The 60948-nt window shown below is 38.2% G+C and overlaps 1 protein-coding gene across 2 annotated transcripts; it reads left to right on the top strand.

Moving 5' to 3' along the window:
• Positions 1–4418: 4418 nt before the first annotated feature.
• On the top strand, positions 4419–12851 carry LOC113512729 (uncharacterized). Of its 2 annotated transcripts, none has more exons than XM_052895181.1 (3): positions 4419–5047; positions 8969–9128; positions 10124–12851. In XM_052895181.1, exons 1-3 carry the CDS (start codon positions 4759–4761, stop codon positions 10605–10607), a joined length of 933 nt encoding a protein of 310 aa, XP_052751141.1. In that variant the 5' UTR covers positions 4419–4758; the 3' UTR covers positions 10608–12851. The 2 variants fall into 2 exon arrangements, with proteins under 2 accessions (XP_052751141.1, XP_052751140.1); XM_052895180.1 differs by having other exon boundaries at positions 8969–9143.
• Positions 12852–60948: the final 48097 nt, after the last annotated feature.

Genomic DNA, 60948 nt, shown 5'->3' with positions numbered 1-60948 from the left:
TGCTTCATAACAACAACCGTTCACAGCGAGCAGTAAAAAAGAATTGCTCTCAAATCCTTAGGCTTTGCCGTCTGTTTACTATCAAATATTTGCAGTTGGGGCGAATCTTACATTTGAAGGCATTCGTAGTGAGGTTTAGTATGATCCCCAGTGACGGCAGGCCATGTAGAGCGGTCGTTGGAAAGGATGCAAGTCGATGCTTTCTGCTGTCGCTTAGGCAAGGGCTTTTGTGATATGAGATAAGGGAAAGTTACGTAATGTCATGAGTCATAAACCGCGAGTCAGAGTGGAATGATCTCTCCTCCTCCGCCGCCGCCGCCACCACTACAGCAGGTTAGGAGTTTACTTTGCTTTTATCAGTTACCTGTTATCATACTTACAAGACGACACAGCTATTGTTCTAGAATGTTCGTGAGATCCTGGAACAATTGTTGTTTTACAAAATAATGTTTATTATACTTAATTAACACTATAGACCTTTGCTACCAGTTAGTAGATGTAGGGATCTTAACACTTCCCATAATTTATTAATTATATTATCCAGTTTCTCTTAGGACAATTCTGTGGAGTTTATGGTAAAAGTTGAACTTGAGCTGTTTAACAATGAAGACGAATGATGACCTTTGATGAAAGTGGTGTAATTATTTTTCAAATAAATAGTTAGATGATTATTTAAAAATATGATATTTTTAGGTTTTCATTGATGGGTGAAAATGGTATGGTAACCCCGCCTGCGCTAACGGGATACGCTGGCGGAGCATCAGTGAAAGGTGATAGATGAGAATGATAACAGGCCAGTTAGCCCATCATGATGAATTCATCAGGAATTAACCATGATAGTTTCCAGGGGAAATCGCGAGGAGGTCGACCTGGTTGGTTATATTGCTAGCAATGGGATTCTCAGTCTCCATTACTAACAATCCCTTCCCCCCGATATTTTTAGGTTGTACGTGTCGATGTAATTGTAATTTATCTTGAGCATAAGTCTGTTAGTATAATGGCAGCATTCTAAACAGTGTCACATACATATAAGGCATCGTCAAAGGCTACTCCTAATCAGAATGATAAATTTGTACAGTTGATTTAAATGAATAGATACTAATTTTTAAATAGATAAGAGTTCAGGGTCAAGTTTAGAACTCGATCAGAAGTAAGTTGATATTGTTTAAAGATAATAAAACGAATCACACTGTTATTTATTTTCAACTACTTAATATTATAACGAAGAAAGATATTATTGTTTGTTTACCTGTTTGTAATAGATAATAAATTTAATTATTTTTTATTTATTTATTTTCTCCACAAAATTTACAGAAAAATACAGTTACATGAAAAAAATACAACTATATATGTATGTATAATTAAAGTGGTCTGTAAAACTTGTGGGAGACTGGACCCTAAACTAGATCAGAGATCTGTATCTCAGGAGTCCAGGCCCCCAACTCGGACACCATGTACAGCTTGCATTAAGCTAAAATTAAAATTTGTGAAAACGAATATACAAAACAAAATAAAATGTGTGTGTGTGTGTGTGTGTGTGTGTGTGTGTGTGCGTGCGTGCGTGCGTGCGTGCGTGCGTGCGTGCTTGCGTGAGTGCGTGCGTGCGTGCGTGCGCGCGTGCGCGCGTGCGCGCGTGCGTGCGCGCGTGCGTGCGTGCGTGCGTGCGCGCGCGCGTGCGTGCGCGCGTGCGTGCGTGCGTGCGTGCTCGCATGTGTGTGTGCGCGCGTGCGTGCGTGCGTGCGTGCGTGCGTGCGTGCGTGATGCGTGCGTGCGTGCGTGTGTGTGTGTGTGTATGTGTGTGTGTGCATAAATAATCTTTCAGTTATGGAAAGCTATAGTATCCGTGAGTAATATAGAGTACATATTATTTTGGAAAATTCTAACTACCCGTGTCAAGTCGGGCCATGTCACTAGTTACAATATAATATATATTTTTTAATATGCATTTTATATGCCAATTTGAAATGGTAAACTAGCTGGCGGCTCACCTCATGGAAAATTGTAACCGTCGCTCACAGACGTGAACAGCACCATGAATCATAGAATATATGCTCATGGCATTCCTCACGCTTTCCACTTGCGGATTTAAATCAATTTCTCAGTGGTAAAGGCGACTTAAAAAAAGTGTATGGACAATGTCCTTGTGTATAGCTAAAAAGTCCGCTGTTGATTCTGGGGTGGGCATCAGACAATTCTGAGGTGGGCACGGCCCACTCTGCCCCCCTCTAAATACGCTTATAACGCTTTCCCAATAAAATTTCATGACCGTCTCATTTTGCAGAAAAACTATTGACTTTAATGAAATATGGCTTCTTATTACGAATCATGGTATTTTACGATAGTGTCTGAAGGTGCTGTTTCGTCACATTTTTTATTTGTGGGACACGATGGGCTGGGTTCTGTGTGCAGGTTGTTTATGGTCGAATGCAGCGATGGTGGACTCATTGAATAAACAAGGGAGTTTCAGCAAATCAATTTTAGATGTAAATTGTTTGGAAGACTATAATACAAACTCAAGATTATCTCCTGCTTAATATGAATTGTTTTAAACCTCTGTGTTTGGGAATGGCAAATAACCTGTGATCTACGTGACGGAGAGTGGTGATCATCGCCTATAGGTACAGACCTACTCGAACATCAGTATTGTGGTACAGTGCAGCGTAGGTATACCGGTTTCATAATTATTATTGTATCTAATAGCCAAATATCGGCGAGCATAATTGATTCCATTATCATTTACCGTATAGTCAATAGGATATAGGTATGAATTAATACAGAGTCGGCTTCGTTCAGGTTCCAACTCACTACTGTGGTGGTGAATTTAAAAACATGAGATTTTTTTTTTTACAACACTGGGGGCAAACGAGCATGCGGCTCACCTGATGGTAAGTGACTACCGCCGCCCATGATCACCCACAACACCAGCGGCATTGCAGGTGTGCTGCCGGCCTTTTAAAAAGGAATATACTCTTTTCTTGAAGGTTATGTTGTCGTATCGGTTCGGAAATACTGCTGCTGGAAGTTGATTCCAAAGAATGGTTGTGCGTGGAAGAAAGTGCCTTGAAAAACGCACGGTGGAGGAGCGCCACTATACATGATGTATTCGATAAATGCGATCAAAAATTACATGTTCCAGTTCACGGGGCAGTAAGACACGAAGCCACAAGCGCTATGAGGGTCTCGTTTATTGAAATTTAATTTTTACTTTTTTATATAATACAGGGAGCAAACGAGCATGCTGCTCACTTGATGGTAAATGACTACCGCCACCCATGATTACAACATCAGAGGCATTGCAGGTGTGCTGCCGGCCTTTTAAAAAGGAGAGGAAAAAGGATTTTTTTTTCTTTTCTTGAAAGACATCGTAAATTTCGTATGGGTTCGGAAACACTATTGCTGGAAATTGATTCCAAAGCGTGGTTGTGCGTGGAAGAAAGTGCCTTGAAAAACGCACGGTGGAGGAGCGCCACTATACATGATGTATTCGATAAAAGATGCATAGAGCTGCAACGTCTTTACGCAGTTTCACTGGGTCGAGTCGGATAGCAAGGCGTTGATCATCAATTATTTTAGATGCCCGACTTTGAATACGGTCCAACGGAAGGAACTGGTACTGTGGCGTTTCTGCCCATAAGTTAGAACAGTATTCCATATGTGGTCGAACTTAAGTTTTATACAATTGCAAGCAATAAACTGAGCAAATAGGGACAAATAGTGTATACCAACAGCGCAGACGGGGTTACTGTTCCATTATCACCTATTAAAAGACATACATTAAAGCTGAGTGGAGCCATTTCAGTGCATTTTTGCATGTAAAAATGATTATTTTATGTTTATTTTTAATTATGGTAAATTAAGTTTAATTATATGTACATTTTATTTGCTCATTTTTTTTTCTCGTTTGTTGTTTATATTGTATTTTTTACATTGCACTGAATAAAATATTTTTCTTTCTTTCTTTCTTTCTTAAAAATAGGTATTGTGAGGTTATTTACCTTTTTATTCTATTTTATTTTCTCAGAAAAAAATAAATAGATAAGTGTAATAGTTTGGATGAATTCTACATCCACTAATTGTAATAGTACAGACTCATGACTATAGGCCCATGTGGGGTAGACAGAGGCATCGTCGAGTCATTTGTATCGTTGCGTTGAGCGTAATATCGGAGCGTTCATTTCATAATTGAATGATATTAACAATAAATTATGTACGTGTGGATCGGTGTTTGTATTCACGTGAGCGCTATCAGCTGCGGACTAACGGTCATGATCACCGACACGCCGCCACTCGAAAATAAAACACAATGCGATGGAAAAAACGAGCGAACGCCGAGTCCGACGCGAATCGATAACCGACCGAGTGGAATTTATAAAAGTAGCCGGCCGGAGCCGCACGCCGCACGCCGCACGCCGCACCGCCCCTGCCGCGGCCCCGGCCCCGGCCCCGGCCCGAGCGTCTGCGCTCTTGCTTTTTCACGTGTTTCCGTGTCTGCGCTCCTCTGTCGAGCGCGCGGCGGCCGCGTGCGAGCGAGACGGCCGCGTTTGCTCGCGTGCTTCTCAGTGCGCGTGTCTGTTTGCCGTTATGCGCGTTGCCGTGTCTGCTCCGCGATGTCGGCCCGGTCTGACGTGCTCGTCATATTTTTTATTTTTAAGTAAATTTAAATATTTATTTACTAGTTTCTTGTGCAAGTGAAAGTGTGTCAGAGTCGAAACGGTTAGTGCGTGTCTCGTGGCGCGTCCGTTCGGTCATAGAATAATCATGTCACAGAGTTTGTCGGGTTCCGGGGAGGAGAGCAACGGCGGGGCGGCGGGCGGTGCGGCGGCCGGGTCGGGGGCGGGGGCGGCGGCGGCTGGTGGTGGCACGGGCCGGCCCGAGGGCTGCGACGTGGGGCGCATGGTGGACTCGAGCCAGGCGGACGACCGCAAGATGATCCGGCTGGTGCGCGAGCGGCGCCTCCTGTACGCCAGGAACAACATGCCCGTGGCCAGCTTCCACTCGCAGGTGAAGCGCCTGTGGCAGCAGGTCGCGGATGAGATGGGCTGGACCGGTACGTCACCGTCACCTCCCTCACAGTCACAGGTCACCTACGGACGCACCTGCTATTGTTTTGTTTATCACTTTGTAGGCGACTTAAATACGAGGTCGATGGCCGTCACGGCGCAGTATTGTAGTTGGTCCGATCTAGTGCGTTGCTGTGAGTAAACGAGTTTCTAGGTTTGATTCCCCGGTGGAGCAGGGTGTGAAAGGAATCATATACCTATTTCTGATGATTGTGCTTTCTATAGAAAGCCATTCTATGTATAGAATGTTAAATAGATCATCGGTTCATGAATGAACCTAGCGTACGGCTTCGTGAATACGCGGCTTCGAGTTCGATTCTCATAGTCTCTGAAGAAAATTTAGTTCTGTTTATGAGTATATATATGTTTTAAATGACATTAGGTATATTTACATACTATCCGAGTTGTAATGATGTTTGGCAGATTAGATAAGCTTCGTATCTAATTGTTGTAAAATGTTATTATTGTATATTCCCTGTCATCTTCAAGTAAGATACGTTATGTATGGTAGTATGATTTATTAAGAAGACATACGGCCCACCTGATGGTTTTAATTGTTTTCCTTATTAGCTAAATAACACAAATATAACGCCAGGTTAAAGATTAAAACGATCCAATAAGCCTTTTTTGATTGTCATTCTAGTTGAGCCGGTCAGGTAGTGATCCCACTGTTCTACTGGTATACTAAATGTGAAAGTTTCTACAGATATACGGCTGTTTAGACGTTTAAAACTCAGTGGAATGCGCACGGATGGACCGATTTTAATGAAATTCGGTGCACAAATAGATCATATCCTAGGTTAACACAGGGTCAGGGAAAACTACCTTGAGGTGAACTGTAATAATAGAATTAGTAACATTTTCTTCTAAACCCGAACTGGTATTCTCACAGCCGCCCACCTACTGTGCTGGCAGTAGGTACCACGACGCGTACCGCGTAGGTAAACCCAGTGTAAGTAATAGTATCACAGTGTAAGCTTCATATTTCACGTCACCATTATTTATCGTATTTTTAAGCGATTTCTTATAAAAGAGGAGATGCTGGATTCGCCATATACCGAATTACGCAATAAATTTTTATATTTTTTTTTTCACAAACCATATATTTTATTCCCCTGTTGGTCTCGTATTAAATCTGTCACCATTGATGTAAATATTCTGCGAAGATGTGTTCAGGTTTTTTTTTTCAGGGATGAAAAAGCAACGGTAATCCCGTCTATGCTATTAGTATACGAGTACGCCAGCAGGATACCAGTGAGAGATGAATAAAAAGAATGAAGTCGGGTCAGTTGGCCCATCGTGATTAATTCACCTGGAATTAACAGCGATGGTTTCCAGAGGGTACCGCATGGGGGTCGACCTGACAGGGTATATTGCTAGCAATGGGGTTATCAGTTCCAATTACTAACAATCCCTCTCCTTCCAGTGTTCGGGGTGTCATCATTTCAGCCATTATCCGTCCACTGTTGGACATAAGCCTCCCCCATAGACTGCCATCAAGAACGATCCTGAGCCATCTGCATCCACTGACTCCCTGCAATGCATTTCAGGTTGTCACTTCATCTAGTGGAGGCTCGTCCTACACTGCGTTTACTCGTACGCGGTCGCCACTCAATAACCTTTCTTCCCCATCGATTGTCAGTTCAATTCAATTCAATTCAATTCAATTTATTGCATTCTACAATATTATTATGAAAGATGTTAATAATGGATAAAGTACATTGTAGACCGTGTCGGGCGCAGCAATTAGAAGCGAGGAGGGCGACGATCCTTAAATTGTCATATAGATTTAAATAATTCCATTTCAATTTCATCAATTTAATTAAATTCTAATTAAATTCCAAATTAATTTAATTATTTTATTATTTTAACGATTTTTTTTATTTCCATATGTTTTATTTTATTTTAATGCAATTTAATGTAGTTGTTCATATTTTTATATCTTTTTAGTATCATTATCAATTTTAGTATTATTAATTAATAATTAATTATATATAAATTATATTTATATATTATGCGTTATTTTATTATTAAAAATTTTTCCTCGAGCTATGTGACCAGCCCATTGCCACTTCAGCTTGCTTATCCTTCGGGCTATGTCTTGTATTTTAGTTCTTTTGCGGCTATCCTCCTTTCGGATTCTATCACGCAAAGAGACTCCGAGCATAGCCCTCTCCGTGTTCATAGTTCGGGGTGTGGCAGGTAATAAATACACAGTTGTGTGTTCACACAAAACGTGCGTGTATCTGTTTGTGCAGAGACCAGACAAGAGATATCGGATAACGTGAAAGATAACTCCTCTTATCGTTATCTCGAGCACTGATAATGTGTGCAGGGAGGTACAGGGAGTGAGGGCAGGCGGAGGATTGTACGAGACAATAAACCGCGCGCTCACTTTATGGATATTTTCGATGGACCAAAAAGTATTTCGATTATTTCTATATTAATAACTTTATTATGCTGTGTAGATACTTATTATTTTTATTTCAACAAGCAATTCCCGTAGTTCTTTGTACAAAAGTCGTTTGCTTGGGTACCTCTGTCCCATTCGTGTTTCAACCGTGAAGCTGTTGCGTTTGCATGGCTGTGTTTCGGTTCGAAGAGTGGGATATGGCGTGAATTTACTGGGTACAGAGGATTAACACCTGAGTCCTCAGGAATGGCAACGCATAGGGGGTATCATGGGCGAAACTGTATACTCTGTTATGTCCATGGTACTGCTCATGTCTATAGGCGACAATTATCACTTTCCATCAGGTGGGCCGTCAGCTTGTTTGCCATTCTAAGTTGTATAAAAAAAATTCAGTTGTGTACACTTCGAGTCACATGTTTCACCAAAATACTGGTATGCCATTAATGAGATAAAATACCAAATCAGATAGATAGATAGATAGATATTTGCATTACTTACAGCACACAAATTACAACATATATAGATATACATAAAAAGCGAGATAACATAAACGATTAAAAAAATACATAAAGCTAAGTACATTTTTTGTCAAAATGGTCACAACTCAGTTTATTGCTTCGCCCTCAAAAGAGCAAAGCACTGATATTCTGTTGCGGCCAAAGGGAATAGGGTAACAATAAAACAATACTACCAGATTATCCATACAGTAAATAGACAGATACACCTACTGTAAACAGACAGATATGACAGTCTATCTAGCAGACAAATGGAACATGGAGGTCACTTGCTGGAATGTCCAACTTTTGCCTCTCGATTAAAATTTTTTTAAAATTAATTTTGAAATTAACATTCATAATAAAAATAAAAAAAATATAAAAACAATATTGCAATTGATAAATTGTTACCTTAGATTGTTACATACACTATACTTCAATATTACTAAAAAAAATGTTACTAACTATACTAATTACTATACTATTATATAACTAACTACACTATTATTTTTTAATAATAATAAATATTATTATTTATTATTATTAAAAAAAAAAACCGTCGCCTGTAAACATGTGCCCATACTCCATTTCAGTGCCATATCTGACATTTCAAATCGAAACACAGCCTAGCAAGCGCCGCTGCTTCACGGTAGAAACATGGGTGGAACAGAGGTACAGTTTCCCACTGGTGGGGGAAAAGGGATTGAAGCAACGAGATTCAACAACCTCATTGCTAGCAATACACCATATCAGGTCGACCTCCAAGCGGATCCCTATGGAAACCACAGTGGTTAATTCTTGTTCAATTGGTCACTATGGGTCAACTGACCTGCCTTCATCCTCACCTGTCACCCTTCACTGGTGCCCCGTCAGCGTATACTGATAGCGCAGGCGGGGTTACAACACCATTTTCGCCCATAAAAAATGTTTCCCACGAATAAAAGAGGGAGTATAATAAAATACTAACTGGTTGTGCGTTGTTGTATGTTGGCGTGGCGCAGTGGCGGACGTGCGGCGCAAGTGGTCCCACATCCGCAACTCGTACTCGCGCCACCTGCGCAACGAGATGCACGGCGCGCGCACCGCCCGCGGCCGCACCGTCTCGCGCTGGTACCTCGCCGACGAGCTCGACTTCCTGCGCGAGCACATGGCCACCGACACGTCAGTACCGCCGCTGTACGCTCATTGTTACCACACTTTATTCAAACTCCGTCCCTCAATACAGCTCTCCCTCATATTTTGCCATAAAATACGGTCTAAGGTTAATGTAGCCCCTGGACATGAACTGGAATCCTGGAATGAAATGAAAAAGAAAGGAATTCTCAATAATGGGGAGAATACGCGGAGTAGAACCGAGATTGACCCCGCATATTCATGTTTGGAAATAATCGTGGTTAATTCCTAGTGAATTAACCACGATGGGTTAACTGGCCTGACTTCATCTTGATCTATTGTTTTATCCATAGCGAATTGGTATTCTAGCTTTTTCTAAAGCCCATTGAGCAACCTTAGACCTTATAACTAACATGTTGCCTACTTGTGCAAATAACGTGGATGTACTGCAACAATTTCGAAGTACATATAAATATTATGATAGTTATCTTTATGTTGGAAGTACATTGACCGCTTGCCATCAGGCGGGATGTGTATTCTTTAATGAATTACTTAAAAAAAAAAGAAATAATGTACTTACCGCATAACGTTGTCAATTAGAGACTATACAAAGCCTAAATTGGTTGGGTAGCTACATTTCTATCCCCAAGTAGCTTGCTTGTGCTATGTTTCAGTTAGGATAGGATATGACAGTGAAATTACTTTTATGTCAGGAAAAGAAACAAAAGTCCGGTAATAATTTAGGTGTTGCAAACGCAATGGATCATGGCGGGGTGCTTCCATTAAACGTGGAGCAGATTTTAACTCATCTACGGTGGAATCCTCGCTATAATTCGAGGAGTTTCCAATTCGGCAACGATGCTCTTTATGTATGAATAATGTATGAAGTTAGTAATAACCATAACAACTGCATATTAAGTAGAGTAACTTGTACAAGTACCGGTGTAGTTGGGCCGCTTTCCACCTTGCAAGTACTGTGGGGTTTTACATTAATAAACACAACTGTTTAGCACTCGGCTAACGTAAGTACACGATGTTTGCAGGCGACCGTCGTACTCGAACACGTATGCGCCGACATTCCTCGAGATGGACCTGTCGGAGCAGCCGGCCGCGCAGTCCGCCGACCACGTGGACATCAAGCCCTTCATCCAGAACCCGTGGTTCTCGCTCAGCACGTCACACATGAACGCGTCGCTGGAGCCTAAGACGGAGCCGTACAACCACAACGAGGACAGCGCCAGCTCCGCCTTCGAGCCGGACGAGAACTCCTCGTACTTCCAGTTCTTCCGCGGCATCCACAACGACTATTTGGAGTTGACGCCGAAAAGCCGAAGGCTGTTCAAGAGACAATGTCTGAGCTTCCTTCACGGGCTGCTGGACCTGCAGGAGAATCAGAACACTAATAACTATGATCAGAGTGACGCGATGAATCTCTCAAATTCGGTGAACTTGAGCGACGAGGAGCCGGAGCGCAAGGTGTGCGTGGTGAACAACGCGGACAATTACAGTATACTGCCCAACAACTAGTGGTGCGCACCCGGCGTGGCCCGCTACTGTACACTACGCGCAATAGCTGAGGGTGGATATTTGTAAGAACATTTATAAAGGTTTGTTTGACATTCCAATTGTTGTGACGATTATTTTCGTTGTTTGTTCGCCATCGCGAACATTCTGTTCTAGTTTGCGTTCTTGATGTCTAAGTCCACCTTACGTTTTCTTAATTAGAATTAGGCAATCATATTTATAGTTAATTCTTATTTAGAGTAAACAAAACACAAATGACAATCTTTGCTATTTGTAACAGTCATGTAATCATTAAAATTATTTATCGATCACCTATGACCCTCTTTATACTGTATATATAATAGAATATAATGATAGAGGGCTTTGATACTTGGATCTCTCTGCCTGCTTCGTCAGGGACACAGGGTGAAGGCAGATAAGTAATTGATTTCACAACAGTTAACACGGTATCGATATCAAATAATGCAGGGCTGATATTGACATATTAGATACTTATATAATAATTGGACAGGATGGGAATATTTAACAGCAATAAGAATTTTTAAATTATTACTTAGTACAAAAGGTCGCAAAAGATTTTGAAGAGTATACTCGATTATTTACTCGATTTTCAAATTAAAATTCATTTAGTTCCATATAACAAGATCTATTTTGTTAATAGTAGACTTAAAATTTCGCTAGTGAAAAAGGTTATAATTTAGTAAACCACGAGAGGCATTCGGTCAGGACGGCGACAAACCAGGCCATGGTTATTTTGTTTTAGTCACCGTGCTGACGAAATGCCCCATCACAGGTACATCGACATCCTTAGCTATCATTTTAAGAATGGTGTTGTCACTTCCGCATACTATTTCCTATTGCCGCGACTTTCTTACCTATGATGGCATGGAAGTCATCAATTCATGCTAGTTACAGAAGGCGCTACAGAAGCGGGGAAGTCCCAACATCATCCTAGAAATATTATTGTACAGGACACGTTTCGTTACTCGAATTTTGTGTTCGTTTTTTTTGACAATACCGTCATTTCAGCGTACACTCCTTGTGTAAACTTTGTGTGACTCATGCGCTCATCTATGATAATTAATTATAGAATAATTTTCTTTACCACACTGTTAAAAATATCACTTGGTTTTACGGTAAGGAATTATAAGGAAGTAATATTTATAATAATAAAATGTAGGGTAACCAATTAGAGTGGTAATATTTATTTTTAAAATTTAAGCAATATAGATAGGAACAATAATAATGTACTCGGGATGGAGATTTAATTTTAGTACATAAATCAGTTTAAATATTTATCACCAGATCGATTGTATTCCTATATATAAAATCTACAATTTTCTATATAAAATTCTATAAAGCAAAGCTTATTTAGGATTGCTTTAGTAATTCAGTCAAGTGGTGAATAACTTCATGAAACACTGGACTAAATAGTTAGACTACTACACGACTATACTACTGTAGTTACGAGCATATTTACTTATGTTTTATTTTATCTATATAAAAATTTGCTAACACTTCGCATTGTTTACAACTTGTAGGTATTTATAAAATTCGCCATTTGACGTAATTACTGAAGTGTTTCTAAACTATTCATAATGATTGTTCTGGAAAACAATCACTGGTATTTATCGTTTATATAATACCGATTGTCATATGTCTAAATTTGTAAAATATTCCTGTTGTTTGCAACGGAAGAAATTTTGGATACACGTTGTAATTTCTTAACTTAAGAAATATGCATCCCCTATTTTTAAGACTGTGGGGTGAAGTTTCCGGAAATAACTTTTTATTGCTTGCATACGTCTTCAAATTCCAAATGTCGTGTTCCCAGCTCATGGAGTTTTGAGTCATATCCTCACGTAGCGTATAAAACTATATCTTTTGTAATAATCAATACTGATGTAGTGAAGGCGAGTATAATTCACTCGGAACTTACCGAGTGATGTAGCTATAACTTTGAATTTTATATTTAATAAATATAAAAATATTGTTTCCTTTTTTTACGTTATGGTGAAAAGAAATTAATTTAAATAATATTAAGACGAAAGCCTATCTGTTAATAGATAGTTTAAATATTTTTAATAATAAATTTATTAATTTTGTAACATGTTAATTAACAGTGATTGTGTTTATTGGAGCTGATGCTGATTTTACCAGTATGTCATTACTTTTTAATATATTCTATGGTATCGATTACACATCGATGCAGCGATGGATGCTTCCAGAATTAAATATTTTTACAAACTGTGTAGTTTGAATGGAAATACATATATAGGCCGGCAGCACACCTGCAATGCCGCTGGTGTTGCGGGTGATCATGGGCGGCGGTAGTCACTTACCATCAGGTGAGCCGCATGCTCGTTTGCTCCCTGTGTTGTAAAAAAAAAAAATTACATAAATTTTTTATGCATTTTACCCGTGAAGTAGTTATGCTTGCACGACTACGATTTGCGTTTATAGCAGTGAAGTTACAGGGCACGGAGGCATAATACTATAATCCTCAGTACTCAGAAATGATAACGCAAGTGAAAATTACCGTTTCAATCAAGCAGTCGGCAGCTTCATGCCATTCTAAGTCTCATAAAAAGTGTTTGCAAACTGTTTCAATTTAACAGGAACTGCAAATAAGGTTCATGGGGTTCTCAAAAATTTATTCAGGTCGTGCATGTTAACAGGTATCAGCGTGAGGCAGCGAGCTCCGGGGACGGGAAGCACACTCGGGGAGGGGAAAAGGGACGATAAGGAGGGGAATGGGGCGGGGGTGTGGAACTCATCAAACTAGTGCAGTAACTCTCAACTATGCACTAATACGACCCCCGAGCACGATGCGTGAATGGACCCTCGGCACGCCTCCGTCATAGGAATAAATAACGTGATACCGTGCCTCTGTTACACAGTCTAAAGACGGCCTAAAGCAGTGTTTTTTAATCTTTTTCATGACGCGACCCCCTTATTATGTAAAAATATCTTGCGACCCCCCATGGTTTCGAATGTGTATGAATTTTATTATAGTACAATTATGAAATCCGTATAGTAATATTTATATTCAAAATTTTTTTTGATGGGTGAAAATGGTATGGTAACCCCACCCTGCCTGCGCTAACGGGATACACTGACGGGGTACCAATGAATGGTGATCGATGAGAATGAAAACAGGCCAGTTAGCCCATCATGATGAATTCATGAGGAATTAACCACGATAGTTTCCAGGGGGAACCGCGAGGAGGTCGACCTGATTGGGTATATTGCTAGCAATGGGATTCTCAGTCTCCATCACTAACAATCCCTTTCCCCCCTTTATATTCACAATTAGGTATCGATAAAGTAAATAATACATAATAAAGTATCTAAAACAGCCATGTAATCGATGTCTGTTATAGATACTTCATTATGTATTATTGATTGATTGATGTATTTACGGAACTGTTGATTTTTCATTGCTTCGCGACCTTCTGTGACCCCCTTCTTGAGGCTCGGGGATCCTCAAGGGGTTGCAACCCACACACACACAAAAAAAAAACACTGGCCTAAAGGAACACCTTTAGGGAGTCTAGTACGTATTGTTTTAGTAACATAGTTGAATAGCGAGCAATTAGCAGTTGGACGTGTAAAAGCAAAATTTAGGTGTTTTTTTAATGGGATTAAAATGAAATATACCACCTACACTATTAATATATTCTGGTGGGATACCAATTAATGGCGATAGACGAGACTAAAGTCAGTAAAGAAGTTATCAGGAATTAACTACTTAATGGTAACTGCCTGGAGGAAGATTTGACAGAATATATTTATTTATTTATTTAAACTTTATTGACCAATAAAATGTGGTACAAAGCGCGGACTTTACCAGAGGGAGACTTTGTACAAAAGTCGATTGCTTGGGTACCTCTGTCCCATTCGTGTTTCAACTGTGAAACAGTTGTGTTTGCATGGCTGTGTTTCGGTTTGAAGGGTGGGATATGGCGTGAATTTACTGGGTACAGAGAAATAACATCCGAGTCCTCAGGAATGGCAACGCATGGGGGGTATCATGGGCGAAACAGTATACTCTGTTATGTCCATGGTACTGCTCATGTCTATAGATGACGGTTACCACTTTCCATCAGGTGGGCCGTCAGCTTGTTTGCCATTCTACGTTGTATAAAAAAAAAACTTAATGTTATAGGCATTCTCTACCAGTCAACCCAGGTTGGCAGAGATACTGGATGGCGGTTTAAAAAATAAAATTATTTATATTTTAGTATATAAAATGGTAATTATGTAATTACTAAATAATTATAAATTTATATACTTTTATATAATATTTATATATTAATACTTACATATAAAAATATAATATATTGCCATGGGGTAATCAGTTTTCATTACTAATAAGGTTATTTGTAGGACCACAGATTTTGGAATGGAATGTACTATTTTTTTTTATTTTGTGTAAATATTGGCTGGGAAATAATATCGATTAATAGTATTACTAAATACTGTCTGATGTCTGGTGGATGTACTTACGATTACACTAATAGTAAACGCGTAATGCTTTGATACGTGGCATGGAGGTCGGTTTTGTTTAGTCTACAGTTCGCAGGGCTCGCCGTCACGCATCATAAACACCCTGTGTCTAGGTTGACCCACAAGTTTACTGCACAGTAATTAATTAATTTCAAACAAGCTTCAAACATTGTGAAGGATTTCCATTAGCGACGACTGACTTCTGACAGTACCACAGCAGGAGTGACAGCCGAGCCAGTGAAATGAAATGCGTGACGTGTGTTTTGCGGGCTGAGAACTCTCGGTCGACTCCTAACTACACCAAACCTCCGAAGTAACTTTTTGAGATTGGGAGACATTAATCTTGCGTAAGGGTTTATTTATTAGCGTTGCAACTCTACATTTCTAATAGTTCCATTGTTATTTAAACTATAATGTAAAAATATGATGAAAATGTACTTACATAAAATGCCTGCCGAGATTTTCCCAAGTGACCACAGCATGGGGCTCTTCAGAAGGGAGGTAAAGAGGTTTCTTCAGGGTCGGCAACGCGCGTAATACCTCCGGTATTGCAGGCGTTCATAGGCTACGGTATCCACTTACCATCAGGTGGGCCGTATGTTTGATTTCCACCTCAGTGGTATAAAAAAAATAGCCAAGATAAAGATTGGTGGACAATTCCCATGAGTATTACCTAACTCTATTATTTCACCGGCGGAAGCTATGTCATTGTTATTTTCTTATCTCTTGAAAACTTCAAAATTATGGGTTGGAAGAAATATTTAGGGAGGGCAGTTGGTGGGGTACACGTCGCGGTATCAAACAGCACAAAAATCCCCGAAATTTTTTTTTTTTTTTACAACACAGGGGGCAAACGAGCATGCGGCTCACCTGATGGTAAGTGACTACCGCCGCCCATGATCACCCACAACACCAGCGGCATTGCAGGTGTGCTGCCGGCCTTTTAAAAAGGAATATACTCTTTTCTTGAAGGTTATGTTGTCGTATCGGTTCGGAAATACTGCTGCTGGAAGTTGATTCCAAAGAATGGTTGTGCGTGGAAGAAAGTGCCTTGAAAAACGCACGGTGGAAGACCGCCACTCGTCCAGATGATGGGGATGAAACTTTAGTTTGTGGCGGGTTGTACGGTGGTGAAAATCAGCAGCAGGTATCGGTCCGAACAATTCCTCAGAACACTCCCCATGATAAATTCGGTAGAAATGAAACAATGAGTACGAAATAATGACTATAATGTGAAAAAACTATTACAATTACATTACAATACAGTACTAAATATTTGAAATCTACAATGCTAGAAACAGCGTCATCTAGTATTAACGTTAGAATTAAAATAACAATAATTGTATTTCCGCACAAATCATTAAGTAAACCTAACAAACCCTTTGTAAATTACAAATACAAAAATATATAAACAATCAATGTATAAATAGTGGACTCAACAGCAGTTATTCCGCATTTTGTGTGGTACGATGTAAGCACTTACTAAAGATTTCTTCAACTAAAGAAGTTTCCTATAATTTTTAAAAGTCATCAATAGTACTGTAGGTTAGGTTGACGAGTAGAGAGACGTAATATGAAATTAAATGTTCCTTTTGAGACATATTGTGAAATGAATTAGGTTTTAAATAATTTCAATATAGTCATGTTACCATCCGTGTAAGTAATTAGGTATAAAAAATCAACAGAACAGCTAAATCCTTTGCGGTGTTCAGGACACCCGGTGTCGGATCTCGGTTCGGGTCTCGGGCGCGACACAGGCGGGAATAAATTGAAACGTGACGTCATTTGGGCTGTTTAAAGAATCTATTGTCGGCCGAACCTTTTTGTCCCTCGGGAGTCCCAAACTCACTTATTTCGGCGGAATACCTTACTTGCTTACTACCTATATCAGATATTCGTTTCCGCCCTAAAACAATTTGGAATCTATCGCCCGGGGACTAAGATCACTTTTCTTTTGGGCTGGACGAAAATATGTTGAAACGATATCATTAGGGAGAGGACGACAGCGGGCCGCGGGAGGGGTCCGATAAATCAAATAGAATCCTTTCAACTAGTATCTTTAAATGAGATGGTGAAATCATTTTGCATGTTAAAGTGTGTGATAGGGTGTGATGTTTCACATGTGTGCGTGGTCGCCAGGCGTCGCAGACACAGCGGGGTATCGCCAACACGTGTAATTCCGACCAAGTTCACTGTGATTTATCCTCATCTTATCCAATTTAGGAAATGGGAGCACATTTGGTAAAATATGAACCGAAAGATATGTCGACACATTTATTATACACATTTGTTGTAGCTGCTGTAGCGCTAAGTTACCTAATAAATATTATATTTTTGTTTTCTCAAAGTTTGGTTTTCATTTCACCTCGTAACTGTTGCGAGGATGCTTCCTGCATCTAACGAAGTTTATATTGCAAAGTTCTCAGGCGAAACTTTTTCACTGTGCTTTACTTTTCACTTTCAGTTCGTGTAGGAAGTATTTTGGATTTTGACCTGAATATGAATTCCTAGTTTGCTCAGTTTCAACAAAATTTATCGTGTAGTTCCTGCGTGATACATATTCTGATAAAATATCTATGAATACATATGAAAGTGAAAAGAAATTCCGTGCGCATTGCGCAACATAAATAAAATATTGTAGCCAGCATTTGATTTCCATCGCATCTTCTATGATAGTGCCCGGTGCAGCGGTAGGTAAAATGATATTTCTACCGTAGAAATGAAACGGAATACAATTTATTTGACGATATAATCATAATATACTGTCACTTATTTCAGGGTTGGAGCTAAAAAACGTGAGCCTTGGTGGCGAATGTGAACTCCTTTGCTTATGGTTTAATCCTGTTTAACAGTCTAAAGGCTATGTGGTCCCGGCGTGGAATAGGCCACGCTCTCCTTTCCTGTGGGTCAGTTAGACCCCTTTACTAACAATCTCTTTTCCCCTAGTGAATACCGTTTGGCCAGGCAAGGTAACCATTTCATTTTTATCCCTAAAGAAACTGTAGGTTCCTATTCTTCTATTTGAACACTAACCCAAGAGACTAATATCAGATAATATTGTAGAAATTGGGCCTACAAAAGGCGAGGAAAGTAGCTCAACAATCGAGAGCTGTGTAATATCATGATAACGTTGAAATGTGGCGATATGTTGTGTTCGGCCCATACAGCGGCCGTGCACAGCACGCATGGTCACGCTCGTGCCGACAATATGCGTGTTCAGCCGGCGGTCGTGGACTCGTGACCGGCCGCCAGTGTTATGGTTGCGTATGGCTTGCTGACTACCACACGACGCGGGTTATCGGCCACATCTTCTACAACAACTAGAGACCTCTATAGAGATTAAATGTGCAATGTATATACCTATATATGGTTGTATTGTGGCGTACAGTAATGAGTAATGAGGCTTTATCAACTCAACCGCTGGGTATATCATTAAGATGGGTTGATAGTTATTTGTAAACTGAACTATATCTTAAGTATTATTACAATAATGTTGTTGTTTTGTTAATATACATTTTTAGGGCTCCGTAATTCCAAAGGAAAAAACGGAATACGCTGGTGGGGCATTAGTGAGGGATGATATGTGAGAATGAAAAGGCAGATCAGTTAGCACATTGCGAAGAATTCGCTGAGAATTCAGTATGATGGTTGGTTCAGGGAGGGACCACGTGGAGGTCGACCTGATTGGGTGTAATGCTAGTAATGAGAAAATTAGATCCCATTACTAATAATCCCTTTTCCCCCGGCTCCAGTGGGTTTTTTTAATGGGTGATAATGGAATGGTAACCCTACCTGCGCAATCGGTATACGCTGGTGGGATACCAGTGGGTATTGTTAGGTGAAGATGAAAACAGGTCAGTTAGCCCATCGTGACGAATTCCACTAGAATTAATCACGATGGTTTCCAGGGGGAACCACGTGGAGGTCGACCTGACAGGGTATATTGCTAGCAATGGGACTGGTAGTCCCTTAATCCCTTTCTCCTTCGCCTCCAGTGGGCTGGGGAATTTAATTGTCACAATTATTACATTAAATAAAACATTCGGTAAAATATTTTGCAATACGAATCCCGTTTCCTACAGCACACGCTCAGCCTAGTGTAGGAATCAATGTAAAACTTTGCGCTTATACAAACATACTTTGATGATAAATATACATTTACTTTTCTTTATTTACACTCTGCTTTGTGGTGTAATTATTCTGTGGTAACTCTGGCTAAATGTTGGTCGTTTATAAAATTATCAAATAAAAAATTCTACTACGTCTCATACTCGTATGCTCTGTTGTGTCACAAAAATAACTTGACTGACAAAAATATAAAAAAAAAATATAAGCATTCCTGGCGTTGAAATGAGCGCGTTTCATTGTTTATTAGACATATACTCTATATAGTGTATAGCTTTATGACCGAGACCCTACTAAATATTTTACACAGCTCGCCCCTTAAAATCTTTTTATAGTACCACTTCGAATGCAAATTCAATTAAGTGTACAGTACCTACATACTCGCTTTCTTTCGTTTTATGTATTGTTGCCGTGCGTTTCATTGCTCGTTGCCGCACTGGTTGGTCGGAGATTTACGGCTGTTATGTCCATCCGCGGCTTCCTATGTACAGTCGTAAGCTGGAGGCGCGAGTTACGGCGCGGTATCGCCTATACGAGCGCTGATAATAACTGGTATCTTTATGGCAACAATCGCTGGGTGTAAAAAAGTAATGACTTATTACCGGTCGTTACCGGCGGAGCAATCTCGCTCGACACTGCCTCCTGTTACGCGCTACGTGCAGTCAATATGACGTAAAAATAGAAGGAACGTAACGGATCTCAACCTGACGAAATGTTCTGGTTACGTTCGTAATGCATTCGTATCATATGCTACTTATTTTTTCAGTGAATCATAATGAATAGCACCACGTCTGTGCGTAGGGAGAGGGATTGTCGGTAATGGGGATTAATAACCCTTGTTAACACTAATACATGCCTAGATAATGGCGGACGTAGTGGGTAATAAACGTAGTGGGTAGGCCGGGTAAATTATTACAACGGAACGGTCACCATACTACCCTGCAAATTGTATATTAATCGGTGGAGACGCCCTCTGTGTGACACTACACTTGACTACTACAAGACTGTCTTATTGTTACGTTGTAAATCTTATTATTATATATCTATTTTAAAGAAAAACTAAAACTATTAAGTATATAAAGGACTATTACTGCACCAACCGGAGTATTTATTAATATTGTATCAAACATTTTGTTTTGCATTAATCACGTCGGGCCAGCCGAGCCAGCAATAAATCCTATCTATTTGACCTTCACGCTGTCTCTGAAAATCATCGTGGTTAATTCCTGCTGAATTGATAATGATGGGCTAAATAACCTGCTTATATCTTTATCTGTCACCCTTTTCTGGTGCTCCAACAGTGTATATAAATGTACACTGTTGGAGTGATTGTTGTGAGTTGGAGTGGAGTGGCGATATAACGGTTCCATTTTCATTCTACTAAAAAGACTTCGCATGGGGAGTGGGGTATCATGGGCGAAACAGTATACTCTGTTATGTCCATGGTACTGCTCATGTCTATAGGCGACGGTTACTACTTTCCATCAGCTCGTTTGCCATTCTAAGTTGCATAAAAAAAAACTATTTGAATACTAGAAAAATCAGACACCGAAAATGACGTATTAAATTTAGTAATTCGTATTTGCAACCTGTAGTTATACCACTGTCATTGTATCTGTCAAATTGAATAATCAAATTGAATAATGTACATGCTAATATTAAGAAGATAGAAGATATAATATTTGTATGGCTCTGGAACTACTGAATCGATTCCCATTCCACTAGAAGGCTACAGTATTCCTGAGTAATATACAGCACGGATGCTCCCTCGGGAACGACGGATAATGGATTCGCGGATAAGGCGCGGGAAACAGATAGATTAAATCATAAAGCGTACAGAATTATATTAAATCGCACATCACATGCTCCAGTTTAGAGATCAAATCTCCTTTAATCTAAAACATAAAAGACATTACAGTCGGGGATTTAAAATTATCAGTTGTGTGAAACCGTATAATACCCTCATTCCTGGCAGATAATTAAACACCCATAAATCTTATGAATCGTCCTAATATTTGTGAGTTGATAACGCAATCAAGCTACCGCTCATTTGCTGTTAAACACTGTAGGCTCCTCGAGACTGGGCCGCAATTAGTATTCCGTGCGCGCGCCACCACTCTTAATAGCGATGTTTTAATACGTCGTAAACAAACGCCGACGGTAGGCGGAGCGCGGCAGGCTCGGGCACGGACAGGGAACAGGGGCTGTTTGACGCTCGTTCGCAATTTTGAAGGAAGTTAACGTGCAATTAGATTAGGAGGTAGTTACGCAGTATCGTTAACTCTTTGATCTCGAAGGAGCTGTCGACGGGCATACTAATGCGGCTGTCACTACGCCGCCGCTGTGAGACGCCAAAGAACATAATGCGATGTTCAGCAGCGATAAGCCTTGTTTACGTTGCACGTTATGAATTCTGTTTACGAGCGGCCTGTAAACACGCGCACAGCGTTAGAGTGATGTGACATACCGATACGAGTGATCAGCAGTTGCCTACCAACGTACACCTGTATACATGTATACAGAGACAAGGAAGTAGAGACGGTAGCACTCATTGGTAAATCATTAATTCATCAAAATTGTTATTCCCTAATGGGAATTATTAAAATAGCAAATGCTCTATATAACATAGAAATGGTTAAGAGTTATATATATTATTTTACAACAATAATAATTAGATCACTTTAAATATTTTATTTTATTGATTCAGCCGTTGATTATCCATTGCTGGACATAAGCCTTCCCCATAAGGTTTGACCAGTAGTTACCACGCTTAGCAGGCGGGTTGGCAATCGCAATTAGGCATCTAGAGATGTTTTAAGGGGGACGCTGCTGCCCATCTCTCGCCCTTCAAATATGCACACCTGAAATTTAAAAAAATATATATTATAGTGTTATTAATCTGAACTTTGTCGTTAAATACAGTTGCAGCGGAAGACGATATCACAATTTTTAAGATCTCACCCAGCACCTACAACATCTATTTATTTTATCTAAATTGATATCTATTATAAAGAGGAAAGATTTAATTGTTTGTTCGTAGTGAATAATTGAATAAATAAGTGAGTGAGTGAGTGAATTATGAATGAAAAAAAATCAATACTAAAAATTATTTCATGTATTCAAAGCTACAATATTTAGAGTTATATTTTATAAAAAAAATCCGTGCGAAGCCGGAGCAGATCACTATTTATATATTTGTTTTTTTCAGCGTTTCATCATTTTTTTTTATATCTAAGACGGCAAACAAGCATATGACCCGACTGATGGTAAGCGGTTACAGTAGTTTATAAACGCCTGAACCAGGAACGCAGCATTACGCGCGCGTTGCCGACTCTGAAGAAACCTCTTTAGCCCTTTTTTGTAGAACCCCACGCTGTAATCTCTTGGGGAAACCCGATATTCTTTTCATATCTGTAGTAAGTTAGTATGGTTGATTAATTTGCAAATTCCTAGCGATGCGGTAGTATCAGATCAAAATCACTATATCCATGTAATATGGAAGTAACAGGATATCGATTTTGAACCAAGCAAACCAGCTTCTAATTCACTTTCAGCTTATAATATATGTATTATCAATAAGGAAAAAATTGTTAGGCATTCAAATAGCTGGACAGATAAAGCCTTCGGGTCACAACTCGTATGCATAGACTGATTCCAGGCCAATGTTTGTATACTGCCAATTAATTTCGTATAGTAAATTGTACAGCATCATCGTTAATGTCTAAATTTAAATTCTAATTATAAACGAGAAGCACAAGACGCCCCCTAATATAATATATACACGAAGGAAACATTAGCCAGAACGGTTCACTAATTAAACATGGCCATGTACGAGTAACACGAGAGTGGTATTGTTAACCAGCAGCTCTTCACTTCACAAGACGTAATGTTTAATTGGCAACATTTTAGTGGCGTTCACTGCGGCTGCCGCTATTATGAAAGCCCTTTAAGTTAAATGCTAAATTATCACAGGGTCGGCAGAGTTCAACTCGGTTGCTTAATTAAATAACTAAATTGAAATAATGTTTGCTCGGCGTGGCTACACGTAGCTCCGGCAAATATTGTGCTGTGTTCTACGCACATGAAAACTTCCAACTGTATTATGTTGTTTTACATAATTTTATGTAGTTTTGGTTGTGGAATAAATATAATAATAATAATAATAATATTTCTTTATTTACGGATTACTAAGATCCATTTTTGTTAGTAACAATTGACTTAAACTATGTTAGTAGAGAAAAAAAAATACAAAATTCATTTTATGGCCCCTATAATAATTTTGACCCACAATGAGAGGATCGGGCTATCGTATTTATTACATAATGCCCTCAGAATGCTGTTACTGCTGCCACGCAATCGGTATAAAAGAGATGCGATCCGTTTGCGTCTGATGGCATAGAAGTCATCTGTCCATGCCGCTGCAAACATTGTGGATGCACTACAAAAACGTGGCAGCCGCAACAACACCCTGAAAACATTATTGTATTGAACACGCAGAGCGCTGTATGCCCGCTGTGTATAGTCAACCCACAGGCTGCTCGTGTAAAAAGATTGGCAACATGCCTTGAACAATATTATTTTGACTTCAGTCGAGCAACGAGCAAACCTGCGAGCCAACATATTACCCCTTACAGCCAGCGCCCTACGTTCACGTTCAATGTCAGCGTTATCTTTCAAGTCATCGGTAATAATGTGTCCTAGATATTTAAACTGAGTCACTCTATTGAGAGGAACACCGTTTAGAAGAATTGGTGGGATTTGTGGATTCTTACTACCTAGACCGAAATACATAAATTCACTTTTTTGTGTATTATATTTCAGACCATGTTTTTCAGCATACTTTTCACACACGCTTAGCAATTTACGTATAGCTCTGATTGATGGATTCAGCAGCACCATGTCGTCAGCGTAACTCAAGTTATTTACAGCAATCCCGTCTATGTAACAGCCCGCATGCATACTGCTGAGCTCAGCGATCAGGCTATTCATATATATATTAAAAAGTGTAGGCGAGGATATACCACCCTGTCTCACCCCACACTCCAATCCATACTCTTCAGATATTTTATCCGCCCATTTAACAACGTTAATTTGATTATCATACCAATACTTAAAAATACCAATCAGTTCAGTAGGAATATTCAGCTTTTGAAGTTTGTTCCACAGGATCTCATAAGACACCAGGTCGAAGGCTTTTGACAAGTCCAAAAAGCACGCGAGGACTGGTGTCTTTCGTTCTAAATAATACTTGACAGTATGCTTTACACTGTATATAGCACTCTCAGTAGAAAGTCCAGGCTGGAAACCAAACTGTGCCTCATGTATTTTAACATTTCCCCTGAGATGCGCATTAAGCAGACTGTCAAGTACTTTCGCCAAGATAGTGGCTAATGAAGAATAAAGCGCGGCGAATTACAATCCAACTTGAAACACAAATAGGTACTCGTATATTGAAAACTTTAATAACGTTCGTGTATCGGTTCTGGAATGTACTAAAATGAATACGTGTAACTTTTCTTACCAAAATTACAAATGTGAAAGTGAGTTTTTTTTGTTGGGTGAAAATGGAATGGTAACCCCACCTGCGTTAACGGGATACGCTGGCGGAGCACCAGTGAAGGGTGATAGATGAGAATGAAAACAGGCCAGTTAGCCCATCATGATGAATTCATCAGGAATTAACCATGATAGTTTCCAGGGGGAATCGCAAGGAGGTCGTCCTAGTTGGGTATATTGCTAGCAATGGGATTTTTAGTCTCCATTACTAAAAATCCCTTCCCCCCCAATGTGAAAGTGAGATTGTTAGCATGTTATTCCTTAGCACCTTAACGGCTTAATCAACCATTGTAAAATTTGGAAGTACAAGTACTATTTGGAATGGAGAAGGACATAGGCTTCTGTTTATTTTATTCAATCGGCATATTATAGTGACGCGAACAAAGTCGCAGGTAACAGCTAGTGTATAATAAATGTCGCATAAATTATACCAACTGCCTGGAGCAGGTACTTGGCTCAGAATTTAGAATAATCGTTTTCCAATTTGGATCTTGTGAGACTCGAAAAAATAACCTCATATTCAAATTACATGCACCTTTTATTCCGGCATAGCTGAATTATTATTATGCCTATTGAAACTTATAATGTGTAGGAGACATGACTTGCAGGAAGATTATGGAATCACTACATAGTATAAAACAAAGTCGCTGTCGCTGTCTGTCCGTCCCTATGTATGCTTAAATCTTTAAAACTACGCAACGGATTTTGAAGCGGTTTTTTTTAATAGATAGAGTGATTCAAGAAGAAGGTTTATATGTATAATACATGCATAATATAGTAGAGGAACACTATTAGAGGTTTCTAATGTGATGTGATGTAATGTGCACCCGTGCGAAGCCGGGGCGGGTCGCTAGTTACATATAAAACAGATTACATACAAACAGACTGACTGACGGCGACTAAATCTCAATTATGTAATTGTGAATGAAGACCCAGTGGCTGTCCTTCCATAAGGCGGCGAGTTCCCCTCCTAGCAACTGGTGCGTGCAGCGACATGCTGTAATTGCACCCGTGTACATGTGGGGGCGGGGGTGACTGCATCGTGGGCGCGGGGGGGGGGAGGCTTGGCAACCGAGCAAGGTGACACCGGCCGGCAGACCGCGACCGCATACTACTTTTGTACGTATATGAGTACGACGTCGTCGGTCGCAGCTGTATGAACGTATAGAGCCACAATGCTCTCAAAATGGTGATGGCAAACAAGCTGACGTTCCACCTGATGGAAAGTGGTAACCGTCGTATATATACTATATAATAGACATGAGCAGTACCATAGACATAACAGAGTATACTGTTTCGCCCATGATACCCCCCGTGCGTTGCCATTCCTGAGGACTCAGGTGTTATTCCTCTGTACCCAGTAAACTCACGCCGATCTCTTGGATACGGGTCAAATGGTAGGACCCGAGTAGAGGGATGATAAAAAGTTAACCTATATCTGTTTTAATATTTGACATACAGTTATCGCTAGTTTGGGAGTCAAGGTTACATGTAATTTTACTGTTTATAAATCAATAAAAGATTATTATTATAGCAGGAAGTCGATGAAATGAATGTTGCTGGTAGAGGACATTTGTTTGTTATCTTGCCTACGTGAAATATGTTAGACAAACGAATGATTGAAATTATTATAATTAAGATAAATACATTACATGGAGTCAGTGGATGCAGGTGGCCCAGGACCGTTCCTTATGACAGTCTATGGGGAGGACTATGTCCAGCAGTGGACGGATAATGGCTGGAATGCTGATGATGAAGATTATTTTGGTAATTGTTATTATGAAAACAAACTCAGTAATTAATCGATGAGGGGATGAGAATGATCGTTTATCGGGGGCATTTATAAATGCTTACCAATTGGTAATGGCAACGTCGCTATTGTCTGTCAATTTTGAAAAGTGATTGAATATTTTTGAAAATTATTTGCTTAAACTGTTTATCTATAGCTCTTCTCCATCCAAAGGTTGCCTGGAAGAGTTCAGCGTTCAGCGATAAGGGTGCCCATTGTTTTTTCACTGTGATTATTTCTTGTAATTGTTTGTATCTATTTATTTATTTATTTATTTAATACTTTATTGTACACATTAGTTATAAAAATATGACAGAGGTAAACAAAAGTACAAAGGCGAGCTTAACTCTGATAGAGTTTTCTTCCAGCAAACCCAAAGTGGAAAGGAGCATCAATGTCAGCGGATACAGCAGTGTACAATTTTTAAATAGCCAAAATTAAATTAATTAGATTATATTATATAGTACAAATACACACATACATATACATAAATATATACCTACATCTATGCATAAACCTACATATACATACACATATACATACAATATACCTACACATATAGATAAATAAATATATGTTCATAGAGATAGAAGATGCTCTTTAAGTCTACTCTTAAAAATATTTAGGGATTGACTCTCACGAATAGATATGGGAAGAGAATTCCACAATCTAGCAGCATGGACGGTAAAAGATCCACTATAGCGCGTAGATGAGTGTGAAGGGAGTTTGAGGATAAGAGATTTCGTCGAACGGGAGGACACGTCATGGGGAACTAGAAAATCAAAACGTTCACGAAGATAGGAGGGAAAAGTAGGGTTATATAGAACGGAATATAAAAACGACATTATATGAAAGTCTCGACGCCTTCGAATTGGCAGCCAATTCAATTTTGTTCTATAAGCGGAGACATGATCATATTTACGCAGACCATATATGAAACGTATACACAAATTCTGTAATCTCTCTAATTTGTTTAAAAGCTCTTCAGTTGCATCAAGGTAGGATATGTCGGCATAATCAAGAAGAGATAACAGTAGAGCTTGTGCCAAAGTAAGCCTTGTCTTAAATGGTAAGAATTTTTGCAATCGTTTAAAAGAATGAAATGAAAAACATAGCTTTTTGCTGACCCCATTAATGTGTTCATTCCAGGATAAATTGCAATCAATTATAACACCTAGGTTTTTTGCTTTCTTAGCATATGCAATTAACTCATTTTCATAGTAAACAGGAGGCAAAGCATCATGATCAAGCATTTTATAATTACGATGACTACCTATAATGAGAGCTTGGGATTTTCGCGGGTTAACTAGAAGCCCAAAGGATCTAGCCCATTCCGATATTTTAAGCAGCTGAAAAGTCATATCATCAATTGCTTCAGATATGTCGCAAAGATTAAAATGAAAATATAATTGCAAATCGTCTGCGTAGAGATGGTAGGAAGAAAAAATTACATGAGTTATAGCATTGATAAATGCAGAGAAAAGAAGAGGAGATAATACGCCGCCTTGAGGGACTCCTGCAGTAACCGCACACCAATCTGAGGTATCCTCACCATGGCGAACACACTGCAGTCGACCCCGAAGATAAGAGTTAAACCAATTGATTACAGGTGGAGATATGTTAAGGGATGAAAGGATATTTAAAAGAATATCATAATCTACAGAGTTAAAGGCATTACTAAAGTCTAGGAGAACAAGGAGTGAGAGGGAGTGGTTGTCCATAGCCCGGCGTATGTCGTCAGTGACTTTGACAAGAGCACTGACTGTACTGTGACCAGGGCGGAAACCAGATTGCAAAGGACTTAGCAGATTATTACTAGACAGATAAACGGACAATTGTGTATGAACTATTTGCTCTAATAACTTTGACAAAGCGGGTAGAATCGAGATAGGTCTAAAATCAGTTAGAGTAGATGGATTAGATGTTTTAGGGACAGGAATGATGTAGGCTTTCTTCCAAAGTTCTGGAAAAGAACATGTATCAAGAGAAAAATTTATTATATGTGTAATAATTGATACAAGTTCATCCATAATAGGGTGCAACATTTGTGTGCCTACTCCGTCAGCACCCGTCGCTTTGGAAGAAATGGTAAGGAGGTGCCTCTTAACATCACACTCTGTAATCAAGCTGAAAGAGAAGGATTCGCACTCAGGCCTGGGCATTTTTGATAATTGATCTAAAGTAGTAAGTTTGACATTATCGTCAAGATGTGTGGGTAATTTACAGAAATGGTTATTAATATCATTAAGATTAAACGAAATAGAGGATTCATCATTAGCCTTACCAATCCCGAGTGACTTTAAGAATTTCCACATTTGATCAAGACTGCGACCATTCAAGGAGTTATATATGTAGCGACGTTTAGCATCCCTACACATTCTACTACAGCGATTGCGTAAATTTTTATAAGTAATTAAATTACATTCCGTCGGAGACCTCCTATACTTTCTCTTGGCTCTATCACGTTTAGCCATAAAAGTTTTTATTGTTTCATCTAACCAAGGAGCTGGAAGATGTTTAACCCTAATACGTCGTAGAGGAGCATGAACATCGTAGAGGTGAATTAGGATACTATTTAAGGCTGCAACTTTACCATCAATATCAGGGCAGTCTAAAACAGGGGACCAATCGATTTTCCTTGCATCGGAACTCAGTAGGTTCAAATCAATACCCTTGAAATTACGCAGGAAGAGAAATTTAGAATGACGTTTGGGCATACGTAGTTTATAGGAAACGAAAATCAGATCATGGTAGGAAAATGGGGAAGGTGTTTGTCCAAAGGTGTCCACATTATCGGGATTAGTGACAATAATAAGGTCAAGTAGGGATGGGGAGCTGTGTGGGGCATGGTGAGTAGCTGATAACGGAAGTAAATGTAGATTTACAGATGAAATTATAGAGCGAAGTTTATGGGAGCGATGATCATCCTTAATTAAACAAGTATTAAAGTCACCAAGAATGATGGTATGGTCATAAAGAGTTGATAGGTTTTCTAAGTTGCTTTCAAAAGAGGAGAAATAGTCGATGTGACAGGAAGGACTATAATATACGCCGAGAAGTAATTTAGAGTAATGACAGTTAATTTCGATAAAGAGGTATTCAGCTGATTGTGAATAAATACTAGGAGACTGTTCAATAATTTTATATGAGATATCCATCCGTAGATAAATAGCCACTCCACCACCACCAGCCCCCACCCTATCATTTCGAATAAGTCTGAAGCCAGGCAAGGAAAACTGAGTAGATAGCAAGGGAGGCTTCAGAAAAGATTCAGAAATAAGTACTGCATCAACGATCTTGGAGTCAAAAGCAGACAAAAGATCGTCATAGTGAGCAGGGACACTCTGGGCATTAATATGCACTATATTCAGGTTATTTTTACAGTTAGAAGACATTAAGTTGGTTAGCTGAGCATAGAGAGAAATTGAAACATCGTGAGCAAAAGCACTGGCATAACTTATATCAGAAGAGGACTTAGATGAGCAGGAAAAAAAGTCATCATCAATGAAAGATGTTGACATATTATCAAATAAGTAAATATATAAATATGAATAATATATAATAATATACTGTACTTATAATTAAAAAAATTATAAAATAAGACAAAATGTAACCAAAATAGCATAACTCAATGCACCTTTGCACTTATACAAAAAAGATATTGGATTCACTGTTATTAATATTAATGAAACGTATATAAAACAACATACTTAATATTACAATGTTAGCTTAATAAAGATTAATACAACACAACAATCAAAGTAATCTGTAGATTAAAATTTAATATAAAATAAAACTTACAAACACAAAATTAATTTATCAAATGTAAGTAAAAGAAAGACAAAACAAAACGCAATCGAACCATTAATCTTAGCATAGATTGAGTATAGCAATTGCAGTTACAATCCAAATCGGTCATATAGGAAAAAAAAGACATTAGGCATGACATTAGAATGACTGACTGACTGACGGACTTGACAAAAGTTTGTTATTGTACATAATTTATAATTGAAGGTTGGAAAATAACAATAATTTCATTATATACCAGCTAAGAAAGTAAAATAAAATAAAAATTACTATTTTAAAACATACATTATGGAATACTTAGAAATTCAACACGCAATTGTAAGAGATATCGTAGTGAAACAGATTGACTTCAACAACAACTTCCACAACTACTATACTCAATACAATGTGGGAGCCACAAATTACTTGAGAATTCTCTTAGATCTACCAGCTTTAGCAGCCTTTACAGGAGTAGAATCGATTATGTTGTTTAGACGCTTTAAACGGGCTTCTTGACCTGAGCCCAAAGTGGAACTAGCAGTTGGAAATTTAGCCATCAGTGTACGGAGTTCTGACATGACTTCTATCTTTTGCCGGCTTTTGTCTGGTAGAAGAACAACAATCTTACCTTCAGTCGTCCAGCAATTTTTAACACCGAAGTGTTTTCGAGCTGCAACGAACATATCATGTCGAGACTTAATAAGAAATTCTGATATGGTTATACCGGAATTTTTAAGAGATGTTTTCGTCTTCCAAACCAGATCACGGTGTTTATATTGCTGAAACCGCACCAACAACGGTCGACTTCTCTCAGTATCAGAACCAAGAAAATGGCAGGTAGCAATATCATTAGATGAAATTTCTGGTAACTTCAGACGCTCAGTTATAATTTTTTGCACTTCCATTTTAATATCTTTTGATTCTTCTATCTACAATAAGTTTACTATTGTAATCTTTTAGAAGAAACAATAAAGAGTATCTATCTATCTATTTCTCAAGGATTTCTGACTGAATATTTAAAAAAATCTCTGCTACCGAAAATAAAATGATAAAGTTGCCGCAAAATGCTGAAAGACAAAAAAATATTTAAAAAATTCTGAAGCAAAATATGTAGTAGGTGTAAAGTTAACGTTTTAGCTGGCTAACAAAGTACTTTTGAACAGACTTCAAAATGAAAAAGAGCTGCGTCAATTGTTAATCGATTTCGGAAATTATTTTTCTTATTGAAAAAAAAAAAAAAAGAAATTGTTTTCACAGATTTTTTTCAAAATTGGTCTCAGTAGTTTATTTTTGCTATTGAAGTCGGTGTTTTTGTGGAACATAATTTTAATTATTAAATAAATAATCAGAAACATAATAAAAACATTGCCGAGTACTCTTAATAAAGGCTGCTATAAATAAATTGTCTAGTCTAGTAGAGACTAGGTGCATGGCATACGACCTTGAGCGAGCGCCGCCGCGCCGGCCGGTCTACCGCCGCCGCCACATCGCATCGGGGCCGCACACACGCTCACTTATCTATCTAATTATGCAATATACAAAGTGCATCATATGCACTAGCTATATTTTATTTTTATTATGTATATGTCTCGAGTCACAGTAGTCAGTACTTTCATGACAAATCAATTTAAATCAGTTGTGTTGCTACTAAAACACAAACTGAAAAAAGTGTAAGGGTCAGAATCAGTTTTTTATATCTACACTAATATTATAAGGAGGAAAGATTTGTTTTTTTTGTATGTATGTATGTTTGTAACGAATAAACTCAAAAACTACTTTACCGATTTCAAAAATTCTTTCACCATTAGAATACTATATTCACCCTGAGTAACATAGGTTATATTTATTGCTACAAAAGATTAAGGATCCTTACTAAAACTTTAGTAACGTATGAGTAACTCAAGGTGTAAATTAAATGCTATAAAATATCTTTGGTCGCGTGCGCTTCGGAAACTATTAGTGATAGAACAAAAGTATGTTCTATAATATTGAAGAAAATATCAATAACTACAAAAAACTTCGTGATACTATATGTCCAACTATTATCGTTATGTCACAATAACCAGTTTTTACATTTTAAAAGTTGATAGAAATACCGACCAAAATTACACCATGTTATTCATACTTCTGTTTAAATCCTTATCCAAGTAAATTATTTTATCTGATAGTTTTTACGTGTTGTCGGTTCTTCGAGCTATGCGACTAGCCTATTGGCACTTCAGCTTGCTTATCCTTCCTAGGTACAATAATGTCAGTGAACAATTGGCATTAATTACACATATTTATGATTATTTTATATATATTAATTAAATTATAATATCAATATGAAAAAAAAAATTACGCGTTAGGTGGGTTTCAGTGGTAACTGGGTAAGTGTTTTTTTTTTTTATTTTCGCATGTACACACAAATTGTTTTTAATTGGGGCTGAAGATTGAAGAATATAATATACTAAAAATTATGTGTGAGTGAGTAATCGAGAGTTGTGTAGCGTTCTATAAAACTACGAATTGACGTAAAGGAAGTAAGTAAGGTTCGAGTTCCAGGCGACGGTCAAACATTCTCCGACTAAGTTCCCACCGCGATGAGCCGTCAGTTAACAAACTCAGTTCATATCAATGTAATTGGCAGCAAGATGGCGCCTCTTGATGGTTATCTATTATAAATTTACCTTTCTATATAGGACAGTATTCAAAGACTTCCTTTAATCAGTAAATACAATTTAAAGCATAAAAAAATTTTACTGTGTATTTTGGTTGTCGCATAATGTATAATGATATATTACATTTATATTATTTATAGATACGTCACGATGCCTATAGACATGAGCAGTATCATGGACATAACAGAGTATACTGTTTCACCCATGATCCACCTCCCTTGTGTCGCTATTCCTGAGGATTCAGGTGTTATTCCTCTGTACCATGTAAATTCACTGCCATATCCCACCCTTTAAACCGAAACACAGCCATGCAAACACAACTGCTTCATGGTAGAAACACGAATGGAACAGAGGTACCCAAGCAAACGACTTTTGTACAAAGTCTCTGGTATTTATAAATTTTGTACTTGCCTAGATACATTATGGATCGTATAATTTTTATCGTAATGTTGATTAGTTAATACAACGGTTATACAAAACTATGAAATAATTGTATACCATGACATTTGATGGGTTCGCTTTACACGCCACCCTAGCTTGCTAATCACAAGCGTGCAGGTTGTACTGCAAGTTGGATATGATGTACACAAGACACGATAAGTCAGATATAGTGAAAATGTTCTAAATACAGTCAGAATTAATGAATACAGTGTAGCGATTCCCATGAGATGGAGTGATGAGCTCAAGGTAGAGAGGTGGCTTACGAATGACGATGATGCCTTCAAATATGTGCAAGAAATAAAGCCAGTGCTGTAGAGTCCCCGTCGAACCATAGTGCTGGCAGCGTTGGTCACTATTCGTACTTACAATTGGACTGGTATTTGAGACGCTGCGCGCCGGCGAGTGGCACGCGAGCTGTACTCGACATAACTCGACATCGACGACAAGGCGTTTACCAGGTTCACTTGTGAATATTTAGGGCGCGCCCGTCACTGCGACGCTTTGAAATTTAATGGAAGTGATTAGATTTAATCGCAACAATTTATGAGGAATAGGACGGAGGGAAGTTTTAATTAAGTGCATTAAGTAGCCGAGCTCCGTGACAGCGTGTCGGTGGCAAACAACGGTGTGGCGACTCGCGAACAACTCGGACGCACAAATTAATGATTCTGATAAAACTTTGGCGCGAGTTCGCCGACGGTAAATTAGAAAAAGTCTCAACTCGACTGTCCGGAAACGCACGTCAAAACTTGATTCAAATAACAACAAAGTTTTTAAGTAACCGGGCAGGACGGGCGAGGCCTGTAGGAAATGAGATGCGAACTGGAGAAACTTGGAGTGAGGAAGCCACGGCGCGGGGGGAGAGGCCGCGGGCCGCGCGGGCCGCGCGGGGGGGGGCGGCGGATGTTATTTATGACGTTGTTTCATTTTCATTTTCAGGCGTGGCGCTCATTTTGTTCTTTTACTGTAGACGGTGCTGCGTTCGAACGGTTTGCCACGTACAAGTAATATTCTGATAGTCGTTATTCGAAATGATATAATAACGATAAAGAAAATATATAATAGTGTGAATTCTTTGAAGAAAACCTTGAATTAGATAAAATCCCAATTAAAGTAGTGGCTTTCGGAAATATTAATAAGGTAAAAATTCATTCAATAGTATTGACAACACATAAATGAGCGATGAAATTTGAAATCATTATATCTTTGAAACTTTATTACTTCACCACCTGAAAACACGTAGATATTAATAAAGTTTAACAAGTCGTTAAACTAAATGTAACGACAAGTAAAGAAGCCTCTAGAAGTATAATAACGATGGACTTTACACAAATTGAGTTACTATCTTGATTTATGAAATAACTAAGCGAGTAAGCCGGCCGAGTGCACTCCCCTGAGCAGTGACAGACACGCCGAAAGCGAACGATGCTCCGCGTCCAGAAGCATATTTCCACTGGCACATTTGTCAGTGGAGCGGTGTTATTAAATTCGTCGTGATTAATATCCACTATACATGTCTGCGCGTCGCTCGGCAGCAGGCAAATTATTGCGCGTTAGCCTCACGCCGCGCCTTCATGCCACCACAGTGTTAAATTAAAATTATGAATGCGCTTCCTTAAAAGAGAGGTTCCTTCAGTAGCTGTACTTCGGTCTGAAGGGTGACATGTGGCAGTGATATTTCAGGATATGGAGGTAGAACACCATAGCGCAGATAATATAATCCTATACAAGTACTCCAGATCCAGGAATTACAACTTCTGATATTTTTTTTTTATACAACTTAGAATGGCAAACAAGCTGACGGCCCATCTGATGGAAAGTGGTAACCGTCGCCTATAGATATGAGCAGTACCATGGACATAACAGAGTATACTGTTTCGCCCATGATATTCGTGAGGACTCAGTTGTTATTCCTCTGTACCCAGTAAATTCACACCATATCCCACCCTTCAAACCGAAACACAGCCATGCAAATACAACTGCTTCACGGTTGAAACACGAATGGGACAGAGGTACCCAAGCAATCGACTTTTGTACAAAGTCTCCCTCTGGTATTTCCTGTTATCTAAATATGTATTAAAAAAATTTAATGTACATAAAATTAACTATTCATTATAAATAATTGTACTTGAAACAAAGAAATACATGTAAACGACGTTGAACCAAACATCCCTCTCCTAAAATCTCCACTGTGTAATGTGCAAATTGATAAACTTTCAAGTTATTATTTATTTAGGTACATAATCATGTAACTCAAACAGTTGTATGACGCGAGTACATACAGGCGACAATAGCAGCACAGATGCGGCGTGGTGCGGCGCCGCAAGTAATTGTGCGTGTTTATTGCCAAGTAACTTGATAACTCAACTGGAATTTCGTCTAACTTAGTTAGTGCAGGGCGGCGCGGCGCTGGGATGACGGCCCTGCCGCCGCCCACACATGCCCCACTACGAGTACGTACCTCGTAATTACTGTACCTACTCCAATATGTATATGTGGCTGATTACACTTACTGTCTAGTGTACTATTTCATTTACGAATTATGGAAATGACAATTAGATTATGGAATAATTTAAGACCTTGCTCCACAAAGCAGCGACATCTCGTATATTGATCCTACACTAATTACAAGGTCGTGGTCGCCCAAGTTTTTTTATGTATAATATTTTTACGATTTATATTCCACAGTTTAATATTATTAGAACCCCTAGTGGCACTGGCTATATAGGTATATATTTAAATGTTTTTAGGTTTATTTTTATACAACTTAGAATGGTAAACAAGCTGACGGCCCACCTGATGGAAAGTGGTAACCGTCGCCTATAGACATGAGCAGTACCATGGACATAACAGAGTATACTGTTTCGCCCATGATATCCCCATGCGTTGACATTCCCAAGGACTCAAGTGTTATTCCTCTGTACCCAGTAAATTCACGCCATATCCCACCCTTCAAACCGAAACACACCCATGCAAACTCAAATGCTTTACGGTTGAAACACTAATGGGACAGAGGCACCCAAGCAAATGACTTTTGTACAAAGTCTCCCTCTGCTAAGTAAAGTAAGGGTATTCTACAAATAAAAAAAAATTACAGAGCAAAATGTATATATTTCGACGTTCATCAATAAATTCGCATGGAGAGGAAACTGTATCAATTGTAAAAAGATTATCAAATTAGTATAATCATAAAAGCCATAATACGAAGGGGGAAAGGGATTGTTAGTAATGTAGACTGAGAATCCCATTGCTAGCAATATACCCAACCAGGTCGACCTCCTCGTGGTTCCCCCTGGAAACTATCATGGTTAATTCCTGATGAATTGACCATGATGGGCTAACTGGCCTGTTTTCATTCTCATCTATCACTCTTCACTGGTGCTCCGCCAGCGTATCCCGTTAGCGCAGGCGGGGTTACCATACCATTTTCACCCATCAAAAAAAAACCCGCATATCGAGAATCTTTTTGCATGTTTGTCTTCCTTTAGCGGACCGTAAGGTTGTGTGACAGTTTAGTCAATGGTATAAAAAAAATTATAAACTCCGAATAAAAATGAAATGAGTCATTCAGTTTCAGAGTCATCAAGGGTCTACGATCAATGATCTAATCTTGCGAGTCATCCAGTGTATAGGTACCTACAGGTATCATGCTAACGTGATTTGTAAGGCAAAAGGTTCTGATTATATTTCAATTTCCAATAAAATTTTCATTATGCCCAAGTGCTGTTTTGCCGTTTCATTTTCAATCTATGACGAAATAGTAATGTTGTTAGGTGAGGTGTGCGAGGAGGCGTGGAGGGAGCGAGGACATAAAGGGGCAGGGAGGGGGGGGGGGCGCGAGGGCTGGAATTGCCTAGTTATCTGTCAGTACATTCGTCCCCTTTGTAATAGTCCGATTCCATCTTTAGACACGTCACGTGAATTTGCCTTTTACTGAACTTTGAATGGCAGACCAATATTATAGTCCAGCTAATAGGTAGAAAGTGACAGACATGAATAACGCTACGAACATGACATCATAGACTACATCATGATGCTAATGATAATTTTCGTATGTAATTTTTAAGATATGCATATTCATGAGTACATATCTCCATAAATTAAAGTTTGATAGTATTAAAAAAATTAAATACAAAGAGTTGAGTTTCTTTTTTGTGACAGCGGAGACACGCACCCCGACCCTTTACATTTACATAATGAAAAAATCTATGACACGTATTGCGGACGTAACGAAATAGAGAATCCAATCAGGCACCCGCTCACACCGACACAGCACACACGCCGAGCTGTATTTAGGGTTCACAACAGAAATAATCTTTATTTGAACGAACTTGATCACAAGCGTTATTAAATTAGTTTAGTAATGGACAATGGTGATGATGCCACGACACGATGATGCCGGTACAGCTTGATATGCAGAACTCACTCTATCTTGTCTCAGATCTTGGGGAGATCTTCGATATTTAAGAAGACATGTTCTCCAAACTTGTAACAAAGTTCACCCATTGTCTCTATAAAAACTAGGGTTTGTGAGAAATGATCAAGTTCTCTATTACTAAGACTCGAGCTTTCTTGAAACATATGTAGTTACATCAGAGAACAAAGCGTGCTCCATTACAGCGGAACTGTATGTATCCACATACTTCGTGAAGCGAATGTGCTCAACTTTTATTATTCAAGAATAGAATAAAATAAATTTGCGTTTTCTAAAAGTTAAGAGAGTTGTGTCTATGGTTGCCCCAAATAAATAAATATTTCAGCTCTTTAGGGGACGATTTTACTAAGAAGCAGTTTGATTCTGTAATCTATAATCTTAGAAAACTGAGTAAAAGGAAGCGTCTCTTATTAGGCAATAGGCATCCATCAAAGACAGCCTAAAAGAATGGTCTACCAGCTTGCATTTTCTACAACATACATACCTGTTTGAATTTACATTTGCCATTTGAGTGAGAACTTTTTTCTTTTAACGAACATTGTTCGGACTACCTAAATGGCCAATTAGCAATTGAGTTTGCAAATAAAGCATTTAATAATGTAACTTTTTTGTGTGATTAACTTTTTATTGTCCCTCAGTAGTAACAGTATATACAAAGAATTTATTGACACACTGTTGGTAATTGCGAGAATAGTTTTATTTGCTGGCTGTCTCCGTCCAACTTTATCGTCGCTCGTAAACTATTTTGTGCGCATGCAAATTCGTGTGCAGTTGTGACGGTGTCACAGAGGACATTGCACCGTGGCGTGACGTAGTCATGGCAGACTTATGAAGGTTGCAGGAGTTAAAAATTAAGAGTTTACTGTATATGTTATTTAATAACTTCAAATTTGAAAAAAGAATATCGTAAAAACAACTATAAGTGCTTTTCACATGTCCTCGCATCCGAAATTCAAATCATTCAAATATTGTTGTGGTTATATTCAGAAAATTTATTAATATATATATATAGGAATATTTCGGTTTAATTTCGGAAATAGAAAAGCAAAAGTTGTAAGGTATATCGCCCGAAATCTTTGATATTGTCTGATCAGTAGGTAATTTTTTTTACACATACATCTTTTTATCTTGTTGCTCGCGTTCCATTTCAAGCAAACACCATTCAGTGATCAGTCACTCTGTAACGATGTGTTACAATGATTGCATTACAAATAACCATTACTTGTAATGCAATCATGGTAATGGAAAAAAGCATTTTATTTGTTAATATACTATATGGTTTATCTTACATAATAGATAATAGCTAAACAGTCAAACACTTCATTCATTTATTTAATTCTGATGAGTATGAAGATTTTCAAATAACTTTTATAATATTGGATAATGGAACGAATACGGAAACTTTAAATTCTCAAATTGTGTTTGTTGTTGTTCTAAGTTGTATAATTTTTTTTATACAACTTAGAATGGCAAACATGCTGACGGCCCACCTGATGGAAAGTGGTAACCGTAGCCTATATACATGAGCAGTACCATGGACATAACAGAGACTTTTTCGCCCATGATACCCACCTATGCGTTGCCATTCCTGAGGACTCAGGTGTTATTCCTCTGTACCCAGTAAATTCACCCCATATCCCACCCTTCAAACCGAAACACAGCCATGCAATGTATATTCTATACTTTTAAAAAAGAGTACGATGAATATTTTACAATAGATAAAAGAGCATTTTAACCTGAATTTAACGCACAAAAATGTGGGATACATTTTTAAATACGACGAAAACGAAGGGTATGCTTTAACGTTTGCGGGGTACAGCTCGTTTACCGTATAATTAACATACTATGCCCATAGTATGTTAATTATACGGTAAACGAGCTGTACCCCGCCGGCATTTGAACAACGCGGGGCGCGCCGCCGCCGGCTGGTGCTTATTGGAATACCTGGCCAACGTCGCGCAACATTTAGTTGGCAACATTTTATAACATAACAAAATAAGAAATATTTGTTTGCGGTCCCCGGCTGGATGCCATCCGCGGCCCGCTATTCGGAGATTGTGACGACGAGGGAAGATATTAAATCGGATGTGGACGAGTGAGTGATTTTTCTGAAAAACGGGGCTCGAGACGCGCGGTGTTCTCGCGCCGCATTCACAATATTGTTTTTGGGGGAAATCAATTTCCAGCCGCTTTTGTAGAACAAATTGATGGCTGCGTATATTTTATTTTACACAATAATGTTTTGTGCCTACGATATTAAAATGATTAGAAAATGATTGGTTAAAAATAAATTAATGTAATGGAATGGAAGTCCCGCTTGCGTAATATTGAAATGAAATGAAATTTATTTGTAAAAACATAACGGTAGTTTCTTAAATTTACTAATATTAATATTATAGTTTTAAAAGGGTACAGTAGTCGTGGTTTTAGAACTGGACTCATAAATAGGTTAATATAATAACCTGTGTTAAGGGGCCACAGCCCCAACCCCCTTTAGTATTATGGGGGAATTAATATTGATAGAAAGTAACTATAACAAGGTTGTATACATAATTTGACAATTAAAAATAAACAGAAACTAAAATACATTATCATATACTTAGCAATATAGTATATACATTAAGTTGCATCAAACAATATCTGTTCCGTTTCCTCATATGTCTTATTCAGAAGAAACATGCGTACCCTGTTTTGACATCCAAAACTTAATAAATTCTATATACATGTTTTTAAATTGATTTTGTTATAGAGAAAGGGATCCAAATATACTGGTAGGGTATCAGGAAAGGATGACAAGTGAGAATAAAGTCGAAGACGAAGTCGGATGAGTTGGTCTAACTCACCTGGCTTTTTGGACTTCTCGAAAAACTTACCACGAATAAGTCTTGATGGCTTCCACAGGGTAGTAGAGGTATGCTATTGAGTCATACTGCAAAAAATAGGATTGCTAGTCTTTATTACTAACAACATATTAGCTTTTACATACAGCTGTATACATTTCGCTTCCTCATTTTGTCGTAACGGAAAAATCGAACAATAACGTGCCGTACTACGGTAAATTATAGAAGCGGCTTGAATCTAGATCACTAGTAAAATAAATACCATAAAGAAATGAAGCCCCAACCGAGTGGATTATTAATAATTATCCAATCGTGAAAAGGTTCAAGCAGATAGTTAACTTTCGAAACGCATTGTGCTTCCGACGGTTGTTATGCGAGCCGGGGGGCGCGGCTGTGGCTTTTTGTCCTGCACAATACGTCTTTGTATTCGTAATAATACGTGCGTGGGTGCCGTACCTTTATATTTATAATGGTTTGCTTGCTTGTTGTGTGTCTGTTCAACAATTTGAGCAATTATACAAATTGGCATATTGTTATGTTTGTATCTAATTTGGGAGCAATCACCAACTTTTCCCTGATAATAGATAATGCCAAGGAAAAGTTGCGGATCCTCATTAGCGTTCCGCTGCTAAGTACGGCCTCGTACGAGCAGGATATTAGGCTATTATTACCACACTGGTCAGGCAGTTTTGTTTAGTTTTCCTCTTTTACTTTGTTTTCCTCATTGCTCGGTCGATCATTGTCGTTTGTAACATTATGTAGTTGTACAGAATGGTGACACATCCATCTGTCATCTCAGTAATTCTTTTTTTATGGTCCGTTGGTTAATTTTCTAAATGTTGTATCAGGGTTTTAAGTACGAATCGGGCATATCGAAACTTTGCGTCAATTTCTATAATATGAATTTCAATAATGAGCACGTTCCGTTCATTGTTTGCTTTCAATAAAGCGTATCTTAGTTTTGTTTGTTCAGTCCATTTGATCGGTAACCGTACCATATATAAATGCAATGATTATTATAACCTGTATTTAATGGCTGGGTGTTCTCAGTGCGTGCTAATTGCAGTGGCGTGTGAGCCTTAAAATATCTATGATTACTGTTTTGATGGTAATGACCTATAATAACGGAGCTGGTAATTATGTTCCGGATAGACTACGCAAGAGTATACTAACTACATATACGAATTATTTAAGGAAGGGAAAAATTGATTAAAGGTAGCCGTAATCCGAGGCTTGCGGAGCAGCGGAGTGCGCACATAGCGCGTTTAGAGATAACAAACACATAAATACAGTAGCAACGACTTAAGCCGACAGCGCGAGGGGTTGTTATGGGCATCTTGCAAAACTCCCATCACGCGCCATGACATAATTTTTATATATTCTGCGTTGTACGACGATCTTATTAAGGAATCTCACGGCTGAGAGTCGCGTGGCTCGGCCGTCGATAGTGTTGCTTATGGTATTATTTAGTGCACCATAACCATGTATTCTTCCATAAACTTGCTCCGATGTCGGGCGTCATTGTGCTATCTTCGTAAGTGCACTTTTGGTTAAATGAATTTTGCAGAAGATTAAACGAGCATGTTGCGGAGGTACGATACGCACCATGTTTGTTTACAACGTTACGGCCAGGTAGCTGTTCACCTAACATGGTTTCTTTATACGTGTTTATATGAAAGTTTCATTTAAAAATAATTTTACAACCGACTTCCTTCTCCTATATGATATTCACCTGTATTAACATATTAACGTTCAAGTGTGAATTAGTCTCTCCTCATACGAGCTGATAATTAGGTGCCATGGAGACCAGACGGCTTGCTATAGTGCCTTAGTTGGAGCTTTCCTTCGTTTGTTTTGTTTCTCTCGTCGCCACTTATATCGCGCACAGTACATCTTTAGGCAAGTTGAACGTTTTTTCTAGCAAAATGTTTTCATGTACGCAAACATCTGTTCCCACAAGATAGAGTGACGACTTCAAAGCTGTTGCAGGGGACTCAGTCGTTTTTATTAGCCGATGGATGCGGATAGCTCGTGACTGTACTTTGTGGAGACACATGACGGAGACTTGTGTTCAGCAGTGGATGATGGGTAGGTTGTTATTGTAAATGTGATGGAACTAATGTAAAATATAGTATTTAATAAGGTAATGTAAAAAAAAAATGCAATATTCTCGTATCATAAAGTCTGATGGCCCTTTTTGTATTAAAACTTTTGTCGATGACCAAAAAGAAAAATAGAACACCCTTTCCTCATAAACTTGATGTTTAAGTCGTTACTTGCAAAGAACCTTTTTTTATAAATTCCAGAAAGTTAAATGGTAAAAGTTTAATTTCACTAGTAGCAACCAGCTGGCTGTGTATTTATCGACGTTATGATTAAGTTTAGCAGAGGGCCGGGGGTGGGGAGTGCTCTCGCCAGGGGGCACCAGCCTTGAAAGGGGATCACTAGACTATATTGCTGGATTATAGAGAACCGGGTGGTTTCATTGTTGAAACGGACGAAGTGAAATTCAATGATAGTTGTGAGTTATTGAACACGGGCGGCGGCGGCGGCGGCGGCGGAGGCGCGCATGCGCTCCACGCCGCGCCGCTCTTTAATTGTTTCCTCACATCGCGGAATCTTCTGTCATATTCATATTTTGTCTCTGAGTAGCAATTTCTTTTGAAAAATCTCGCTTGTTGTTATAAGATAAAAGCAAATTGCACAGTAATCATCAAATGTTGAAAGGTAAACAAGCACAAAGTCAAAGGGGAGATTATTAAAATGTAAGTAGATACAAAAATGGTATGGCACGGTATGCTATGGTATGTTATGGCATGGGGGGAAGTATTGTGTCGTGAGCATGTTGCAGTTATGTATTTCATTACTGTGAGTACTTCAATTTGAATAACGCGTTTGTGGAGTCTCTTTGATAATTTGCTGATTTCTGAATGGTTTGAACAAAAGAATTGAATGTATTTTTTTTTTATTAAATTCTTTTGTTTTGAAGAATAATTTGTAACACAAATGTAAATACAAACACGTATGAAATTTATGATTGGATTTTTTTATACAAGAAACTGATTTGTACCCAACGCTTCACTAGTTAAACTTCGTAAAAATTCAATCCAAGACAAAATACTACATATTCTGTATTCTGTACAGGCTGAGGATACAGCACAGGATAATTTATCTTTGTGATTTTATAACATCGTGCCTTATCATCGTCATCATATCAGTCATTAATCTGTCTACTGTTGAAGATAAGCCTCTCCCATAGATTGCCATAAGGAACGGTCCCAAGGCACCTGCGTTCATTGTTTCTTTCCAATGCATCTGAGGTTGTCACTCCATCTAAGAAGGGAGTGGGATCGTTCCACAATGCATTTGTCCGTACGAGGTCGCCACTCAAGAACTTTTCTTTCCCATTGCCTGTCGGTTCTTCAAGCTATAGACCAGCCCATTGCTACTTCAGCTTGCTAGCTTTTTTTTTATTAATGTTGTATGTACTTACGCACACAATGTATCTTGACGTATCTATATTAAATTATTTAATAAATAAAATGAGTTATAGCCCATTTAAAAGGTGCAGAATTTGTAAGACAAAATAAATATACAAGTTATAAAGGAATCACTCATAACTATTTATCATGCAAAATCGTATAAAAAAATTTATCTGCTTTTTCGAAGCATTTGTATGGAGACACTATCTATATAATCTAAGGTTACAAGATAACGTTATAAATAAACAAAATACTTGTAGCAAAACATGTTATATACGCAATATATTTTGTATTATGTATTTTAGTGGAAATAGGGGTGTTTCAGTAATAGATTTTGTGTATTAAATTACCGCTACGGGCTTCATTCCAGTGCTCAGGCCGATGGCTAATTAGCAAATGAGATAAATGAACAAGGAATTTCTAATTTCCGTGCCGAGCCCCGCTCCAATTAGCGCTTGTTTTAGATGAGCAATTTGCAATCGGGGATTAAAGTGGCGTGCAAATGATGGTGCGGACCTCCAAAGGGTTCCGTGAGCGGTGCACGCACAAGAATTACGGCTCCCGATACCTAATATTACAGATGACTGATTGCCAATCTCGAGTATATAGTTTTAATTTGGTGCCACATTTGACATACACGTAAATTGGTAAGTAGTTACCGCCTTTTTTAAGTGTTTAGAGTGCTTGTACCGGAAATTCCATTCTTCCATATTGATATTCAAAAATGACATAAAGTACCGTGTTAGTACGGAAGGACCAAAATTTTTCTTATGTTTTCGTTCTCCATCTTTGGGGGGATTTTGCCCGTAATTGCCGCGCTTGGCAACTCGTCTAGTTAGCAACCGCAGTTAGGCCTTTGATGCTTGTTTTAAGAGGGATGCTGCTGCTTTGTTCTCGACCATTTACCTCTCTAATTCTGGGAAACGGAACATGGCCCTAACCATAAACGGTTGCCCGTATGAAAAAACTTCATGTTACTCAGCGAGCTCTGGAGAGGGCTATGATTTGAGTGATAGAAATTGAAATGAGGATATCCGCAGAAGAACCAAAGTGACCGACGTAGTCCGAAAGATGAACAAGCTGAAGCAGCAATGAGCTGGTTACATAGCCCGAAGCCCAGAGGGAGACTTTGTACAAAAGTCGATTGCTTGGGTACCTCTGTCCCTATCTTGTTTCAACCGTGAAGCAGTTGTGTTTGCATAGCTGTGTTTCGGTTTGAAGGGTGGGATATGGCGTGAATTTACTGGGTACAAAGGAATAACACCTGAGTCCTCAGGAATGGTAACGCATGGGGGGTATCATGGGCGAAACAGTATACTCTGTTATGTCCATGGTATTGCTCATGTCTATAGGCGACGGTTACCACTTTTCATCAGGTGGGCCGTCCGTCAGCTTGTTTGCCATTCTAAATTGTATAAAAAAAGGAACTGAAAACCAATGGGCAAAAATGGCTGTAAATAAATATAACAGTATTGTAAATGGTGGATAATTAGCTTAATCAGAATTGGTCGAGCAAACCGTGAAGTTTGTGTTCATTGTTCGCAGTAGCTTACAATAGAGGTCTTTGATAATTGGACAGTCATAATTACGATAAATCCCCCCGCACCACATAATAGGAGCCGAGCCCATACTCGCCTCGTATCGTAACAAGTCATTAGCTTCCCACAGGCGGTAATAAAAAATAATGGTGCGTGTTTTTTTATTTAAGAAGAGTAATGGAATGAATATTTACGAATGAATGTGTCTAACGTTACGAAACGTCCGTAACAAGCGGGCGCGCCGATTGAGAATTGTGTCAAGGACATGTTCGTGCAAATGGAAATGTTATTCCCATCGTGATAAAACAATTTAATATTTCATAGACGCATCTCGGGAGGGGTTGTTACGATTGTCGCTATTTATTTACCATTACGCTTATGAAAAAATAAATAAATAAATCATCATTTATTTATTTTGAAAAATGAATAAAAAAAAAACATTTTTTTTTAAGAACGTGATGGTAAATGAACAGCCGTCATGATGGTTCACTCTAACCTATTTGTTACCACTGCTAATATTCCAACTACTACAAGATAATTGTACAATAGGTTCAGAGCATTTTTACTGTATAAACTAAAGACATCAGTTCTGAAACTAAAAGGGGACATCGCTTGGCAGGTTTAGAGTTTTTAGTTGAACTAAAAAGTATTAAACGTAACTGTAGTAACTTGTATAGTCTGTTTTAAAAGAATTTAATGAAAAGGTATGTGTCGTATATATATATATATATATATATATATATATATATATATATATATATATATATATATATATATATATATATATATATATATATATATCATCATCATCATTATTATTCCTGAGTCTCCAGGAATGGCAACGCATGGGGGGTATTATGGGCGAAACAATATACTCTGTTATGTCATTTATTGAATAATATGCTTTAGTACAGAGAGTCCTTTTTTATAAAAATCTTAATAATGTTCTTTCATTTCATGCAAGGAAAATATTATTTCTACACATACAATGTAATGATAACACATCGTGCATTACACTACTTGGGCCGTCACAGCTGTGATACGTCCGCTGACATTGCAGGACGAAACAATAAATCGGTATTGATGCTTCCTTATCGCAACAATTGTTTATTGACGTGTTCCGCTCAAACAAATAGATCGGGAGCTTCCTAATATCGTCATTAATGGATGATGAATACGCACGGCGCAGTTGCCTTCAATAATTCATGACGCGCGTGTAATTCTAACTCGAGGCGGTGCGGTGTGCTGCTCACTCACCGCCCCCGGACGTGTAGTTACCATAAGGATCCCCAAAGTTATGTGAGTCAGGGCCCCTTTTAAAAATTCACACCCGCTCGTGCATGTTTGAGACTGATTTTGCAGTTGCGTCTTAATGCATAAATGAGTTGCGACCCCGCTTTACGTGTTCCTACGCCTCCCACAGGGGGGGGGGGGGGGGGGGGGAGAATTTTACTATACTACAAAGGTGGCAAATAAGCGTACAACCCATCTGATGGTAAATGATCATTACCACCAACACCAGGGGTGTTATAGGTTCTTTTTGAAAAACTCCTTACTGTGGTGTCAAGGGAGACCTCGGCTGGGTGTAAATTCCACGTTAAAGGAAATTCTTCAGAAAGATCACTGTAGTGATGATAAATTTCTAGTAGACGGCGAATGGTGCGATGATAAAGAGCTGTGGGCATTATTTTGAACGATTCCTCGGAACACACTTCGTTATACCAGCGGTAAAACACTTAACGGGATTAGATTTAAAGTCTCGATAATAACAAGGAGTAGCGGTTCCATTGCTAGTAATATCTGCGCGTTTCGCTTGGAAACTATCGTTAATTAATTCTTGATAAATTCCTTAAGAATTAACCAGATGTCGATGGACAACCTGACCAGCATCAACCTGCTCATGTATCAACCATCACTGGTGCTCCGCCAGCTTATACCGGTAGTACAGGTGGGTTATTAATGCTGTTATTTAACAGAATAAACCGAAACACATAATAAATATAAGTATGAAACATCTCTTTGTATATTGTAGGGCTAAAACAGTCAATTTAATCGACGAAGCTGTTTTAATTTTGAGAAGCAAAATTTACTTGCATTTCAAATTGTCTTACATAATTTTCATAATTCATTTGTAACAATAATGTAATGCAACGCGGGGGGGGGGAGGGGTGTAGTATTATGGGCGAAACAGTATACTCTGTCATGTCTATGACACTGCTCATGTCTATAATAATAATAATAATAATAATCATTTATTTACAAAATATTGGTGATTGCCAGTAGCAGATCTTAAGTTATTGTTAAGTAATTGTTCAGCAATATTTACCATTTCGGTGTGTAAATGTTTTTTTTTTTATAATATCCAAAATAAGTCAAATTAACATTCAAATTACAATTACTAATAAGCTTTTACAATGTCAAGTATCACAAATTACATCTATTCAAAAAGTCTTTCACAGAATAGAAACAACCATCAATTAAGTAGTCAAACAATCTTCTCCTAAACTGTGTGTTGGTCAAATTTTTAACATTATTAGACAATTTATTATATATTTTAATAGCCATGCAATAACTATTTCTTTGAAACATGTTAAGTCTCTGTGTCGGTATTTCTAATTTATTTTGAAGTCTTTGACTTCTATTTGTGGATTTAATTACAAACAATTCAATATGTATATTTATAGGCGACGGTTACCACTTTCCATCAGGTGGGCCGTCAGCTTGTTTGGCATTCTAAGTTGCATAAAAAAAACAATTGTATGAGAGCCTTTAGAGTATATTTACAATTAAGAGCGGGCAGTGGTAACCATCACTACAATCGACGAAGCCATCAAAAAGTATAAAGAGATATTATCGCTGCTTAATGTACCGGTTAAACAAGAACACTTTAAAACCTTGTACAATTTAAAAGACCTTCAAACGAGATCAACTTGTTAATTATAATCCATTGTTATTATCACAAAATATTAATTGTTGGCCAAAAAGAACAATTAAGGTGCAATTACACGTTCCCGTGTGTGCGCGTGCGCATAGGCAGCATTTTTCCATTTAGCATTCGCCGCTTTTCACAATCTTATTGTACAAAGAGCTAAATTACGTCGCCATTATTTATGATACTTTAATTATATAGATTTAAACCGATTTTATAGGAACGAACCTGGGTTTAATAAGTATTTGTAAGTTAAACAGCCATTTTTTTTTTATTATTTCAGCCGTTAACTGTCCATTGCTGGACATAAGCTTTCCCCATAAGGAGTTTTACCAGTTGTTGCCACGCTTGGCAGGTGGGTTAGCAACCGCAATTAAGCTTTTAGAGATGTTTTAATAAGGTCACTGCAGCCCATTCTTCGCCCTTCCTTAGTCACCTCTTACGACACCCACCTTATACGTGAATAGTTATAATTAAGTAAAATTATACAAGAATTAAAATGTTAAAGAATTAATCTGTTATTGTAAAATAATACTTTATAATATATAGGTAAATACAAAAGTTATTTTACTAATCAAGAATTCTGTGTTGTAATAGTCGCTCTATATATATATATCTAATAGCTCTCACTTTGCTTTTCCAGTTTTGTGCAGGACAGTAATAAAGAAACTATTTGGTTCTTTAATAGTCACGACTTTAACCTTATAACGTAACTTAAACTCAAAATAATACACTTACAAACATAACCTAAGACTGCCGCATGCCAAATGAATAAATAACAGTTATTTGTTCGACTATATTATTTTATTTATTTATCTAGGCCACAGATAATATAATACTACGTCTAGGCATACCAACAGTCCATGTACTATTTATTATTAAAAAAAAACTGTTAGTATTAAACTACTTAATATTTAGTTTTTATCTCGGACAATTCGAAAGAAAGGAAATATTTTTAATTTTTTAACTTTTTTACTTTTTAACTCTCTTTGTAGTTGACAACTACAAAGAGAGTTGAAAAATAAAAAATTCGTTCTTACTTACAATATTAGAGTGAAAATTTGTAAAGAAGTTTAGCAAGTTGTTACTCAGTCACGCCTAAGCAATTGAATGGTTTTGAATGGAGTTTGATAGCCCACTTTATACGCGGACAAAGTCGCGGGGTACAGTAGCTTATCTAAATTACAAAATTCAAATGTGATACGACAAAAATCTACTAAAAGTTCGTAATGGTTGTTAGAATAATTATTTCGCTGTAATTCATATCAAATTGTAACTCCAGTGCGACAGTACTCCACAAAATACTCTTAGATATGTATTTTCCCCGGCAGACGACCGGGGAAAGTGGATTTGCCTTACACGAAGTATGCAAATTCCCGTCCTGAAGTCTGAACCTGATGTAGATTGCTCAGGTTAGCCGCAGATTAGAACGGCTAGCTATGTTGCTAGGCCGCGCCACCGTATCGCGCCCTCTGTAGTCTGTAGGGTTTTCGATCTCGGATAAAAATTAAACCTTTTAAATCGATTCGAATCGTGAAGTCTCAGATCGAGTCATGACGAAATCGACTAAATTAATGGTTTGATTTTTTGAGATCAGTTAGTCGTACAAAAATCAATGTTTATATGTACATTGACATTATATAAAAAGGAAAACTAAATTAATAATAGGTTGCAAAGATATCTTCTTACGATTCGAATCTAAATCTGTTTTTTTTTTTTTTATTTTAATACATTTAGGATTCTTAAATGCAGAGTTGTGTATTAAAATATTTTCAGAAAAAGAAAAACTATACATGTAAAGACAATTTTCAAAATTATAAGACAGAGGGAGACTGTACAAAAGTCGATTGCTTCGGTACCTCTGTCCCATTCGTGTTTCTACCGTGAAGCAGTTGTGTTTGCATGACTGTGTTTCGGTTTGAAGGGTAGGATATGGCGTCAATTTACAGGGTACAGAGGAATAACACCTGAGTCCTCAGGAATGGCAACGCATGGGGGTTATCATGGGCAAAACAGTATACTTTGTTATATCCATGGCACTGCTCTTGTCTATAGGCGACGGTTACCACTTTCCATCATGTGGGCCGTCAGCTTGTTTGCCATTCTAAGTTGTATAAAAAAAAACAGTGTTCCACAAAAAAAATAACTCTTCCTTCTTGAAGTCAGTAGAAAAAAAGGAAATCGACAATTTATCAAAAATCGAAATAAACCGATTTTTAATTATTACGAATTGAGATCGTAACCCTAGTAGTGTACGCTCGCTGTAGAGGAAAATGGATGCGATTGGTACTAACCTTGCTATGGACGTATGTCCTCATTTGTTACACGCAGCAGTGATATATGCTAATAACATTGTATCGCTCGCATCCAATGCCTGTGTACGAGAATTGTCGAGTTTACGTTGCGTACCGTGCGAAGGTTATGTTTGTACCCGTATTAATAATAGGTCTGAAGTGTCGGACAATGATTTCGTTTCGAAATATCGTGAGGTGAAGAAACATGTGAAGGAAACACGATGTAATTAGATTCGATACTACTGTCGAATCGAATAAGTTGTAATCAATATTTTTAATCCTTTTCCTTACAATCACCAGAGGGAGACTGTACAAAATTCGTCTGATTGGGTACCTCTGTCCCATTCGTGTTTCTATCATGATGTAGTTGTGCTTGCATGGCTGTGTTTCGGTTAGAAGGGTGGGATATGGCAATGAAATTGTAAGTTACAGAGGTATTACACCTCAGTCCGGGGAGGAAGGGATTGTTAGTAATGTGGACTACCAGTGACACTGCTAGCGATATACCTTGTCAGGTCGACCTCCACGTGGCCTCCCCTTTTTTTTTATACAACTTAGAATGGCAAATAAGCTGACAGCCCCCCTGATGGAAAGTGGCAACCGTCGCCTATATACCTGGAATTCATCATGCTGAGCTCCAGGTATATTTATCACGATGGGCTAACTGACCTGCCTTTTCATTCTCACCTATCACCCCTCATTGGTGCTCCGCCAACGTATACCGTTAGCGCTGGTTGTCTACCATTTCATTATCATCATTAAAAAAAACCTTAGTCCTCAGGAATGGCAACATATAAAGGGTATCATAGGTCATACAGTATACTTTGTTACATGTATGGTGCTATTCATGTCCATAGGCGACGATCATCACTTTCCATCAGGTGGGCCGTCAGCATGTTTGCCATTCTGGGTTGCATAAAAAAATCAAACAACTAGTGTAATTCCGCTGTAATATCAATAAAACGTGATTTTACACATAGAAACACAATTTCTTATACATGCACAAATAAATCGCGTTCAATGGAAGTCTGCTTGTACGACATGAGCCATAAAAGGTACCAGCCACTGCAGTATTTTCTTTTCGCCATATAAGTATGAACAGGCAATTTACCACGACGACTGCATAGATAGATAGGTCTAATGGTGGCCACATCTGCGGAGTAAGTGGCTTGAAAACTTTATATGGGTATTGAATACTGATATCCACGGCGTACATTTTCGTTAAAGTCACGTTTTATTTTTCGAGCGGGAAACGTTTATTTTTATGAGCGTTTATAATCAAAATGTTGAAATGCATTGCAGGGAGTCAGTGGATGTCGGTGGCTCAGGCTCCTTATTCATTTCAGACCTGAACGATACGGGCGTGAGTTGTAACTTTAAAAAATTCTAAAACCGCGCGCAATTCATTTTTACGCACGAAGCTGAAAGATGATAGTGAGATTCTAAACCAGCCAATAAGAAATAATTTTAGCGGTTAGGTGGTGCAGTAGTCTCGTGCGTGCCGGCAAGATGGCTTGGCTCCAAAACACGAAAATATATAATATTTAATCTGAAAGGGTTATGGCAGTCTATGGGGAAGGCTTATGTCCAGCAGTGGACGGATAATCGCTGAAATGCTGATTATGATTATAACCAAAAGTGGTCGCAGTTATCGGTCAATTTTCAAAAACAATTGGACACTTTTCAATTATCAACATCCTATCCGCTGTTAATAGTTACCTGCTGAACATAGGCTTCCCTAATAAGAGAGGTTTTGCCAATGCCATGTTGCCATGCTTGGCAGACGGGTTCGCAACCGCAGTTAGCCTTTGATGACCTTTTATGAGAGACACTGTTGGAACATTAAGTTCCTTTAGTCGCTTCTTACGACACCCACGGGAAAGGAAGGGCTGGCTCATTCTATGCCGGGACCTACACGACGATTTTTCAATATTTCTAATTAATTATTTAAAAAGTATACTGCCTACTAAAACATTACTCACAGAATGTTTTTTCTATAAATCTAGCACTAATAACTTTGCACTTTGAAATTTTTCAAATACATTTACATATAATACATTTTTGCCATCAAATTTCAAATTTTCAGTAAAAGCTTTATACTATACTATACAAAAATGGATCGTTATTTATATGTAACTCAAATTTAAATCAGATAATTTGAAATTGAATTACATAGTGATTATTCAAATAGACTTGTTTACAAGTAATTTTAAATCGTTCGGAATCGTTTCGGAAAGTAGTTATCTGTTGAAAAGAGCCCGCGTTAAACTCAACAGTTACTCTTTTAAATCTCTGTAAACATTATGTGTATTTATTTAAACGTACTATGTTTAAAATTACATGGTCGTTAAAAGCCCGTGCATGATCGACTACTCGTAACACCATGCACATTTGTCATTCAAGTAATCGTTTAGTGTGTTTAGGCTTTGTTCAATAAGTGTTTTTTTATCTATCTATCTATCCTATTTAAGAGCTGCGCTCTTGTCGGTTGAGCTCTTGCCACTCACTACGATTGTCAGCGAGTCTCTTCACCTTTTAATACGACACGACACCAACTCCTTCCTTGATCTGTCTGATGTAACTATGCCTTGGTCTCCCTCTTCCCCTCCTTCCTATGTCACCTTCTATTATAATGTTTATAATTTCGTCGTGTCGTAATCAAGTGTCCCAATATTTTTCCCCTTCTACGAATACGTCCCCAATTTAAGACCAATTTTCATTATTCTTTTTGCAATCGATAGAGCAAGAAACAGTACTCCAACATTGGACTCATATTAATTTTTGTGACAATTGAAGTGCCCATTTTTCGTAAAGTAAAAAACTGCTTGCTACGTAGCAAACTCTGCATGTCGTATAATGTGATTTCGCATTATGAATCAAATATGAGTAATTTGTTACGATAGATTTATGGCTTGTGTGTATGTATGTTCACGATTGCATATAGAATGTATTTATGTTTTAATTTCCTAAACGCTCGTATTAATCTGTGGCTTGCGTATACCTTATACGTTTAATTATAATTCATCAGTGTACACACGCGAGCTTCATCCCAATAACGTGTAAAATTTAATGTTTGTTATACAAAGGATGCTTTATATATTTATTTACGTGGATAAAACAGAGGGATGTTACGAATTATATAACAAGAACATTGCCAGCTGTATGTTTACTAGTTGCGTATAAAATTAGTAACCTTTATAAATAAATAAATGAATGAAAATTATTGTTTCATTCAAAGAATGATACAGATTATAAAGATTACCAGATGGAGACTTTGTCGTTTGCTTGAGCACCTCTGTCCCATTCGTGTTTCTACCGTGAAGCTGTTGTTTGCATGGCTGTGTTTCGGTTTGAAGGGTGTCACCTGAGTCCTCAGGAATGGCAACGCATAGGGGGTATCATGGGCGAAACAGTATACTCTGTTATGTCCATGGTACTGCTTATGTCTATAGGCGACGGTTACCATTTTCCATCAGGTGGGCCGTCAGTTGGTTTACCATTCTAAGTTGTATAAAAAAATACAAAAAGATAAGCAGACAAGAAAATTAGTTACTAAAATTTAAATCATTTAATTATTATTTATGCAAAATAAACGAACGGTTGATTGATCCTTTCTGCTTGGTTGCTTAGTGTCCGCATCTTAATGCAGACAGCAGTAAAACGGTTTCCTTTTAAAAAGATTCAAATTCAAATTCAAATTCAAAAATCATTTATTCATGTAGGACATTTTAGCCGCTTATGAACGTCAAATTTTTACATTATAATTTTATTTTTTTCCCTACCGTCCAGTTCGGTATATAGATCCAATTGAGAAGAACTGGCAAGAAACTCAATTGATTGTACAACACTACGAGTACATTACGAATACGGACAGGCTTTCTACTTTATTACAAACGTTAAACACAGGGGGAGAAGGGATTGTTAGTAATGGGGATTAGCAACCTCATTGCTAGCAATAAACCCTATTAGGTCGACCTCCACGCGGTTCCTCCTGGAAACCATCATGATTGATTCGTTGTTGAATTTGTCAGGATGGGCTAACTGACCTGCCTCATTCTCACCTGTCATCCCTCACTGGTGCCCCGCCGGTGTATACCGATAGCGCAGGCGAGGTTGCCATTCCATTATCATCCATTAAAAGAAAAAAAAAACGTTAAACACACAACACAAATATTCACAAGTAATTTGAACAATTCAGCTTGATAGATAGAGGTTGAAAGAAAAAAGGAAGGAGAAAAAAAAAATTCGAGTAAACTTATATTTAAGCATTTTTGAACAGTCATTTTTTCGTTACGGCCCCTTCGGAGCGCAATTTCAGCCAAGAAGAACGGGCAAGAAACTCAGTGGCTGCTTTTAATATTTTAAAGTGTATATACTTAAGTGACATGTAATATAACTGTTCTATCAATGAAACTGTACATTGTTTTAAAAAAAAAAAGGTATTTAAAAATGATGAAAATAAATTTATACATTTCCTTATCAACTTGACAGCTGACTGCGTCGTATTACTCAAAATGTATTTTTATAAACAACTTAGATTATGTAAATAGAGTGTCTTCATACAAAAACTTCAACAAAAATGGTTCAACTTTTTTATACAATTTTGCGTGATAAATAATTATAAGTGTTTCTTTTATAATTTCTATATTTATTGTCTTATAATTTTTGCATTTTTTTTAATGCGTAAACTCATTGTATTTATTAAATAATACGACCAGATAGATTTTATGCGTAAATATAAAGAACACTGATAAAAAAAACGAGTCAGCTATATTGACAATAAGCTGACAAAAGGTTATCCACAATACAAGATAAACAATTACAAGATAATGTCTTCTTCCAACCCCTAATATCAGCACCATCCGGGGTCGGGATTTTTTGTACAGTGATGCCAGGGCGCTCTGTCCTGGGTCATGTCCTGAGTCCTGTCATACTTGTAGCAGCTAGATACTGTGCTTTCATCTCCTTCTCAATATTGGATAGCTTCCTTTTTCCCGGCATGTCGTAGGAATATTTCAAGACAGTTTTTACCGAGAAGGTATCACCTTTTTTATTATATGGCCGTACTCTCGAAGTCTACTTTATTTTAGTTTGCCATTTATTGGTGCAATTTGTACAAAAAAAGATGCAATAAATGTAAAAAAGAGAAAAATGTAAATGCGTATTTATTATCAAAGTATGTTTGTACAAGCGCAAAATTTTACATTGATTCCTACACCAGGCTGAGCCTGTGCTGTAGGAAACGGGAATCGTATTGCAAAATACATAAATTAACATAGGTTTTCTAGTATTATATTCAGTCTACTAGCATATTGAGAGTAAAATGGGCGCTCTTATCGCTAAACCAGATCTCTTCCGGACAACCTTCGGAAAAGATAACTTTATAGGAAGGTGATAGGTACGTGAATCATTGACAGATATATTTCGGTATTGAATGTAAATGTGTTGATTAAGGTAAAGAGAGTTGCATATTGTCGCCAAAGTTAGAGAGAAAGCTAAATCACTCTATTGAAGTGTTATTTTTTCATAATTAATTATATATACTTCTCTCTCTCTTTTCATTTAAGAGTTTCCTCTTGTCGGTGCAACTAATTCATGCATCTTCCTCCAGCCAGCTCTATCCCAGGCCATATCCTTTATCTCCCTATACGACATGACGCCTAGTGTTTCCTTTATCTGTCCCATGTAGTTAATCCTCGGTCTTGCTCTTCCTCTTTTGTCCTCTATCTTTCCTTCTATTATGCTCTTAAAAAAATCGTCATGTCGTATAAGGTGGCCCAGCATTTTGCCTTTTCTATTCTTTATATACTTACGACGACAATAAATTATACCTACGGCTGGCGTGAAGGGTACCACTGGAATAATGATGTTACTCATGCCTATAAGCATACAGTTTTTTTATGGGTGATAATGGAATGGTAACCCGCCCGCGCTAACGGTATCCACCGGTAGGGCACCAGTGAAGGATGATAGGTGAGAATGAAGCAGGTCAGTTAGCCCATCGTGATGAATTCAACAAGAATTGTTCACGATGGTTTCCAGAAGGAATCACTTGGAGGTCGACCTAATAGGGCAGGGGGAAAAGGGATTGTTAGTAATGGAGACTAAGAGTCCCATTGCTAGCAATATACCCAACCTGGTCGATTTCCTTGTGGTTCTCCCTGGAAACTATCATGGTTAATTCCTAATGAATTCATCATGATGGATTAACTGACCTGTTTTCATTCTCATCTATCACCCTTTACTGGTACTCCGCCAGCGTATCCCGTTAGCGCAGGCGGGGTTACCATACCATTTACATCCATTAAAAAAACCTAATAGGGCATATTGCTAGCAATGGGGCTGTCAAACTCCATTGCTCACAATCCCTTTTCCCCCATAAGCATACAATTACACAGTTATCACTTATCATAGATAGGTCATCAGCTTTTTGGCATATTAAGTAAGGTAAAAATAGCTGCTTGGTTGTAGAAATATCTGAGATTGTGGATCATCATACTAGGTATTAAACTAAAAGAATTGAATTGAAAATATAATTGAAATAAGGATGACCGTGTTAGGATTTACAATTTCCAAGAGACCTAACAAGTTTTACTAGAATTACTGGCGTGGAACACGTGCAGCTACGAGTAGCATATGCATGTGGCGTTACTAAATCGCAAACCGTACAGCGCATAGGTACAAAGGAGCCGGCAATGTCTGGTGCTCGGTCGACAGGCAGTCTGCCAACCTCTGCGCCGCACCAGTGCATAACGCGCGCTGCATCAATTGCACACACGTGTATTAGCATGTTATTCGCATTTCAATAATGGCAATTTATTCGCTCGCTTGTCAGACTGTTCCATATTTATGAATAAATAGCAAAATATATGTAGTAAAACAATATTTGGATTTAATCAGAATACTGTAGGTACAAATATCTAAATATGTATCTGAGGTATTACTAGTCCATTTCTAGCAATATTCGGTTTAAAGGGTGGGATATGGTAGTGAATTTACAGGGTACAAAGGCATAACAACTGAGTCCTCGGGAATGGCAACGCGTGGGTGGGTATCATGGGTGAAACAGTATGCTCTCTTATGTTCATGGTACCGCTCATGTCTATAGGCAACGGTTACCACTTTCCATCAGGTGGGCTGTCAGTTTGTTTGTCGTTCTAAGTTTATAAAAAAATACCTTATCAGGTCGATCTTCACGCGGTTCTGTCTGGAATCTATGGTCGTTAATTCTCGCTGTATTTGTCACAGTGGGCAAATTGATCTACTTTCTTTTTCACTTACCACATCTTAATGGTGCCCCGTCAGCGTGTACAATGTATATGGCTTTCAAGCACAAGCAAGATTACTATTCGGTTTTCACCCATTAGAAAATAGGTAACTACATCCTTATTTTGCATATCAATTTCTGCTTCTACGAGTAAATAGGCTTAAAAGAATTTACTTAGAATGTAATAAAGGGGTAAGAGGACACGTTGGCGTCATTATTAATTAAATTATCACTTAACTAAAAATAATAATAAATAATTTTTAGTAACTATGTATTTTTTGTGGGTGAAAATGGTATGGTAACGCCGCCTGCGCTAACGGGATACGCTGGCAAAGCACCAGTGAAGGGTGATAGATGAGAATGAAAACAGGCCAGTTAGCCCATCATGATTAATTCATCTGGAATTAACCATGATAGTTTCCAGGGGGAACCGCGAGGAGGTTGACCTGACAGGGTATATTGCTAGCAATGGGATTCTCAGTCTCCATTACTAACAATCCCTTTCCCCCAGTAACTATGTATTAAATACACTTGTTTGAAGATCCTCGTGTTATAGTCGCTAGCAACGTTAGAAGAGAGCTCTTCCATAGTAAGAATCATTCGGGAAAACTCCTTTTGAAATTGCAAACCATTTACGACTCAGTTATATCTTAGGCGGTTCCAGCTATCAGCCGCCTGACGGCTAAATCAGCATCGTCATTATGATTTCAGTCATTCTTATTCATAGTCCACTGCTGGACATAGGCCTCAACACGTTATTTATAATATATTACGTCGACCCTAAGTAGATATGGGGAAAGGGCAATAAGAACCAGATTAATTACCAGAGAGAGACTTTGTACAAAAATCGTTTGCTTGGGTACCTCTGTCCCATTCGTGTTTCAACCGTAAAGCAGCTGTGTTTGCATGGCTGTGTTTCGGTTTGAAGGATTAGATATGGCGTGAATTTACTGGGTACACAGGAATAACATGGGGGGTATCATGGACGAAACAGTATACTCTGTTATGTCCATGGTACTGCTCATGTCTATAGGTGACGGTTACCACTTTCCATCAGGTGGACCGTCAGCTTGTTTGCCATTCTAAGTTGTATAAAAAAAGAAGAAATTTGATCATTCGAAGTTGCCATCACTGGCAACTTTTCTTCCCCGTTGGTTGTTGGTACTTCGAGATACTCGTATGTGGCCGGCACATTACCACGTGAGATAGTTCATCTCTTGAGTTATAACGAGCACTTTGATTCTTCTGCGGTTTCCGCGAAAATAAATGAGTTTATGTTCAAATAAAACGGTGGCTATTGGTGAAAATTGGCAATATTACTAAATGGACGGATTTAGTGCCTAGTTTAAAGTTTATAGTCAAATTAGTGTATCGTAAAACATGGTAATTCATGCGACCTCGGCCGGTTACTGGGCTGGCTGTTCCCTGTGCCGTTTACGATCGCGCGCCGTTAATACATCAAATTTTATGGTAAGTGCGTGTAATATGCAGCATCAACGTTTATTTATAGGTACATCTGATGGGCTTTGTAAGAAAAATGTATCTGAAAAATGTAAGATGAGTATTTTTAAGAGTTTCGTCTTTAAGTTAATATTTGTAATAGTTATGTTTTACATATTTTGAATATTTATATTCAATCAGGATATGAAAATATTGTCTTTTATATATATTTTTTTTATACAACTATGCTGGCAAACAAGCTTACGTGTTACCGTAGTCTATGGACACCTGTAACACCAGTGATGTCACGCACGCTCTCTCGACACTTCAGAAATCGTAATACGTCCTTTTTGAAGAAACTCATGCTGTAGTCTCTAGAGAAAGTCTCGGAAGAAAGATTATTCCACAACCTGAGTGTTTGTGGGAGGAAACTTCTCTGGAACTGCACTGTGCGTGACCATTCTGGTTTAGGTTTAAACTATATTTCTCTACAGTACTCTCTGGTGTAGCAATGCGTTATTATAGTGTCAGTAATTAAGAACATTTAGTAATGCTCATGTCTATAGCGGATTATCACTGCTTTTCATCAAAGACTTCATCATCATCATCATCTCAGCCATTATCCGTCCACTGATAAACATACTTCTTCTCCATAGAACGCCATAAGGGATGATCCTGAGCTACCTGCATCCACTGACTCCCTGCAATGTATTTGAGGTCATCACTCTATTTAGTAAGGGGTCGTGCTACGCTGCGTTTATTCATACAGGGTCGCAACTCAACCTTCCTTCCTCATCGATCAAATCATCAAAGATTTCATCTACTGAAATATACATCACTACCAACCACGTTGTATCAATTCTTCCCGTAATAGAGGGAGACTTTGTATAAGAGTCGTTTGCTTGGGCACCTCTGTTTCATTCATGTTTCTATCGTGAAGCAGTTGTGTTTGCATGGTTGTGTTTCAGTTTGAGGGCTGGGATATGGCTGTGAATTACAGGGTACAGAGGAATAACATTCTGGTCCTCAGGAATGGCAACGCATGGGTGGTATCATGGCCGAAACAGTATATTTTGTTATGTCCATGGTACTGTTCATATCTACAGGTGACGGTTACCACGTTTCATCAGGTGGGCCGTCAGCTTGCTTGCCATTCTAAGTTGTATAAAAAATTATAAAGAAAAAATTTATTCTTCAATTCAATTCAAGGTGCGGCCGACATGTAATATATATATATTTATAAATATTTATTT

This window comes from Galleria mellonella, unplaced genomic scaffold (assembly GCF_026898425.1).
Source record: "Galleria mellonella isolate WM207_F2 unplaced genomic scaffold, CSIRO_AGI_GalMel_v1 utg266, whole genome shotgun sequence".
Taxonomy (NCBI): domain Eukaryota; kingdom Metazoa; phylum Arthropoda; class Insecta; order Lepidoptera; family Pyralidae; genus Galleria; species Galleria mellonella.
Note: the sequence above shows the minus strand (reverse complement) of the source record. Positions and strands in the feature narration are given on the sequence as shown.

Bases quoted from the DNA above. Each gene is read 5' to 3' on its own strand.
- LOC113512729 (XM_052895180.1), top strand. From the start codon at position 4,759: ATGTCACAGAGTTTGTCGGGTTCCGGGGAGGAGAGCAACGGCGGGGCG. The intron at 5,048-8,968 runs GTACGTCACCGT...GGCGTGGCGCAG, and splicing joins GGATGAGATGGGCTGGACCG to TGGCGGACGTGCGGCGCAAG. The intron at 9,144-10,123 runs GTACGCTCATTG...CGATGTTTGCAG, and splicing joins GACACGTCAGTACCGCCGCT to GCGACCGTCGTACTCGAACA.